Source organism: Diceros bicornis, chromosome 4 (genome assembly GCF_020826845.1).
Source record: "Diceros bicornis minor isolate mBicDic1 chromosome 4, mDicBic1.mat.cur, whole genome shotgun sequence".
NCBI classification, from domain to species: Eukaryota; Metazoa; Chordata; class Mammalia; order Perissodactyla; family Rhinocerotidae; genus Diceros; species Diceros bicornis.
Genome location: NC_080743.1, coordinates 99,150,973 through 99,220,140, shown reverse-complemented (window position 1 = coordinate 99,220,140; position 69,168 = coordinate 99,150,973). Strand labels below are relative to the sequence as shown.

General features: G+C 50.0%; 4 protein-coding genes across 4 annotated transcripts; 1 reads left to right on the top strand and 3 right to left on the bottom strand.

The window, feature by feature from the left end:
- Positions 1–816: 816 nt before the first annotated feature.
- IL24 (interleukin 24) lies at positions 817–5,202 on the top strand. Its single transcript, XM_058537005.1, has 5 exons — positions 817–969; positions 2,177–2,239; positions 3,129–3,287; positions 3,936–4,010; positions 4,920–5,202. The coding sequence occupies exons 1-5, from the start codon at positions 817–819 to the stop codon at positions 5,001–5,003; spliced, it is 534 nt and encodes a 177-aa protein (XP_058392988.1). The 3' UTR covers positions 5,004–5,202.
- Positions 5,203–6,366: 1,164 nt separating this feature from the next.
- Positions 6,367–20,545, bottom strand: FCMR (Fc mu receptor). Its single transcript, XM_058540179.1, has 8 exons — positions 20,379–20,545; positions 13,622–13,957; positions 12,735–12,866; positions 11,546–11,768; positions 9,999–10,129; positions 9,547–9,690; positions 9,193–9,272; positions 6,367–7,147 (listed from the first exon to the last, which is right to left on the bottom strand). The coding sequence occupies exons 1-8, from the start codon at positions 20,413–20,415 to the stop codon at positions 6,971–6,973; spliced, it is 1,260 nt and encodes a 419-aa protein (XP_058396162.1). The 5' UTR covers positions 20,416–20,545; the 3' UTR covers positions 6,367–6,970.
- Positions 20,546–27,312: 6,767 nt separating this feature from the next.
- PIGR (polymeric immunoglobulin receptor) lies at positions 27,313–36,901 on the bottom strand. The gene is made up of 10 exons (XM_058538138.1): positions 36,859–36,901; positions 35,820–36,164; positions 33,788–34,438; positions 32,233–32,574; positions 31,340–31,663; positions 30,012–30,183; positions 29,491–29,612; positions 28,723–28,854; positions 28,545–28,603; positions 27,313–27,515 (listed from the first exon to the last, which is right to left on the bottom strand). Exons 1-10 carry the CDS (start codon positions 36,899–36,901, stop codon positions 27,420–27,422), a joined length of 2,286 nt encoding a protein of 761 aa, XP_058394121.1. The 3' UTR covers positions 27,313–27,419.
- Positions 36,902–55,171: 18,270 nt separating this feature from the next.
- FCAMR (Fc alpha and mu receptor) lies at positions 55,172–65,538 on the bottom strand. The gene is made up of 6 exons (XM_058538137.1): positions 65,500–65,538; positions 62,925–62,985; positions 58,429–58,767; positions 56,717–57,473; positions 55,982–56,100; positions 55,172–55,341 (listed from the first exon to the last, which is right to left on the bottom strand). The coding sequence occupies exons 1-6, from the start codon at positions 65,536–65,538 to the stop codon at positions 55,172–55,174; spliced, it is 1,485 nt and encodes a 494-aa protein (XP_058394120.1).
- Positions 65,539–69,168: the final 3,630 nt, after the last annotated feature.

Genomic DNA, 69,168 nt, shown 5'->3' with positions numbered 1-69,168 from the left:
TTGGAAGAACAGAATGGGAAGACTTTGAGGGAAACGCGAAGCACACACCAGCATGACAAGGATACTGGGTGCTGGCCCCGGGAGGTTTTAAAGGTGAATCATCTGGAAATCTGATTCCTTCTTCTTCTTCAGATACCTGAAAAGTTAATTCTTAGAGTCAAGAGTGAGTCGGTCAGTTGAGGTGGCAGAGTGAGTGTGTGCCCCTAACCTACCGACTGTGCCCTCCCTATGGGCCAGGATGAACCCCTCAGCTCCCTCATGAGGAGTCAGGGATGGCCCCCTGAACAAGTCTGAGTTCTGCTTGTCTGAGGGCAGAACTCAGACAAGCAAACACCTAGTTAAGCTCTCTATCCTCTCAAGTTTGGGCTCCCTATACATGTTCTTTGGCGCATTACAACCCCCCATTTCTTCACTCTTCTTGGTGAAATTCTTACTAGCAGGTTGTTGGCTAGAGAGAACTGCAATGGAGCAAGGAGGGAGGTGCAGGGTGTGTGTGATGTGGATGGGCGTGATGGGGGAGGACATATAGTGAGATCATGAGACCAACCGGTATGAGATTGAGGGGCAGAAAGACACTCGCCCCACCCCAGTGCACCCAATAAGGCCACATATTTGCAATATTCTAACACTGGGAAGCCACCCTAGTCTCAGGTTTCCCATCTGTGTGCCCCTGATGCTGGCTGAGGCAGAGCCAAGGAGCATTACTCTGGGGTATATCCCTCCTGGGGCAGAGGGTCTGCCTCAGTGGGATGCCTCCTTTCTTCCAGCAGGATCCTCCCAGTCCTTCCTTTGCTGCAAATGGGCTCTCCAATGCAGATGGCTGCTGTCCTCTGCCTGAGTCTGATGCTGCTGCTCTGGAGCCAGGGGCCAGGAGCCCAGGGCAAAGAGTTCCAATTTGGGGCCTGCCAAGTGGAGGGGGTAGTTCTCCAGGAACTATGGGAGGCCTTCCGGGTCGTGAAGGACATTGTGGTGAGTGAAGTGCTGCTCTGGACCCAGTCATGGCGAGTACTGTGGCTGGAGAATAACCTTTTATGGTTATGGAGCCCTTTGTAGTTTGCTAATCATTTTCCTATATAATAACTGTGTGAAGTCAGAAGCATCACAAGCCCACATTTCCTCTTGCATATGAAGAAATCGAGGCTCAGAAAGACGTGGTCAGGCTCTAGTAAAATAAACACAGCCCAAGGGGAACACAGCAGGGAGCCTGATTCATCCAAGCTTCATCTGTGTCCCATGGGGACTTGAGACTCCACCAATGGGAAGTCGCGGGACATCCTTTGAGACCCACTGGAGTTTTCGCCTACTGCTTTGCCAGCCTCCTGCTAGTCTGTTCCCACCTGCCTAGCCCTTGCCTAAGGCAGAAAGAGTGGTTAATGCTGAGGTGGGACGGGGCGGCTTGTGAAATGTGACGCGCTGTCTCCCAGGCATGAAGGTGCTCCAGTACGTGCGCTCACGGACGCTCCCCACTCCTTCCAGAAGATCAGATACGAGGCAGAAAGAGGGAGCTTGAGGAGGCAGCCTAGGGGGAAGGGAGAGTGCTGGACAGGGGACAGGACACCTAGGTGTGATCCTGACTTTGAAACCAACTGGTACAGTACCACTCCCCCCATCAGTTTCCTTATTTGAACAATGAGGAGGTGGGACAAATGAGCTCTAAAGCTACTTCCTCACAAGGATTCTTGAACTCTAAATCCAAGAACTGGGGTGAGCGGCTGGGCTGCAGGCAATCTCCGAGGGCGTGAGCTTGGAGGTGCAACCTGCTCGTTGTTGTCGTCGTCCCATGCCTTCCCCCGCCCCCACCGCAGCCCTTGGAATATGGAGGCAAAATCCTGCCCCTAGTGGTTCTTAAACCAAATAGGCTTATTTCTTCCTGTCTCAAATGACCAAAAGAATCAGACTAGTCCCTCATCAAGTCCGCATTCAGGCTCTAAGATCCCCTGGGATTCAGTCTGCCCCTGGGGACCAAGCTTAGTGATTTTCTGTGGTTGGAACCTTGTACCCTCATCCCAGAGGCCAGCTCAGCCCAGCCCTTCCTGGGTCCTCCTATGGTCTCTCTGGCCTCTGAGATCTCACAGACTAGATGGATTCAGGGGTCTGGGGAGGCAGCACATACACACGACGTTGGTTTCTATGCTGACTCCCAACCTAGAGACATCTTTTCTTTCTGTTCCCAAAGCAAGCCCAGGATAATATCACCGGTGTCCGGCTGCTGCGGAAAGAGGTCCTGCAGGACGTCTCGGTAATCAGACCTCGGGGAAGGACGATGCCTCCCTCTGTGTGGCTTGTCTGCTGTGGGTGGGGCTGACGAGCCGTCTAGGGGAGGCTGACAGAAGCCCTTTACTTCTCCCTAGGTTAAGCCTACACAGGACAGGGCTGGGCAGTGAGCCAGAGAAGTCAATGTCTGGGGTCATCACTGCAGTGTCTGGGTTGTGTGGGTATGTGTGTGATGGCATGGGGAGGGGGTTAGGGATTAAGGCTTGCAAACATCTTTCTGCATTTAGCCAGAGAGTTGCCATCCATCTTTAGTTCTCTTTTGCTTGGGAAGGCCCAGTGGGCGTCTGCTTAGGTCTCTTCTGTTTCCATCCTTTTTTTTTGCACCCATTACTGTCTTCTCATCACCCATCTAGTCAGTGAGCACAAACATACTGAGCCCCGATCCCTGGAAGGCACTGACTTCACTCTGTGGGCTTGAGGGACGAGAGTATAATCCCTGAATTCAAGAATATTGGTTTTCTTTCCTCCTCATTTCTTCTCCTTCCAGTCCTTGTCCCTGCCAACTTCCAAACACCAAGTTCTAGAGGCTTTTCAGGGTCCATCACCTCCCACAGCTACAAGAGAGGCCATGTGGTGTAGACGAAGGGACATTAACCAGTTGGGGAGTCAAGAGTCCTGGGAGCTAGGCTGTGTCTGCCATTGACTGCGTGACCCTGGGCAAGTCCCCTCTCTGGGTCTGTGGTTCGGCACTGCTCTGTGTGGCCCCTGAAGGCTCCTTCAGGTCTAATGCTTGTCAGCATCTCCTAGGAGATCCGGGCCTCTACCGTGCTTCCCTTGCCTTGTGTGGCATGTGGCTTGTTCCTCCGGGGGTTCTGGCTGGGCAGAGGCTCCGCAGTGATCCAGACCCTCCCCAGGACGCCGAAAGCTGTTACCTCATCCATGCCCTGCTGAAGTTCTACCTGAATACTATTTTCAAAAACTTCCATGATAAGGCAGCTGAATTCGGGATCCTGAAGTCATTCTCCACTCTGGCCAATAACTTCATTGCCATCATGTCAAGACTGCAGCCCAGTGTGAGTAAACAACGCGGGGATTGCGGCCCATGGGAATTGGGCCCTTGTCTGGTCCTGGCTTTTACTCCATGACAGGGAGTTACGTGTGTCATTGAAAACAGCACAGGCTCTGAAACTAGCAGTTCTGGGTTCAAGTCCAGATCTTCTTCTCACCAGCCGGGTGACCCTTTGCAAGGCGGTCAGCCTCTTCGGGCTCCAGTTTTCTTCCCTATAAAACACGGACCATCACTCCTACCTGTCAAGACTGCTGTGGGAATTAAAGGAGGCAGCCCCAGGGCCAGCCCGATGGCTTAGCGGTTAAGTGCGCGTGCTCCGCTACTGGCAGCCCGGGTTCGGATCCCGGGCGCGCACTGACGCACCGCTTCTCCCGCCATGCTGAGGCGGTGTCCCACATACAGCAACTAGAAGGATGTGCAACTATGACATACAACTATCTACTGGGGCTTTGGGGGAAAATTAAAAAAAAAAAAAAAGGAGGCAGCCCCTGCCACACGGTGGGAGTTCAGCATTGGCTACCTTGCGGATGTGGGATTCAGAGCTGGCCTCTTAGGCCTTGGGAACCCCTCCGGCATCACTAGGAAGGAGTGGGAGGGGGCTTGCCTCTGCTCCTCCCTAACACTTGGCACAATTTCTTTTTCTGTTATCCAGCAGGAAAATGAGATGTTTTCCATCAGCCAGAGTGCACGCAGGCGGTTTCTGCTGTTCCAGCAAGCATTTAACCAGGTAATCAAGGCCGGGAGCTGAGAGCTTGCCCACCCAGCATAGACTAGCCTGAACTGTCACACGAAGGGGCCTCAGGGACATAATGCAGAATTCAATGCAGGTGACTCTACCAGGCTTGCCCAAAAGCCACCTGAATTTAGCAGGAGAACTGGTATGCGTGCCTCAATTAGCATATACTTTGCATAAGCACCACAAACTACATGGCCTATTTTTCTGCCAGTTTTCAAGTTAAAATGCTATTCTATTTCCCAACAAGATGATTTCACTACTGGGGATTTTCCCTGTGAGTTTTCTGAGTACTTGAGCTGGGCAATTGAAGTCAGAAGTGAGGGAGAAAGAAGGGAGACCCCCCCCCCCATACACATCTGCAGTATTTTCCATAATGCTCAAATAGTCTAGTTTGTGAAAAAAAATTATGGGAAATTATACTGCCTTTTACCAGATTAAGACAACAAAGAATATCCAAATTTCATCAGCTCCCCCCAAAAACACATACAATTTGATCACATTTTTGAGGAACAGATACATCAGCTTATAAATAAATGGTGAAGAGCAATAATGTACGATGGAAAGAGGCTACCTGGGCCTCGGTCTCCTCATCTGCACAGTGGCTCAGGAGGTGGCCCAGGTCACCCTGCACTGGCATTCTAGGACTCCTGTTGTCAGGGGCTCCAGCTGCTTTTCCCTTGCTCCTTACCCACCGTCACTCACTGGCCCATCCCTCCTCAATCCTGAAGCAGACAACACACATAGGCAGGGAGCAAGTGATGGGCAGGGGAGTTCATCAGAGGCCATCTCAAGGTGAGGAGACCTGTGATTAGGAGTCAGGCCAGTGTCAGGAGTGGTGGTGGGAAGGAAACCTATTCTTGTGGCTACCATGACAGATCTTCATCTCTCCCTTTCCTTTAGCTGGACATAGAAGCAGCTCTGACCAAAGCCTTTGGAGAAGTGGACATTCTCTTGACCTGGATGGAGAAATTCTACCAGCCCTGAATGCCTAGACCATGATACCCTCCTTGTTCTCCGTGTCATTTCAAACGAGTGTGCCTTCCTGTGATGCTCTCTGGGCGTTTCACACTCTTGACCGGGGGTCCCGTTCTTGGCCCAGGCTTATCCTCAAAGACTTCATTCTTTAAGTGGCCCCAACGACAGTCATGGGAGGTTCCGTTGGATGCTGTGAATAATCTACAAAGCAGATTCTTATATTTATTACAATTCTATTTAATTCCTGTCAGGGTTTTAACTGATGCCATATTTATTTGTGAGACTGTAAATTCTGTGAAGGCAGCAGGGACAGTGCCCCGTGCTTCTCTTTTATCCTCTACAATCCTTGCCATCATGTGGGGTAGTGGATGGTTGCTTGGTAAATGCTTAATAAACTGGATTTTTTGCCTGTCTTTGAATTGCTGAGGAACCATGAGGGGTGCTGGGGTATGAAGGTGAACTTTAGGGCATGGAAATCACACTGTCATGACATCTGCAGGAACAGAGCACTGGGCTGGGGGTGCCCAGGGGCACCCATTTGAAACATAAACGATAAAAGATGTATTGTGGGCAAAGTGCCCAGCACGAAGCAGGCTCTCACTAAACACTTCGTTTCTTGCCCGCACTCCCCACTCCACTCCTACCATCCCTTCCCCTTGGTGCCCTCCTTCCTTAGCCTACTCATTCTTCCCTTATCTGCTGCCTGAGAGGTGCCAGCGTCAGCCTGATGTTGCTGATGGGGTCATCGTACCTGGGTGTACTGTCCAATCTGTGATGACGTTCCCTCCTAATAAAAGGCAGGGAACTCAAGTCTGGAAGACTTCCCTTTCTATTTCTGGACAAATGCCCAGTGAGGCTGAGTTGGGTGTTTGGAAAAGGCCTTCTTCCTCACAGCAAGACTGGGCATTCTCTAATCTCAAGCTCTGGATGAGCTCTGGGGTTGACTTCAAGCCAAAGACAGAATGTCTGCTATGCCCTTGCTCAGGAAACTTAAGACAAAGAGTATACGCAGGAGGTGGGACAGCTCTTCCTCCATGACATAAGTGCTATTGCAGAGGCCCCGGCCTTCAGGAATCCCACACCACTGTCCTTCCCCACCTGGCTATACATGACCTGGAACTGGCAAAGAGACGAGGCGCCTTTCAGAAAGCAGGGAGATGTAATGGTTCTGGATGGCTAAAATAGACCAATGTTAAGATGAGTGCACAAATATCAGCACTAGGCTATGGAAAAAGGATAAAGAGATGACAAAAACAATTCTATTTCTAAAAGATGAGAAATGCTGGGGTTGGGGTACTTATGAGCATCAAGGGATGGAGAGAGAGTAAAGAGGATTTAGGGATATATACACACATAACACTAACAAGTATGGTTCCGAAAATTTAGAACTCTTCATCACATCAAAATTAATTGCTCTTAGCATAGGACTCAAGATGAGTAGAAGCTCACTAGTAAGTGCCAGCCTTAAGATGAGGGCAAAGACATTGCCAGGGGCATTTACCAGGCCCCTTCCCAGCTCAGGGGCTGAGGCATGTCCTCACGATGAAGTCCAGGGGCCCTCTACTGGAGTGAAGCCCAAGCCCGGGAAGGGTTCCAGAATCAACAGCTATGCCTATGCTCCAGCCCAAGGTCAAGCCACACGGTCCAGAGCCTGGGCAGCAAAGACCCTGTGATCAAAGACACTCTGAAAACCCCACAGCCTGTTACACAGCTTGGAGAGGAAGCAGGAGGCATCGGGACAAATGCTCTGCATGCCCAGAGCCCACCCAAAAACCACAGGGGGCTGCAGAGGTGTGCAAGAAGAGCTGCAGGGACTGTGCCATGACCCCAACACGGCACAATTATTGTAACATCCACCCAAGAAGGCTATGCTCAGGGCAGTCAGACAAGCACGAGACTTGAGGTGGGGATGTGGGAGTAATGAGGGCTCCAAAAACAGATGGAGCAGGTTTTGGAAACCAGCAGACAGACGAGACTCATTGGCACCAAGGTTTGGGCCCAGGGGGACAGCTGGAGAGGTGAGTCAGGCAGGGAATGTTGACGTAGTCATCTGAACCAGTGTCCTCCATCGTGGCGGCAGGCTGGTGGTAGAAGCTCACATATTCACAGCTGGTCTTCAGAGATGGGGCATAGGGCCAGGGAGCTTCAGACACCTGGGAACAACCAAAGATGCATCACTGGAAAACACTTAGATCTAATGTGGGCAGAAAGTGCCTTAAATGGGGCTCAGGCTAAGATCACGTGGCTAAGCACAGGTCTGAAGGAGACTCAGCTACCAGAGTTTCCCCTCTGGGATTAGACGTGACTTGTGGCATAAATATGCATCTTCTTAGGGAGTTATTCCGAAGCAGGGTAAGTCATGCCCCGAACCTCTGTAAGGGCTCGGGGAAGTTGTGACGTGGCACAACAGTGCATTCCAAGAAGGGACTGGGTGGTGAAGGGGAGGAAGGTGGCAGGCCACATGGGCCAGTGGTGCTCCTCTTCCCCAGAAACTTCAGGATCATCCACCTTCAGGAGGGGTCCGTTCTCAGAGGACAGGGCTGTGCCATGACCCCGACAGGGCACAATTATTGTAACACATACCCAAGAAGGCTGCGGTAGGGAGAGTCATGTATTTAAACACAAGTGCTGAGAACTGGAAGTCCAGTCCCCTGAACACAGTAGGCACTCAGTAAGTGCTCATGGAAAGGAATGTTACTTTTTGTATTTTACCAGAAAGGAAAGGAGTGGCAGCTTGCTTCAAAAATACATCTCTTACCGCCTGTTACAGCTCATCATTTGAGACTAATTTATTTGGCTTAAAAAATTAAGATATTCCCTGTGAAGGCTAAAATATTCAGTCATTAATCATAGGCACTTTGTTGTAAACTTGTTCCATCAAGATTTTTGTCCCTAATAGCAGGAATGAGAGTTTCAAGCAGGGAGGTGGTAAGATCTGAGCAAGGTACAGGCCCAGTTGGCGGTATGTGTGGTCACAGGGCAGCTCAAAAGAAAAGGGGCCGTGTAAGGGTAGAGTAGATGGGTCCTGCTGGACCTACCTAAGCTACTGTGAAGCTTCTCTGGCAATGTTGGGTAAGGGCACCCTCAAGAAGCTGGAGGTGACTGTGGCAGAGCTGTTACTTGCTGCTGGGCATCGCTCTCCCCTTTGTAGCAAGGGACGCAATTGCCCAGCCAAGGACTGCATTTCCCAGTGTCCCTGAGGGTAGGTGTGGCCACATGACTAAGTTATGGCCAATGGGATGTGAGTGGAAGTGATGTGTGAAACTTCAGGGTCAGGTCTTAAAGAAGCAGCTTTCTCTTTCTCCTTCCTGTGGGCCAGAATGTGGACATGGTGCTGGTGATTGAGCATGGACCGTGGACCAGGCAAGACTCCAGGGGATGGTGGAGCAACCAGACAGAAGGCACTGGAGTCCCTGGATGACCTGGTGGCTCACGCCACCTCTTCCTGGCTCTCTGCCTCTACTAGGGAGGAAAACAGGCTTCCATCTTGTGAACCCTGTGGTTTAGGGTTTGCTGTATTAGCTTAATCTAGACCATAATTAAAACAGGGACATTTGCCACACAGTTTTTCCTGGTTCTTGAGGTAATAGTGTTTTAGCTACTGTTGGCTACCTTAGAGAATAAAAATGTTTTCTCTTAATTTGGGAAAAGAAAGATGAATGGACAGTTTAAAGGCTTTTCACCCATCTGCCGATGGCCATCGATCGAAACAGGAGTTCCCTATGTCCTTCCTAGATTTCAGGAGGCATCCTCCTCACCCAAGTGTTGAATCCTATCTACATCTTGACGTCTGCTAAGTCATCCTCTAGGCCAGGCTTAACTGCCTCCAGTGATGGGTAAACTACCTCTTCTCATCTTAGAGTTTACTAGAAAGTTCTCCCTCAGAGTAAAGTGAAGCTGGGTAGCTTCTACCCCGTTAAGGCCTTCTAGAAATCGAATCTCTTCCACAGGAAAGCCCTTCACGCGTATTTGTAGAGTTAGCATCTTTTATCCTCTGCTAAGCACGCATTTATCCCATGAGAAACGCTTGGCTACAAGCCAGATAACTAAGTCTGCCACGGCCGTTGGGTAGTCAGTCTCCTGACACCACCAAAGGAGGAAACCAACACACCTTGGTCCCGACTCGTGGTCCAGCAGCCGCTGTGAAAGCCGGCGCCGTCGAGCTCAGCGGCAGCTCGGGTAACTGCGCCCGGGCCACGCCCGGTCTGGGCCGCGCCTGCCAATCGGGGGCGGGGCGCGCCGACGCTCCGGGGCCGGGGAGACGCGCCTCGCGCTCACCTAAGGGGAGCCGGCAGGCCGCGGTGAGGGCGGGGCCGAGGTCCAGCCCCGCCCCCAGCCCTGCCGCAGCCCTGGGAGGAGGAGCGGGCGCTGCGGGGCTGGCGGTCCTGGAGGCGCCGCGCGCGGGACGCGCCCGAGGCGCTCGGGCCGGGTCTGCGGCGCCAGCTCGCCCCCCCATCCCCTCTCCCGCCACGTTCACCGCCCCCCGCACCCCGTAGCCCAGCCTCCCCCCGCTCACCACCCCCCCACGCCCCGCTTATCCCTTCCAGCTCACCCGCGGCGTCGGCCCCCCAAGCGCGCCGCGGGCAGACGCTGTAGATGTTGTTTTGGGAGCGCGGCCGCTGCGACACGCGGGGCCAGTGCGAGGCCTCCAGGGCGCGCATCCTCACGGCCAGTCGGCGGACCCCCCTGGAGAGAGCTTCTCGCCGAAGCCCCAGGGAAAGAGAGGAAAATGGCGTCAGAGGTCCATGGCCACCCCCTCGCCGCCCTCGGGTCTTCGGAAACTAAAGGCAGTCTCCGTCCTCCGTGCTCGGCAATGCCTGACGTGTAGATGGCCAGAATGTATGGGGCACAGCCTTGCCCTTCGCTGAAGACCAGAGGGCCCTGGCCGCTCTCCTCCTCGTCCCCATTTCCAGACCACTGACCCCCATCCCTCGTTCCCCATACCCCAGGCCGCTCGTCTAAAGCCGCTGAGTGTCCGCTAACCGAGCCCCGAGCCGCTCTCACCTCTCCTCCTTTGAATGACCCTTTTCACCACCAGCCCCAGAAGCGCCAGCAGGATGAGGCCCAGGATGGTGGGGATCAGGATGTGAAATCCTTGCTCTTCCGTCCCAGACACCGGTCCGTGGTTGAAGCCTCTGGGGAGGGAAGGAGAGGCAGAGAGAAGGAAGAGGTCAGTAAGGGAGGGAGGTTTACGGCGGCCAACTTTTTTGGAGATGGCTCACAAGTTTGTCCCTTTGTTAACAGAATTCTTGTCCCTTCCCCAAAAGAGCCTTGTCTATGGAGTCAGGAAACCTGCATTCAAATTCAGGTTCAGCTTTTTACTGGCTGTGCAGTCATGAACCAGTCTCCTAACTTCTCTGAGGCTTATTTCCTGGTAAATGGTATAGTAAAACCCGTTGCACAGAAGTGTTAAAGGATAAAACAAAATAGTGGATATAAAGAACTTAAGGCACCCGGCCTATAGCAGCGGTCGATAAATGTCGGTTCCCCTTCCAACTCTCTGTACTTCAGTCTCCTCACAATATTATTGCAAATATTAAATGAATTCGCTCCTAATAACTGTGGGAAAGAGGATTTTTTTCTCACGGTGCTCCCTCTCCCGTGAAGTCTTCCCCCCATTTTCTCTACGTATTGAAATCTTACTTTCCTAAAAAAAGGTGGTAAGTCCTCTTTTCTTCCCCAGTCATGGTAAACCAGAATCATTTTTTTCTCTGCGTCCCCAGTTCTTGTGTTCATACCCGTTACAACCCTTATCAGAGTCAGACTTGCATTAGTTAGTAAGATCCAGATATTGCATGTTTTCATTTTACATTGTTAGGACATGGCACAATGCCCCGCACATAGTAAACACTAGGAAAATGTGGGTTGAATTGACTTGAATTCTCCACTGGTAGGCCGGTGTAATTTTCTAAACTACTAATCAGGAGTCCTGGTTCTATTTGAAACCACTTAGCTCTCATGCCCTCAGTTTCCTCATGTATAAAACCCAGATGATGTTGGAGGTCCGTTTCTTCACTAGCGTGATTGTTTTTGCTTAAGTAAAAGTAATTCCAGTTATTATAGGTTTTCTTTGGATTCTGCTCTAATGCTGCCCCCTAGTGGTCCATTGCAGCAGTTTCCTGGGTTGCACGCCAGCCTTTAGACTGGTGTTGTCCAATAGAATATAATGTGAGCCACCTATATAATTTTAAATTTCCTGGTAGCCACGCTGAAATAGTAAAAGGAAACACATGAAAGTAATTTTACTAGTAGCTAATTTTATTCTCACTTAGTTCTTCCCCATCAAAACAGATCTGAATAAATACTGAGTGACTGAAAGATTTGGTCTCACTTCTACAGGATCTCCTGCTAGGGCATTGACAAGTGTTATTCTTGTTAGTGGCACTAATGAGTGCCATATACATAGGTAGTATATTTCAAAGTGGCCTTCTAGAGGCAAAGCCAAGAGGGGTCTCAACTGGTAGACATTTCAAGAAGATTTCAGTGGATCTCCTAACTCTAGACTACTTTGCCTGGTTTCTAGCCCATCCTGGATGGTAGAGGCCTCTTACCTCTGCCTATGAAGCCTATTGTGGTGGTTGTAGCTGGCTGTCTGGGGCCTGAGCAGCCCCTCCTGAACTGAGGTCTTTGAGGCTGTGGTGGATAGCAGGAGGGTTGTGGGCTTGGCAGCTGCTACTGAAGATGCTCTGGAAACTCGAGGACGGTGGGTGATTGGAGTGGTTGGAGAGGGGTGGTGTGCTGGAGGGGCCTCCGTTCTTTGAGCTGGTGTGGTTACTGCAGGAGACAGCAGGAAAAAGTCACCTCCCATATACACACTCTAGTCTCCAGCAGGATTGGGTCTCCATTTCTTTCCTGAACACACTCTTCCCTTTTACCTAGACTACCTTTGTTCTTGCAGTCCTCATGGCCTGAAATGCCTTCTTAGCACACCATCTGCACCTAGTAAATTCTATCTATATTTCCTTCAAACACCATTTCCTCCAGAAAGCCTTCCCTAACTTGCCAGGCAGAAGAACGTTGCCCTTCTCTGAGCATGGAGAAAGCTTTGTTTATGGTTCACTTGCCACTCTGCCTTGTGCTGTAGTTGTGTGCTTGTCTTTTCTTGCCCATCCTACAGCTGTCAGCCACAGCCTTGGGTATGTGATGAGCTCAGTTACACTGTCTCTCTTGGCACCCAGCAGGGTCCTTTAGTGTAAAAATGCTCAATTAATGTATCTACCTCACAGGATGGATGTGAGCATATGTCGGAAATATTGCATGTTAAAATGTATTTAAGACAGGAAAATGTAAAGGTATCATTAATATAATTATCATTAATCTTTTTATTGCAAAATAGAGTTGTTAAAGTCACTGTTTGCCAGCAAGTGGAAGACAGCCCTACGCGGAGCAGGAGACGTGACGATTTCTGGCTGGGACAAGTCTGCCCAGTCTTGTTTCCTCAGTCATTCATAAAAGAGCTCGATTTTGTGAATGGAGCAAAACTTCCTTACTTGTGGTGCCACCAGGTGGTGATGTGTATGTTCTGCAACTAGTGCTGAGTGTCCAGGCTGTAGGATGGGTTTGAAGGACAGAGAAGGCAGATCTCAGGGAGGCACCCTCTCCACAGGCAAGGAAATACACATCTGAGACTCATCTCTGCTCTGGCAACCACCCTATGAACTGAACGTATACCCCCTCCTCCATTTTCACAATGCCTCAGCATCTCTCCCACCTCTCCTACCCTAGCTGGGGTGAACTGACCTTTGGATATGAACTCGAAAGAACTGGCATGTGCAGGCATCTGGAACCAAGGAGGTATCTGCATGTTTAGAAGTCTCTGAAGCCATGGTGGAGACTCAGGCATCGGCTCCTCTTCCCAGAGGAGCTTGTACTCTATTGGAGGCAAGAGGAATACATTGGTGGGCTCTAGGAGGAAGCTGGGGCCTGGGGGAGGGACTGTTGGTATAAGCTGAAGCTGACTCAGCCAGGGTGGATGGCATTGGGGGGGGGGGTCTGCCAAGAGGGGCAGAGAAAGAAGCAGGCTGGGGGCTTCCCTGAAAGAACTGCTCTTCTGCCCTCCCTGGTCAACACTCCCTGCAAAACCGTCAGAGGCCCCTGGGAGTCTAGGTTGTTGGATTAGTGCTGCTCACCTGTGAGGAAGTCAGTGGGGAAAAGGAGGAAGGCAGTATTCAGGAGAAACAAGGAAAGGATCAGATCATAAAGTCGCAAGTTTGGCCTACAAATGTGGCCTGAAAAACGACTGTCTTTCCTTTATATTTATCCCTGATATTTCTCATGGGACAATTATATAGGACAATTATGTCCTTTTCTTCCAATTTCCTCCAGTCTCAGAGCCTCTCCTCAATCTCAACCCCACTCCCCTCCACGCCCCACGTAGGATGGGTACAATACAACACAAGGAGAGCACTTATCTTGTTCCTTTTATCCAGTGTGGATAGAAAATTCTGTGGACCCTGAAGCTAATTGACTCTATTAGGTTTCAACTATACAAATCCCAATCGTTATTGGACTAGCTAATATGGCAATAGCATAAGAGTCTGGGGGACTGCTACAGTTAGGGGATTGCTCCAGCCTTCCTGAGTGGAGATGTTTTCTGGGTGGGCATCTCCATCAGGTGGGGCACCTACCACTGTGGACATTCAGGGTGACTTGCTGAGTCTTGCCCCGGTCTGTGTTCTTGCCCGCCCCACAGGCATAGACTCCGCTGTCACTCCTGGCCAGCTCTGTCACCTCCACTAGGAACAGATTCCTGTCTGGATATGGCGTCAGCGTGACTCGGTGCTTGTATTCCTCCTTGACAAAGTTACTGTTGGACACTACGGTGGCACATACTCCAGATCCAGCCATCTCCCGGCACAGATATAACCTCACGTGCATCACAGGAAGTGGGCACTCGATGGTAACGGATCCACCCAGCATTCCCTCCAGCTTGACTTCTGGGAGGATCTTCTGAGCCCCAAATACTGCAGGGAGAGGGAGGAATGCTATAGAGGAATGCCCACCAATGTGGAGGAAGCCCCATCCCCAGCCACATCCCAACTCCAGCCCTATTTCCAACCCAGGCCCCAGCGTGGCCTCACGCTCATCCCTAGATCCAGCCACATGCCCATCATCAGCCCAGGCCTCAGCCAGACCTTAATCTCAGCCCTACCCTGATCTCTAGCCCTAGCCTCATCCTCAGACTCTTCCCACCCCCAACCCTATTCATATCCTCAGGCCAGCTCTACGTCCCTCCCCAGCCCTATGCCCAAGCTCGAGTCTCAGCCAGACCTCTCCCCAGCCCAGGCCTTAACATAATCCTCAGCCTCATCACCAAACCCAAACCCATAAGGACCCAGACACCAAATCCCTGAGAATATAGTCAAAACTGCTATCCCAGTCCAAGGAGAGATAATATGCCATGGTGACCCCAAACAGCACCTAACCCCCAAGTGACTTCAGCGTGGTGTTGGGAGACATGGCGCAATTTTGCTGCAACAGGTTTTCCTGTCTAGCTTTGTTTTGCTCAGATCCATTCAGCCAAAATAACCATTCACCCCAGGTTCTATTTGTTAAATCATTCAAGTGTTTATTGATTGCCTTTCATGTGGCAGTAAGATAGCTGACATCCCTCCCCTCCCAGAGGGTGATACAGACGGACAGCCACTCCAGCACAGTGTAATACATCCCATGGCAGAGATGGACAGGGTTCCTGGGAAGCAGCAAGCAGGGCACCTGATCCAGGATGTTGAAGAGGGATGGTGGAGTTTGAGGAGGGCTTTCTGGAAGAAGTGATGTCTAGTGATGTCTTGTGACCTGAAGGACCAGGTGTGGAGGGTGGCTGAGAGAAGGATGATTGTCTTAACTGAAGTAGGGACATAGAGGGAAAGCAAGGGTGTACATGAGCGTATGTGCATGTGTGCGTGGGGTGTGCACACTGTACGTGTGCTGGGGGGCGGGGTGTGGAGCAGGGACGAAGAAAAGATGTGGCTCATGAGTCCCTGACATCAAAAAGCTTATGCTTTGGCTGAGAGAAGGCAGGTCTAACATGGTGAGCCAGCTGGAGAAGAGGGCAAGGCCGAGTATGGTTACCTGTCAGCTGAGTGGGTCCCAGTAAGTGTCTGCATCCTTCTGGGAAAGGGTGCATAGGGTGAAGTGTGTGTGTTGGGGTAGGGCTGGGGCACTTGGGTGGAGGAGGAGAGACCTTTCCAGACAGTGAGAACAGCCTCCATACAGGCTGGCATATGAGCGAGAACATGGCATGTTTATGGGGTGTAGAGAAATTCACAAACTTCCTGAAATTCATCCCCAGAACACACATTAAGAATAGCTCCAAGGAGTTGAGCAAAACAAGGAGAGTCAAGAAAAGAAGCTTGAGGTCTCTGGATGACCAGAGAGACCTGAGGAGGACGTTCTGGGGAGAGGGAAGAACATGGAAGACAGTAAAGGCAGAGACAGCTATGGGAGGGGAGAGGAGGTTAGGGAGGGGCCGCACTTACAGAAGCGAGTGAAGACTGAAAATGTAGCTGGTGTTGACCTGGTGGGGAAGCAGGGGCCAGCTGGGCATGTAAGCTCTGACAGGGAAACCGTCACTTGACTAGCCCAGCACTGCTTTAAATCTGTGGAAGACAGCCGTGTGAGGAAGCCTCATGACTGGAATGAGGCGGTGGAAGGGTGACCCATTCAAAGACAAAGACCCAGTCAAAGGGCAGGGAATCGCCTGTGTGTCCAGATGGCCCACACCTGTATGTAAAGCCTGGCACCTGAGAGTGAACATGTGAACATTTTTGGACCAACCCAGCCAGAAAGAGGTGTGAATGCTGCTTTCCCAAGAGCAAGATGCTATAAAATGGGCAGGGGCAAGACAGCAGAGGGTGGTCGTCACCTATGTAGACACCTCCAGCTGCCTCACTCTTCTCAGGGATGAGCTTCTGGTAAACCCCTGGCTTGCCTAGATCCTCTGTTATGGACTGCATGTTTGCGTCCATCCCCAAATTCATGTGTTGAAGCCCTACCCCACAATGTGATGATATTAGGAGGTGGGGCCTTTAGAAGGTACTTAGCATTAGATGAGGTCATGAGGGTGGGGCCCTCCTAATGGGATTAGTGTCTTTATTCTCTCCGTGCACACAAGAAGAGGCCATGTGAGCGCACAGAGAGATGGCAACTGTCTGCAAGCCAGGAAGAGGGCCCTCACCCAGAACCATATCTGCTAGCCCTTGATCTTGGACTTCTAGTTTCCAGAACCGAGAGAAATAAATATCTGTTGTTTAAGCCATGCAGTCTCTGGTATTTTGTTACAGCAGCTTGAACTGACCAAGATCTTCATTGTGCAAATGCTGGACAGATGAAGCACAAGAAAGCAGCCGTGTGCACTGAACTCTGGTCTCAGGGAGGCACTGGTTGGCGAGGTGAAAATGACCAGACCCCAGCTCTCCTTGCAGTTCGTAGTAGCTTCTAACCTACACCCTAAGCTTAGAAAAGCAGATTTCCCAAACAAAGAAAAGATGGATCTAACCTCCTGGTTTAGAACTCATGTACATTGTGCATAAGACTCATGTGGGGAGAACTTGCTAGGATGCAGCTGACCTAGTCCTACCCTTAGGCATGGGGATCACATCTGTCCAGGGTGTGGCCTATGAATCTGCATTTTTAAATAAGCATCCCAGGTGCCCTTGAATGTTTGCAATCCTGGGCTATAAAACTACATTTCCAAATGATTCTGGGGAAGAAAGGGAGGGGAGGGAGAAGGTGTCTAAAGGAACTGACCCGTTTAATATTGATGTTTTAGAGAGGCTGCTAAGCAAGTGACATTAATCTCTAAATTGGTGACTTGGTTTTCAGTGGTTATGGTAGGGGAGAGGGACATATGGTTTAAAAAGTCACTCTTGATATTTAATTGGATATAAATAAACGTTTGGAGCAGGAAAAAAAGCACCGTATAATTTCCATAATGCAAAATACGGTAAAGATCCACAGGCCCTTGGCTGGCGCTCTGGAGACAGACTTTGGACTCTGGGTAGCAGGGGTTTTCGGGGTGGGAGTGGTAATGTGGACCCTATCAACTCAAGTCACAGCAGAATCTCTGGAGGAAGGGAGTTGGCCTGAGATTTTTATGTTTATCAGAGGGAGCATGGATTTTTAAAAAAGGATGAGAAACGTCCTACTCGACTTCCCACTTCGGCATGCACTAACCCACGTGTGTCCAGGCCTGCTGTCTGCCCTTTGTCCTGTCGCAGTGAATGGAATGCCCCTCTCCTCTCAAAAGCCAGTCCTTCACCTGTGTCCAGAGTTCATCCTGCTGGCTTCTTTAGAACTCTCTTCTGCAATGATCCATTTTCTCTCCCTGCCTCATTGCTTTCCTTCCTCCCAGCATCACTAGGGCTCACATATATGCTCTGTTCTTGCCTGTGTTGAAAAACCCCTTGGTGGACCTTCTGCTTCCCCTTCAGCTGTCACCCTCTTCTGTTCTCTTTCTCAAACAAGTCATCAAAATCACTGAATCTACTTCCACACCACCCAGTCCTCTTCCACCTACAACCTGTCAGAATTTTGCCTCCAACATTCCACTGAAACTGGTCAAGCCCTGGTCAAGGTCCCCAAATTCTCCTTGTTGCCACATTTGATGGTCACTTCTTTGTCTTCACTTTCCTTGCCCTCTCAGCAGCATCTGATGAATTGAGTCCTCTTGCCTTGAAACACTTTCTTCTCAGGGCTTCCCTGACACCACACTCTCAATGGCTGTTCCTTTCCAACCTCCATACTTACTTCTTCTCTACCCCCCTCTCAATGCTGGGCTACCCCAGGGCATGGTACTGGGCCTGTTCTTTTCCCTGTCCTTCCTCTCTCTCTCCCGCAATAGCTCATTTACTATCACAGCTTTTAATGTCAACTCTATATAGTTTTCACGAAAACCTGTATCTCCAGTCTTATCTTTACCTCTGAGCTCCAGACTGCCTTTGTGATATCTTCACTTGGGGACTCCACTTGAATATCTAAGATGTATTTAAAACTTACAGTGGCACAAAAAAAAAAAAAAGAACTCTTGATTTCTCTTCCAAAACCTGTTCCTTCACAAGCTCTTCCCATCTCAGAAAATAGCACCAACATCCCTCCAACTACTGAAGCCCAGAACTCACGCCCATATTAAAGAATCAAGGAAAAATTTTAGGAGTGTGTGTGTGTGTGTGTAGCGGATCACAACATCAAGTGTATGTATTATTATTGTTATGGCTCAGGGTAAAAAAGGTTTGCGAGTCTACACCGTGTGATACTGCCTTGCTTTATTACAGAATTCCACTAAGGGCCCCAGGCAATGCGGTCTATGGCTTGTGCCTCATATACGGGGCTCTGGGGACCCCGATCACTCCAACATTTACCGGACCTGGGGCAAGAATACAAATAAAGCCCCAAATATCAGGTGTCTGAATATTTTAAAGTTATAAATCAAGCTAATAAACTGTTGAATAAAGTAGGTTCTATCCCCCATCTTGACAAATTCACACACTCGTTGGATGTTCACTAAAACATGGTTATACAGGGAAAAATGGCCCCAAGCTTCCTGCCCCCAGCCTCCAGTCTACCTCCCTTTTTTCTTCTTACCCCTGGCTCCTGCCCATACCACAAGCTTCCTGGTATATATATGGTGGATTACCCAGCCTGCATGTACAAGCTCCATCCATCCCCTTCTCTAACAGCCACCTGTGGCCACCCTTTCATGGGCCAAGGGGTCACCTTAGGATAGAAGAGCCAGGATAGAGGCTCACAGAGTCATTGAAAGGGGGCCCAGAGTCATTTGGACAGGGAATTTGAGGTCTGGAAGAGGGGGTGAGGGTGTGGGCTTGGGGTGGGCACAGCCCCTTGGGCCTGTGGACTCTTCATCCTGTGGCGATGGGCACAAATGAAGAAAGACTGGGCCCAGAGCAGGGACCTCTCTGGCCCAGTTAGAATGGTGGTATTGCACAGAACAGACTGCAGTGGTACAAGTGAAGTTCCCTTCACTCCTAGAGATCTTCTACTCCCACCTAACCCATCTTCCCTCTCAGGCTTAAGTTGAGTTAACCATCTACCGTGTTCATATATGTCCTGGTATCTCTCAGAGCCTGACATTTCATTAAAATTCCATTCCCTTGGGCTTTTAGGGCTTTTCAATGTTTGATTCAACAAACATTTGACTTTCTTCCATACTCAAGCTGTCACAAAGAAAGCAGGTATGCATAAAACCCATTTTGACCCCCAAGAGACTAAATAACCAAGTAAGATAGACATACCTTGAGCCACAATACAAGGCGGAATGGGATCAACTACTGAGATTCAGAAGAGGGGGGCTCTGGAAAGTGTACAACAAGGAGGTGGAGGTTGAGATGGACTTTGAGGGACCCATAAAAGGTGGAGGTGAGAGGAAGGATGTTCTGATAGAAGGAATGGCATGTGCAAGGGCATGGTGGCAGGAATGTCTAGCACATGTTCAAGGAGTCCTGTTTGGCTGGAGGTTATAGAAGTGCTGGGGAGTGTGGCAATCTCAGAGTGTAAAGGGGGGCACAAGGGAGGAGTTTGTATTGAATTCCGTAGGCAGTGGGAGTCATTCAAGTTTGTTGGGAAGGGCCATCCTATGATTAGAGTCAAGCTTTAGGAAGATTAATCTGGGGCTACAGGTAGGTCAAGTTGGAGGAAGTGGAAAAGATAGTTAAGAGATGACTGTGTGTTCTTTTCCTTTCCATTCCCTCTGTCACCTCTCTAGTAGAGGTTGCTATCACCTCTCATCCTGGTAAATGGGAATCTAGAAACTACGTGAATTAGCCATTGACTGGGTCAAAGTCTGGGTGGGGATAAATGGGAAGAGGTAGTAAAAAGCCATTCTTGCATTTTGTGGCTGATGTCAGACATAGTTCAGACAGACAGAGTAGCTGGTTTGGATGGTGACCAATGAGGAATTTGAAGTGAAGTGTTAGGCATGTTGCATTTCAGATCTTGGTGGGATATAGAAGTGGGGGTGCCCAGGAAAAAGTTGTCAATTGAGATATGAAACTCGGGAAATGGGTTAGGGCTACCAAATGGATTAGAGAGTCTTCATTTAGAGTCGAAAGATGAAAATCAGGAGTGAAACAGATCCAAAGAAAGAGAATGTAGAGCTGAGAAGAAAGAACTTTGAAGGCACTTGCTTTAAGATCCCATATTAACCGGCTAATACATCTGGGAGAGGTGACACCTTCAGCCCTTAGGAATCAACACCTGAGCTAAACAGGGGATGTGTCTGGAGTGGAGAGAGGGGCACCAGCAGGAGTGAAGGGGGGCCTCCAACACCCCACACTGCCTCCATCCTTGTCCTGCCCTAGGGACTTGTTTGCGACTAAATCCATCCCCTACCTATGGCCAGTTCAAACCTCATTTCCCCACAGCACCTACCAGGCAGGAAGCAAAGTGACCAAAGCCAGAGGTCCATGGCTCCTTCCAAAGCAGGGTCCCATCCAAGAGTCACCGGAGAGGGGACAGAGACCCACTGCTCACCAGCAACCCTTCACAATCTGGAGCTTAAAAGAGATTTCTGGCCCCCACGAGGAGCAGGGCTTGAAAATGAGGAAATGACAACCCACCTTGTTTGCTAACTAGTCTTAGACTAAAAAAGAAAATACCAGCAAACCACAGAGGAAGTCAGGAATTGAGAAAACATGTTGTGTTGAGTGAGAATGGGTCCCCATGGTTCAAGGGACATCTAGACAGTTCCTAAAGACTATTAGAAACTACCAGGCAAGATATTTCTTTGCCTTAGGGACTTTTTCTTGGAGAGGCCTCCCATGCTTTGTTGCATTGACTTCTGAGCTGGAATCATTTGCTTTATCCCTGGCTTCAGGATAAAAGAGCCTCATTAGCAGTTTTCTCCATCTGAGAAAGGCTGTGTGGGTAGATGCTTGGGCCTGAATTCCGAAGGTACCGGTTGTAGTCCTTGAACTCACCGGACAAATATTTTTGAGCACCTACTACATGGGACTACTAAGTATGGATTTTGAGCAATTTCTCTAAGCCTTGATTTCTTTGTCTAGAAAAAAAAGGTGGGACCAGATGATCCCTAGTATTCCCTCTGCAGAATGTTGTTCCTGGGTTCTCAACCACGGCTCGTCCAGCACCTCAGATCAGCCACCTCTCATCTCCCCCAACCATCTCCCCAAGGCGCTGCCCTCTGGCGGGGTCCCAGGCCACTGTCCCGTGACCACAGGGGCAATGCCAGGAGGGGATCTGACAGGTCACACAGCAACTCTCCTAAAGTCACAACAGCCTGACAGAGCTATCCTTCAGGACCCTTAGGGTTCAAGGGGGAGGCCCAGTGACTGACGGAGAAGAGAGAGACGCTGAGGCAATCAGCAGTGAGGCATCATGGAAAGAGCTTTGGGTTCTAGTCAGAAGACCTGGGTTCTGGTTCTGGCTTGGCACTTTCTAGCTTTGGGCCTCAGTTTTCTTATTGATAAAATATGGATGGTCCCTGCCCCGCCTACCACACAGGGCTTTCATGAGGCCCAGCAGGCACTCTAGTCATGGAAGTGCTTTAAGACCCTTCAAGGTGGAGATGTACGGGGCTGTTATTTATCAGAGGGCTTCATTCCTGGATGTTCCATTGTAGGTGGGTTCCCAGGGCCCTCACTTCCAGACACTGCAGCCTCTTGTGCCCACAGAGGACTCAGGCTGTTCCCAAGCCCTTTCCGGGAGGCTGCGGCTGACGGAGCCTCCGTCCCCTCAGCAGTCCTGTGCCCACTGATCCCCACTGGCCCCCTCACACCAGATTTGTCACGCGATCTCCAAAACACAAGACGACAACATCTGCAGTGGAAGTGGAATGTGAGGCTCCGAGCAGGTGCAGAGGAAGTGCGTGGGGGCGGGCAGCCTGCCCTGCCCACCCCTATCTGGGTCCCGACCAGCCCAAAGCAGCTGTAGTTGTGATTTCCTCCAACCATCACTGGGCCAAGGTGTCAGGGCAGCCTCAGGCCTCTGGGTAGAGTGAGTGACTGACAGAGGTTTGGTTCTTCTGGCCAACCTTCACCCTTCCCTGCTTGTGGGACTCTTCCCAATGCCCTGCAGCTGTCGCACAGCTGGGCTCTGCCATTTGCCGAGATTGCCTTGGAGAGAGAGAGAATACATGAATGAATGTGATGTGTGTGTGACTGTGGATGTGAGAGTGTGTGGGTGTGAATGTATGACTGTGTGGTATTTGATGTGTGAATATGTGATGTGTGGCTGAGTGTGTGAGTGCGTGTTGTATGACACGTGAATGTGTATTGTGTGTTTGTGTGGTTGTGTGTGAATGTGTTGTATGACGTGAATGTGTATTGTGTGAGTGTGTGTGTTCTGTATGACACATGAATGTGTGTTGTGTGAGTGTGTGAATGTGTTGTATGATATGTGAATGTGTGGTTGTGCGTGTGTGAATGTGTGGTTGTGATGCGTGAACGTGTGGATGTGGGGTGCGTGAGTGTGAATGTGCTGTGTGTGTGAATATGTGTGTCTGTGAAGATGAGGGTTGGCTGCATTGTGGCTGGGCCTGCCAGGCAGTGTTGGGGATGTGTGGGATGAGAGTGAGTAGGAGAGATTTTCACAACATGTGTGGCCCAAATAAAACCCTTAGAAACATCGCATTGGGTTGTTAAGAGGGCTGCCAGGTAGGAAGTGAATGTTTGGAGTCTGGGATCTAGGCCTGTCCAGTCTCGACCTTCCCACGTTGCCCCAGAGTCTGGAGGATTGGGCCCCAAGAGAAGGCCGACCCCTGGCTAAATTGCCAAGTGGGAAAATTTTAGTGTCCTTGTTCTCTTCTCCTTCTCCTTTTCCTCATCTCCATTTCTCCTTCCTGACTCACAGGGCTGCTGTGTGGCCCTGGTGCTCCCACCCCGCAGGAGAAGGTCTGATAAGCTGAAGCACCCTGACAGGCAGAGGGCTCAACAGCCTCACATCCTCTGGAGCCAATGCTTGACCAGAAGGGGTGAACTCGGTGGGCAAAATGCAGAGCCTGAAGACGGGCAGGTGGAGGAAATAAATCACACCAGATATACTGGGAATTAAGTCTTTTAGGTAAACTCATTTAATCTCCATAACTTAGGTTTTGTTATCCTCCCCATGTTACAGATGGGATAAGAAGAGTATTTCTCATAAGGTTGTTGTGAGGATCGCATGAGGTAAGCATTACAGGGGCTTAGCAAGGTGCCTGGAATATAGTACGAGGGCAGTGGAGATTAGCCGTGAGGGAGTCGTCCTCACGGGTTCTGCTTGGTTATTGCATCACCCTACTTTGACCTCCCATGTGGCCAGGCTCCGAAGGGCCATCTCCTGGTTCTTTCCAGACCAAGGGCCGAGATCCTCAGGTGGCGCCCCCCGTGACTCAACACTGCTCTCCCTAAAGACAGGCCACGAGAATCTCCCTGCCTGCTGGACTCACCAGGGAGCCCACCCAGGTAGAGGCACCTTACTCAGGCATCCTGCAGGTCACTCTTTCCAAAAACTTGGACTACAGACTTGCCTGTCCCACAGTGAGCTGCTCCACAGGAATGGGGTTTTGGGAAGGTTAACCTTCGCAGTAAGCCGATTCATGACTTTCTGCTACAAGAAATGGTAGAATTTTGGTGAGCAAGACTTCTGTCCTGAATATGGTCATATTCCTGTTGGTATTCTAAGGTTAGAACCCCAATATGTGGGAATTTTGGATGAATTTTAGTGTGATTTATCTGCAAAAAGCTAGATTTTAGAATATTCACCTCCACACATTTAAACAAAGACTTTTGGTTCAAACGAGGGTGGGTTGGATGCCCATTTCTTCACCAGCCTTAGGAGAGGCTTACCAAGCCTCCAGAACAGCTTCAGCTGCACGGCTTGACTGTCTTCCTCCTTTCTCTTCTTGTGTTATCTCCCTGGCCATCTGGGGGCCATTGGTCACAGTCTCACATCTTCTCTCTCGTTGTGCCCTCTGTCTACCTAGATATGCAGTCTTTCTGAGATGATCTCTTATTATTTTTATATAAACTCCCTAGTCGAGTTCGTTATTTCAGAGAAGCTTGGTGGGGTGAATTCTGCTTGTTTCTCTGCCTTGGGCACCAGCTCCACAGACTATACCGCAGCCAGCTCTTCTCTGCTGTCTACTGTTCTTAGGAGAGATGTCCTGAGTCTTGAGAAAGTCTTGGACAAATGGCATATATATGTGTATTAGCTTTACAAACCAAAATCAACTGCTATAGACGGATTCTCAGCCACTTCTGGGCCTTGATAATGTGTAGTCATTATTACATAATGGATTTTTAAAAAGAAAAAAAAATCAAGATAATTCAGGAACTTGAGGAAGATTTTCTTGTCATCAGAAATATTTGAGTAGTTCTCTGAATGGTAGCTGGACACTGATCATTGCTAATTGGTTTATCAACATTAATCCCACAGTTGATTGTTACTCCCCCATAGCGGGCTGAATAGTGTCCCTCCAATATTCACATCCACCTGGAACCTCAGAATATGATCTTATTTAGAAACAGGAACTTTGTAGATGTAATTTGTTAAGATAAGGTCAAGCTGGATTAGGGTGGGTCCTAAATAAGGACTGGTATCCTTATAAGGTTATCTAAAGACACAGAGAGACACATGGGAAGAACACCATGTGATGATGGAGGCAGAGATTGGAGTGATATGTCTATAAGCCAAGGCGTGCCAAGGATTGCTGGCAATCACCAGAAGCTAGGAGAGAGACATGAACAGAGTCTCCCTCAGAGCCTCCAGAAGGACCCAACCCTGCCGACATCTTGATTTCAGACTTCTAGCCTCCAGGAATGTGAAAAAATAAATTACTGTTGTTTTAAGCCACCCAGTTTGTAGTACTTTGTTATAGCAGCCCTGGAAAATTGATACACTCTTCAAATTCGTGACTTTTAAACTTTTTAGATATTCCATCTCAGCTCTAGACCAGCCTCCTTCTTCATAGAGGGGTTTCTCTGTGCAACATGCCGCAGGAGGGGCAAGTGGACTTCGGGCAGGACACTCGCTGTCACCTCCTGACAGTATCAGTCAAGAATGATACACGATTGTCTGTGGCTTTAGCGACATTCCTTGGCCTTTGATTCTTGGGAGCGGAATAGGCTGCACAAGGTCGAGATTGGCTCGCAGGTTATTGGCACTAACACAGAAGCTGCATCTTAGTCCTTCTGCCCCAGGCGTGACCCTTTGGTGGGTCTGAGAGCAGCCTCCCAGGGTTAAAACAGTGATAGGTTCTGACACACCTTGTAGTTTCGGTTCTCTTGGAATAATTTTCTATCATTCCAGGAGAAGCTAGATACTCACCGCCATTATAGAGAACAGAGAAGTAAACATTGCTGACAACCACCTCTCCTGGCCGGGGAGGAGACAAGGCTCTGACCCAGGTCAGGGCCCGAGAATCGGGAGCGGGCACTACAGTTGGTGGGCCTGGAGGGGAGACCGAGGGGGACTGAAGTCTGAGTTCTGTCAAGGGCAGGCCTGGGAAGCATGCAGCATCAGAAGCATTATGTTCAAGGCTGGGGTAGAAGCAAAGGTTCTGCCCCTTGTCAGGCAGGATAGAAGGCTAGGAAGAGCTCTCACTCAGGGAGAACTCTCCACACACAAGCCCCAAGGAGGAGTCTAGAGGCGGGGTGGGGGCTTACAGGATATGGCAAGGTTTAGTGCTGGAACCTAGGAACAGCCTTAGCAGACAAGGGGATCCTTTATCTAATCACTGTCCCCTAAGAGACTTTGGGTCAACTCTTCTAAAACCTAAGTTATCATTTAACTAGCTTCTAGTTGATATTCCTATGGAGGGAGTTTACTCATTTGGTTACTTGAGTTTTCATTAACAGCCTCTTGATCTTGGAGATACCCCAGGAAGGTATGAGATTCAAAGTCAAGTTTTCCACGGATGCTTTACCAAAATTTTTTTTAACACCTGATTAGGAGCACTGGTTATACTTGCTTTCAGTTCATTACACTATAAATAGTCTTAACTGTGTTCTGTAACACAGAGCTTTGGGGTCTTGACTATTGCTGTAGACCCCTAACTATTCTTTTATTGAAGATAATCTTGGTCCCACTTGTAGGCAGTCTCCTAGTCCCCTCAGCCCAGTGTTGGCAGTGGGAGAAACTTGAGTTTAGACACATGTCCTGAGGTGCCTGAAAGTGGGACCAAAGCAAAATGCTCTGAAAGGGTAGTCTGGGAAGCAGAGGTGCGGGGGACAAATGCAGTCTGAGCCTCCTTGGTGGCAATCACAGTCTTTAATTATCAATTAAGTCACAGTTTGATTTGTTAGCAAGTGCCAGCTCGTAGGCGCTGGTTGAAGTACAGAGCTCAGAGCAAAAAAGACCTTAAACCTCAGCTCTTTGGAGGTCAGTCCCTCCCTGGCACCGTCAAACACCCTCTTGTCTTCCCTTCTGCTCAGAACTCTTCAAATACCAGGGTTCTGAGTGTTTGGCCATGTTCTTATCCTCTTCTGTCCATGTGAATGACAGAAAGGGAAAGAGTTGTCTTCTCTGAGGTGGGGCTTGTGAAAGACCAGTCTCCATTTACACATTTCTCTTCCTCCTCCTCCTTATTCTAGAACTTTGCCTCCACCAGGAGAGCAGGTGCTTTTGTAGAGAGATCCTTGGCCAAGATGACAGGAGATGCCACATCTAGTTTTGACACTAGTGTACCTTACTTTGTGCCCTTGAGCAAACCTCTTCACCTCTCAGGCCTCAATTTTCTTACTTGTAAGATGGGAAGAATGTGTGTTTATGATTTGTTGTATGTATGCCCATGTTACATGATCCCTAAGGCCTTAGGACTCCAGACGTTTTATGGTTTCTCCCAATGTGGGCAGAGGTGAGTATACCTGATGAGGATTTCAGGTTGCAGTGAGTATAAACACAACTGAGAGGAGTTGTGGCTTCTAAGGATTCAGGGACGCTTGCAGAAACACTGCTGGTTGGGTTTGTGGCCTCTCTGTGCCGGTGTCTAGCAGAGTGCCTCGATTCTAGTGAGTATTCAAATGTGTATTTTCAATGAAGGAAAGAAGAGAGCATGGAAGGGAGGGTAGATGGAGGGATGGAGTGGAGGGGAAAATCCCATTGATAGCCCGGAATAAGAGTGCAGAGAAGCCATGGATGACCCTCCTTTCTGGAAATTATCTCCCCACCCACCCTGGTCTCTCTTCTGAGAGGCCCCTCTAAGATCTTAATTCTCCTTCCACACCTTAGGTTCTCTCATTAGAAATAAGCTGCAGGTAGGAACTCCTCATGTCATCTCAACCCCAACAGGAACAATGAGGCGAGGCTTGTATGCCACCGAGGAGGGACCAGCGCACCCTCTGAGGATAGGTAGGAACAGCCTAAGTGGAGTATGAGTGCAGGCAGCAGAGCCCCCAGCAGCTGAGGGCCCTGAGAATCAACGTGATTCTGAAGGTGATTGTCGTGGGCGGAGGGAGGAGGCAGCAGGAGCTCTGCCTAGGCTTTGCTGGGGCTATCCTGGACGTTGGCAGCCATGTTGTTGGCCTGGAGCAGGAAGGCAGTGTAGGCCATGTCAGCTTCCTCCTTCGAGGACTAAGGGAGGAACAGAAGAGGAGTCAGTGTTTGGGGCATTGGCTCAGTGGGTGGGAGTCAGAGGGAGGGGATGCATTAAACATCCTGAATTCATCATCTTGGCAACCCAAGCTTGTGTTGACCCACTGTTCTTATTCCAGCCCCCATGCTCACCAACAGGGACTAATTTTGAGCAACGGAAAGTTGCAGCTTCTAAAAATATCTCTCTCTGTCTCACTACCTCCTTCTGACACATGGAGTGGAACCACCTCTGTTACCTGGGCCTGTCCCCGGAAGCTCTGCCCACATAGTCCATGGGTGGGCTAGGCTGGCATCAGCCACAGTGGTCTACATTTTTCTTTCTCCACCAGCCCAGAGACGTTGCTTTTCAGTGACACAAGGCTAGAGGAGAAGGCTTTCTCCAGGACTAACTCACTCTCCTAATTGTTTCAAATGCTGGGGTCCCTGCTGCTGTAAGGGAGAGTAGATGTGATAACAAGCATTAACGCCTTGGGATTCAGGAGGCACAAGGGGAGGGTCATATGACTCCAAAGGCAGGAGTCACCTCTAGTAGGATTTCACATAACATGGCACTTGGTTGGGGTGGGGAGGGGCTTCTAGTGACTATCAAATTGCCCACCACCAGCAAATGTCCTCCAAGCCCAGGCAAAAGGCTGGTGCCCAGCAAACCCTCAACGGAGGGCAGCTGACTTGAAGTCCATGGGTCCCACAGCCCAGGAAGAGTGGGCACCTAATCACCAGTGTTTGATGTGGGGCCGAATCTTTTATGCGCTTGCCTTCCCCATCCCCTAGTCTCTTGCCCTCCTGTTTGAGGCTCACCTCCTGCCTCTCCCTCAGCTACAGCAACACCACAACCAGGAAGATACGTCTCGCCCTCAAAAAGTTCTCTTGAATACTATTTACACTACCTTCCCTATTCTGACATCAGCCCCCATTTGGAGGTCGTTTTTTCTGATGTCTAACTGCAGTGCCTCATGCTGCATTTTCTTGTCACACAAGTGGGGCCTCATTCGCCCTCCTCACCCGTACCCTTTTCGCCTTCTTGGGTTCTTCGGTCTCAGTGGTGTTCTTGGTGGTGGCGACAAACTCTGTGTGAAGAGAGGGGGTGGATTAGCCCTCACTCACCTCATATTCCCACCCAGACTCAGAGTCAGGTCTAATTCTCTCTGTTCCGGGGGTTGGGCATTCCTTCGAGTGAGGGACGTACCATCTTTCCCTCTGAGAGATGTCTCCTGAGTGACTGGAGCGGCTCCCATGTTGTCATTGGCTCCAAATTCCCTGGAGTTCTCAAAGTCTGACATGCTAATGTCTGTTCTGTAGCTTCTGACTGAAATCCGGTCTGTGCGGGAGAAAGAGGAGTCAGTGTAAGGATGGGAGCTGGACATGCGAGAACAGGACGTGCTGCTCTTCTCTGAGGGAGCTGAAGGGGGTCAGGGTCTCTGGCTGCTCATCTCTGACTATGACCCAAAGCAGAACGGAGACGACGCCAGTCTCCTCCCTACTCCCCTTTCACGGATAATCAAGACTCAACAATCCCCAACCTTTGTTTGTCACTCTGTGACCTTTCAGCACACAGTCACTCATTTTGTCCTCGCATCAGCCCTTCGAGGTGATTATTATGATTCCTTCTTGAGCCATAAGCAAACAGAGGCATGAAATGGGGACATGCCAAAGTCACACAGCTGATTGGCTCTCAAACTAGCCAGCAGCACAGGTGTCCTGGCATCCTGCTCTCCTCTTCCTGGCACCCCTGTCTCTGAACTGAGACCCTGAGCAACTGGAGATGGCCTTCCAGAGATAGCGTGTGGACAGTGGCACTGCATGTGAGTTTTGGGTACGTGTGCGTTTATCTTTCCCCACCCACTCTCCCAGAACCCGTTCCTTGAGCCTGCAAAAGACTCTGCTGACGGCACGCCAGAGTGCCTCTGGGAGGGCTCAGGGTGGGAGGCGGGGCAGGGAGCCCCTCGGGACTCACCTATGTTCTTCCTGTGCCGAGCTCTTAAGACCCCCACCACTAGGGCCCCCAGCGCCAGCACCAGGGCCAGGGGCACCAGGGTAGCGAGCAGCACGGTGGAGCTCCCGCCTTGTCCCACAGAGCTGGAAGAAGGGCAAATCAGTCACTGAAAGGAGAACCTGGGGGGCCCAGGGTATGCTGTCAGGTTGGCTGCGGCTAGTTTCTCCCTGCAGGTTAATCCACTCCCTCCCCTTGATATAGCCCGCTTACTCCATTCTTCTGAGAAGCCCTCCCAGACATGGCAAAGGCAAGGACAGGGACTTCTCTGCATCCTAGGCCTAGGAAACTCAACTGAATGGTAAACCCCACCCTAGCCACAGGCGAAAGGCAGAGCGCCATCGGGCGCTCTGCCCCTATCGAGGCAGTGAGGTCTGCCCCCCATCAAGAGTCGGACAGGCTTCCCTCCTTGGTCCTGGTGGCTCAGCTGCAGGTCCTCGGCTCTGGGATGTTCTCTGAGTGAGAAGCCCTGAATCCTTCCTCACCTGTCAGGGTCTATGGATGGTCTGCTCCCACCAGCTGGGTCTCCAGTATCCTTCACTGCTCTGTCCTCTGCAAAAATCCCGGGATTCTGAATGACGCTGCCCTCAATCGTCCTGACTCTTGGCTGTATCACATCAGCAGAAGCAGCACTCACTGGGCTGACATCTTCGGACCCTGGAGAGAGCAGAGAGGAGCTGGATTATGGTTCTTTCTCTATGCTTTCACTCTTTGAGGTTAGGGAGTCTGAGGAGTAAGACTTCATTAGGAATCACAGGGTCAGGGTGAGATCTGAAGGCTGTTAGGGTAGGGTCCTGGATGACACTAGAGATAGAGGAGTGATGGTCTTCTCTAGCTTTGATCATCTAGACAGATGATCTCTCTGTCCCATTAATACCAAATTCATTCCCATCTACAAGGCTCTGTATCATTGATCCAGCTGTGCATACAGGCTGACCCATCATTTGGGAACAGAAAGATTGTTCAGGTCAGGCCAGGTGGCCCAAGCGGTTAAGTGTGCGTGCTCCGCTGCGGCGGCCCAGGGTTCGCCGGTTTGAATCCCGGGCGCGCACTGACACACAGCTTGTCAAGCCATGCTGTGGCGGCGTCCCATATAAAGTGGAGGAAGATGGGCTCGGATGTTAGCCCAGGGCCAGTCTTCCTCAGCAAAGAGAGGAGGATTGGCAGATGTTAGCACAGGGCTGATCTTCGTCACAAAAAAAAAAAAAGGTTGTTCACAGCTTTCAAACCCTGACAGAGGCCTCCTGACCACAAAGCTGGGTGTGATAGTGCTGCCCTCTGGTGGTAGCTTGGTGATGGGCCCCGCGTGGGCCAGACCCACTGGACCCAGACAAGATAGGATTTCTAGAGGGACTAAAAATACCCTCAATAGGAATAAAGCATTTCATGTGACATTTTAAAAAGAGGCTTAAAATGCAAAGTTACTGGAAGAGGTTACCTAAATTTTTTCACATAGAGGTATCTGGCCGTCTTTTGAGAGTGGGCTTTGGCAGAGTGTGTCACATGTGATAGTGACTGAAATATCTTTGTGTGGAAGAGCTCTACACAGAAAGAGCTTCAAATGGTCTGAAGGGGCAACTATGGGACTTGTCTTGAAGCTGCAGTTAAATAGCAGACCCACTTTTTTTCTTGGTTTGTATGTTTATTTGGGATGCCCTTTTTGGAAGGCTAAATGAGACTCTTTGGGGGCTAAATCTCCCCCTGCTCCCAGCCTCTTACAACCAAACCTTGGGGCCACCCCTGATGAAGAAGCTGTTGGCAGGAGTCTTTCTCTGGGGCCCGAGGGGCAAAGGCTTCACCATTGGAGGCTCACCTGTTACCCTCTCCCCGACCGCCACGTAGACAGCCACAGTCTCTCTGTATTGAAGGCCCTCCTTCACCCCGCACCAGTACCAGCCCTCGTCCTCCTTGGTGGCTTGGTTCAGGGTCAGGTTGATGACCTGGTTCTTTTGGTCGCAGTTCACGAAGGCCTGGCTGGAGCCCTCGTCTTGGCTGGGCAGGGCCCTGCAACCTTCGTTGGTCCACTTGCACCAGAATTTCTTGTAGGAGTAATATTTGCATGGTGAGTAGCAGGGGAGCTTGAGAGTCCCTCCCAGCTGAACAGTCACGTTCTTGGGGACCTTGAGATTTGGTTCTCCTGGAGCAGGGAGGGAGGGAGAAATAGGCACAGAAGTTGGCGTTGGTGATGCTGCAGGGAAGTGACTGTGGCGGGGACCTGTGTCCACAGCCCATTTCCTTCATGGACAGCATTGTAAGTCGATGCCTTACAGTATACTGAAAACATAAGAAATACAATTACGTGCCTGCATGGTAATTATTATTGATGACCACCATGAATCAATCCAGTCCAGTATTGAACATGGAACCTTGACATTGACTTTAGTTTGCTTTCCTTGCTCCTCTCTTCTCTTCTAGACTCAATACAAAGAGCTGCACTCTACTGCAGCTGACATCACACGTACTGTAAAAGTGGCCAATGCTCTTGATAATAGGAGGTGCTGTGTGTGGTCGTTTGGAGATTATGGTGTATGTGCAGGGAACAGGTATGAGAATGGGACCTCTTGACAGGTGGGCTCTCTCCTGAGGTATGTCCCACAGCATAGAGGTGGGTGAGACGGGAGGAAGAGTGGCTGGGGGTGATGCTGCTGCTGACTGGAAAGGTCCTGGGGCTGCCTCCCTTCCCTCTTGCCCGAGTTCAGTTCTTACCTTCAACAATCTTGAGCTCCACCGTGGACCTCCAGCGAGTGTCGCCGTTGGTCAGACACCAGTAGAAGCCGGCATCCTGGGCAGTGAGCTGGTTGAGTATGACCGTGTAGGTGCCATTGCCCGGCTCTTCATACAGCGCGAGCCTGCCACCGTACTGTTCGTACTGCTTCGTAACCAGCCCCGCGCTCTCCACCAACAGTGGGCAGCCGCCATTTTGAGTCTCTTCCCAGCGACACCAATACTTCAGGCTGTTTTTTTCCTTTGGGTTATAGGGGCAGAGCACGACCACAGAGCCTCCTACCACACCTTTCACCACAGAGGGACTGCGGGGAAACAAGGTCTCTAGAAGCACAGACAGAGATGGGATGGAAGAATGGTGACATGATCTGAGCAGCCTCTTCCCCGTGGTCTCACTAGGGTAGGGAGTGAGGTTTAGACTAATCTTAACCTCACCCTCCTCAGAAAATGAAAAAGACTTTCCTAATGTCACAGAGTCGGTAGCTGGAGCCACCAGGACCAGACACCAGGGACTTTCACCACTAGTCTGGGCACCTCGTTCCCTTTCCCACCTTATTCTGAGCAGAGAATGGAAGGAGTTTAAGGAGAGAAGCCCTTCTCTTTGGGCTTCTTACAAAATCTCCCTCTGTATAAGTTTTTGTCTGTTTATTAGCTTGCCCCACAAAAATGGCCAGATAGATTTTCTCCAAATTGAGAAATTATATTTAAAACGATATGATTTAAAATATAAACTATGTAGCACAGATAAGTTTAATTGTTGAGGACCCTGAGGGCCATCTCAAGGAGAAGGACAGCCCTTCTCCAAGAAGCTAAAGCCGAGGTTCAGTGAGGACCCTGGGCGACTGAAGATGCTGAGCACCCAGAGCTGGATCATGAAATGACACACAGGGAGTGTGAGCGCCTGAAAAGTCACAAGGGCAGTTACTTTGAACTGCAAATACTGGTTTGCTGCTTCTCCTGAGGGCAACTCTATGCGGATGCTCCCGGGTGAGAAGGAGCAGGGGTTGAATTATTTCCGCACATTGATGGCTCACTAAAGTCGAGCTGAGTAGGCAGGACTGTGATGAATAACAACCTTGAGAGAAGTCGTAGAGGAAAATTCAGAGGCTGGGGCATTGCCTTCTTGGGAAAGCTTTGAGACCAAGATAAGCTAATCCTTCTCCGATCTGGGTATGAGGGATGAGGTGCCATCCTGCTTAATAGTCAGGGAGAAGGGACAGGCAGCGCCTGCAAGCCCTGCCATGGCACTGGGATTCCATGCTAAGTCCTCACTGTGGTCCTCTGAAACCAAGACAATCTACAAGTCTTGCCTCAATCAGGGGCTTCACTCTCCTCATTCCTATTAATCAGGGACAGCCATCAAAAGGCTGTGTTTTCTCTTGTACAGCTGTCCACACAGTATCTAGTTCAGGGCTTGTCAGGGAGCAGATATTGTTGACCGACTGATGAATATTGAATAGATTCACAGGGAGCGAGCTAGGCTCTCACCTGCCAGGCTGCCCCACTGTTTCCCTCCCCCCCATCCCCCAAGTCTCACCTTCATTGACGAAGAGCTGCAAAGCCTGGATGGACAAGGCTTCCTGAGGCTGACCATCAGAGTTGGCTCCACACAGGTAGAGCCCTGCATCCTCCTTCCTCAGGTTGGTGATATGCACCCTGAAGCCGTCATTCTTGTCCTCGAACAGGATCCTGCCCTCAAAGGCCTGACTCCTGTGCCCCAGGGTGTTGATGACCACATCGCAGGTTTCCTCACTGTCCACCCGGCACAGGAATTTGGCCACATTTGCCACCTCGGAGCCCAGGGCACAGTCAAAGGTCACGGAGCTCCTCAGGTCTCCATAAACCAGCTCAGGCTCTGGCTTCAGCACATAGAGGTCAACGTTGCTCTTATCAGCACTGGAATCATCCCCAGCCTGGCAGACATACGTCCCACCATCACTGAGCTGGAGTTTGTTGATGATGAAGCTGAACTTTAATTGGTTGGTACCCTGAATACTAAGTCGTGCTCTATTGCTGTAGCTGGGGTTCACGTACCCACTGGAGTCGATGACTGGGATGCAGTCCTGGCCTGTCTGCTTGCACACGGACTTCTTCTTCTGAGAATTCCCAGAGTTGAAAGGGCAGTCAATGGTCACTGTTCTGCCCAGGTCTGCTGTGTAGACTTCAGCGTCCTGTGGGAGACCAGGATCTGCAGGGTGAGGGGCAGGGGGCAAGTTGTGATTTCACTTTCTGGCAACACAGGACTGCTCAATGTTCCCAGTGAGAAGCTGGGTGTGTCTATCACCTGGACGGCCCCCTTCCCCAGAGGGACACTGTCAGAACATGTCTTCCAAGGCCCAGCTTTACTGCCGTCTCCTTCATGAAGCCTTCCCCAAGCAGGTGCTAATCTCTCCCTCCTCTGTGCTCTCTTGATATTTACATCTGTATCACGTATTATCTCCGGCCTTGTGTATAGCTAATTAAGTTCCCGCAGACTGGAAGTCTCTTCAGGGCAAAGACATGCTTTCCTCATGTTTGACTCCCCTGCAGGGCCTAGCATGAGGCCTAAACTTAGAGGGTGCCCAAATTAATGTGTTGAAATGAACAGAATGAATGTGAAGTATAGGGTGGGGGATTTTAGTGTATTGTGATAGAAGTTTCTAAAATTTACAACAGTCCAAACATGGAATGGGCTGCTTTGTGAAGTAATGAATTTCTGCCATTTAAAGTGTTTAATCAGAGGCTCCATACCTGTCATCTCCAGTATTATTCTGGACATCCTCTATAGGGTCAACTGTAAGCTCTCCTCAGCTCTTAAGATTCTTTGATTTTATGAATCTCCATGACCACCTGAATGAACTCTATTCAGTCCACAGATAATACTAGGTACATCCCAAAGCAGCAAAACATATCTTTGGGAATCCCTCTAAATTTCCTTAAGACCTCTTTCTCTTCTAATTTCCCTTGATTATCTAAAATGCCCTGTCGTTGAAACTTAGTCAGAAACATCTTTCCTATTTTTCTCTTTTCTCAATCAGAACAGGCTTTTTCAGTGGGCCATTCCTTTAGGGCCCTGGTCTTTGGGCAAGAACTGATCACTTAATTTACGCTGAGAGTGTTGATGGACTAATGGATCTCAGGTAAAAAATGCATTTTAAAAGAAACTTTCTGTGACTCAAGCTCTTGATCTAAAGGGTACACTAATGGCAGGATTTTTAAGGCTCCCTATAAATCTCTCCCTGCCTTTTCTATCTCCCTCAGCTCGTAAACCTCCTGTCCCACCTGCAACAATGAGAGAACTTGTCCTCCTGATGCTTTTCTGAGATAGAGCCTTAGTAAACCCCTAAAATGTTTCAGGCCCTGAAGACCTAGAAAGGTCCACCCGCCACCCCCAAGTAGGTCCCATCCATCTCATTCCCATGTTCTATTATGAAAAGTCTTTGCCTCCAGAAGGCGGAGGATCCATAGCCTTCCCCACCCCATGCCAGGACACTCTTTTCTCTCAGGAAATTCTTCCTCAAGCCGTCCCATTGCACCTGAGATGATTCTCTTTCGCTTTCCCACAGAAGCCCAAGGAGCTGGATCCTTACCCGGGATGACCTCCAGGCTCACATCAAAGGACAGGCCCCGGCTGCTAATGCCCAGACCACACTTGTAGTACCCAGAGTCATTCCGGGTGAGATGGCCAATGTTCACCACAAATGTGCCGCTCTCTGGGAAGTTGGTGAGGTTGGCTCTGCCCTCATAGTCCTTGGAGACGTAGCCCTCCGAGGAGATGAGGGTTGTGCAGCGGCCCTTGGCCCCCTGCCGGCACCAGTACTTCCGGGTATGCCGGTTGACGGAGGTGGCCGGGTAGTAGCACTTGATGGACGCTGAGCTGCCTTCCACACTGTTTATATCCTGGGGACCAAATATGGGACTTTTCATGGAGACCACTGTGGAGACAGAAGACAGAGGCTTTCTGAGGCGTTGGGAGGTAAAGCCTGCTGAAAGGATCAGACAACCCACCTCGAGGAGAGGAAACGGTCCGCCTAACACACGTGCCTTCCGTGGGTTATCTACCGTGTACTGCAGCTGGACAGTTGCTGCAACTGGGTAAACGGATTGATTAATCATTATTAACTTTTAGCTGTAATTCATTCATGATAACCATTTCAAGGACAATGGAATGGCAAACTTATTTAATGATATCCCTTGTTTATTAAAAAAAAACACTTTTGTGGGGTACCACACTTTTGCATTTGCTGTCTATTATTTCCTTATATTTCTAAAAAATTATTTTCTTTTTTTTTTAATTATTTTCTTTTTTTCCAGATAAAAATATTGACAGCCAGGAAGGATAAGTTATTTCCCCAAAACCCCATAGCAACTCATAGAGATGCTTGGTTCAAGGTCAATGTCTTTTTTTAATTCCCAGCGAAGACCCTTCGCCAGACCCCTGGCCATGCCTGTTCCTGATCCCCAGCGCTCGCTCGCCATTTTCAGACGTGGCCTTTCTGCACCGTCTGTGTGACTCCTGCTCCAGGGAGTACAAGTTTTGAGAGGGGCACCCCTGGGGATGGGCCTAATTTCAGTGTCCCCAGAAAACTGAATCCTAGAGAGGAGTGGGCTGGGACCTGGCAGACGCACCTGGGAAGACAGCCAGCAGGCAGGTGAAGAAGAAGAGTGTCATCACTGGTGGCTCCCGTGGGGCTATGCCGCCCAGGCCAACTCCTTGAGTGCGATGCTGGAAGACAATAGCATGAAGGGATGAAGCTCCTACGTCTTCCTAGACCAGTTGATGTTAGAGGTCCTGTAACACCTGCTTGATTTTGTATCTCCAGAAACTGACATAAATCCTGTTGAGAGAATGAATAGCTCCGCCTTTCCCATTGCAGCTAAAAGTCCCATTATCCCAGAGTGCTTTTCAATCCTTAATAGTTATAAGTAGATTTTACATCTCAACTAAGCTGCCAGATCCTTTGGGATAGGGACACAGGTGCCATTTCTTCTGTATCCCCATCCAGGAGGCACGGTTCTGGGCAAGACCAGTAAGATCTCAGGAACAGCTCGCTGGACGATTGAATACACCAACAAGTGGCCTCATCTCTTTGGGTCAGCTGCCCTCCTCCATCCCTGGGAGGTCGGGGGTGGGGGGCTCGCATATTTTATGGTGTGTTCATACAAGTAAACTGAGACCCACAGAGGAGGCCTAGTAAGGATTAAAGTTGTAAATGTAACAATGATGGCCATAACCACCATCAATTGTTCTCCTACCATGTTCCAGGCACTGTGTTAAATAACGCACATGTATTATCTCGTTTAAACTTGATATCCCCCTATAAGTGGGTATTCTTATCCACATTTTACACAGGAGAAAATGAAGGCTTAAATGTAAAGTGCTTTCCTGAAGGTCACACAGGGATTAAGTGTGTGAGTGGGGGGTGGGGAAGGGGAGGGGGGCAAGATTTGAACCTGGCTTTGTCTTACTCCCAAAGTCCAAGCTCTTAACCTCTCCCATTGCTCTGTCTTGCACCTCAGACACAGCAGCATGCTCATCCCTTGTGCTTCCTCCTGTTACCCGTGGAGCCCCCACTGCTTATCAAAGCCTTGTCATTTACACTATTTCGCTGGAGCTTTGTCACTTCCCTTTAAATAAGACAGAGTGGCTATCAGTACAACCATTTTATGGATAAGAAGATCAAGATCTTGAGATGGTGAACAATATGCCCAAGATTTCCCAGAGACTCAGTTATGGGGTCAGGGTTAAAAATGTGGGTGTTGTGGCCTTTGTTATCCTGCCTGGTGAGGCAGGGCAGACGAAGATGGAGAATCCAAGGTAAGGCCACTCAGAGGGTGCCACGCATGTGGACCTGCGGAGGGCAGCGGGTCCCTAGCCAGCCTGACCACAGCTGTCCTCAGGTCCCAGACTGCCACCTGGACGAGGAGAGAGGAGTCCCCACTTTCCCACGGACTTTGACAGGCTTTAAACTTTGAGATGGACTGGACAATGAGAGTGTTAAAGGAGAAAACTGTGTTAATGATCATGGGGCAGTAATGAGCACCTTACTTCCTGGCCCTGCCCTCGCTCCCGGAGACTCCCTTCACCAGCTCAAGCCAAAGGCAATATAGCTGTTTATCGTGGTTATTTCTTTTATGTGGGGGGAATTTCCCAGCAATGCACCTTTTCATTTCCTTGTGGAGATAAAGGTATTCTGTTTCTCCAGTTCTCTGGAAGAGTAAGGGAGGCAGGTCAGGGGAGGTGGGGACAGACATGGGTGTCAGGTGAGAGCTCAAGGCTCTCTTGATTCCAGTTAATTCCCCCAGGCCTTTCACATTAGGCCAATGATTAACCTCTGGACTGGGGCCTTAGCCAAATGCCAGCGTCAGCCCCAACCTGCATGCGCTCAGGGGACACTGGCTGGGGGACCACCGGAGTGTGCACCAGGTCGCCAGGGGAGAGGCTCCCAGGTGGGAGTAGGTGTCAGAAGGCTGGGAAGTCTGTCTCCTCTGTGACTCTAGGGATGGGCTGGCTGCAGAGTCCCAGGAATCCGCCACCTGCCATTGCACTGGCCTTGGGTACAGTGGCAGGCGGGAGGACAAAAATGCCATGTGCTTTTAAGAGCCTAAACCAGCAATGGCTCTCCTTGGTTCTGGTTGCTGTTCTTACCTTTAGATAAGCAAGCTTCCTAATATTTCTGTGAGACAGGAGTGGGTCTTCCCATGGGCTGAGCTGGGGAATGCAGCCCCACCTCTGCACTGGTAAAAGTGATTTATCCTGGGGAACAGAGGGTCAGATGCCAGGTCTTCCAAAGTGGGAGTCCTGACTTCCAGCCCAGGCTTCCTCTCACTTGTGACATGCTTGGATGGCTGTGAATGTCCACGTGGGCGGAGGACTCACGCATGTTCCCATTACAGGGATGAGAGCATCAGGCATACACAGCTGGAAGGGCAGATCTGGCAGAGGGTGACCTTGGTGAGGAAGCACATGGTCTAGTCCCAGGGGAGATGGTGGGAGGGCAAGGGCACTCACACTCTCAGGAGCAGGAAATCTTCTTTGCCCAAAGCTAAACTTGAAACACAATTTCTCTGCTGGAAGCTGAAGGGGCCCCGGGCTTTGAGAATCATTAGAGATCTCCTCCTCTCAAAACCAGACTTTCTCCCAAACCTGGGCGAATCAGGCCCCAGGAGGGCCCCATTCCATGGTGGCTGGAGCTGGACTTAAGGAATTTGCTTAAGGAAGGAAGGAAAGAGCATGCCATTTACTGGGCGACTGCTCTGTGCCAGATGCTTTGCTGAGGCTTTTTTCTTATATGACTTCATCCATCCTCACGGCAACTCAAGAGGTAGATATTATCTTCATGTTGCAGGTGAAAATCTAAGGGTTAGAGAGATTCCTGGCCCCAACACCCACAGCAGAGTTGGATCATTACCCTATTATCACTCCATAGATGAGCAGAGGGGCCTGTTCTTTTGAGATATACATAGGCTAATGTCTCATGCACACAGACACCTTTTCTGGTCCTTAAAATAGGAGTTATTTTTTTCACTGGTGAGGCTGGGATGTTCTAGATCATTCTCATTTTACCAAGTTACTGCCACTGATATAGTCATAACATATGTCTACACAATTGTGGATTGGGGCAGGGGTGTAGGCCATGCTGGAGAAGAGAGTTCGTCTTATAAAATTAATCTAGCTTGCTCCTCTTTGGTTAGAGTAACTGATCTTCAGCTATCATGGCTTGGAGTACAAACCTTTGTCTATCTAACCTTAGGTTTCCTCCTTTCTCAGAGGGAGAGGGATCTCCTGGACCAGGTCCTGGCTTTGCTGCTGGTTAGCCACATGGCCTTCAGCAACTCTGGGCTCTTCATTTGTTTGGTACACAGCAGAGGGTCACTCAGGGCTCTCACAGCCCCAGGGGCTTCAGAGGGGACAGAGAACATGTACTATGGGGACTTGAAGCCAAGCTGGTAATTTCAGACAACTTCTTGTGAGTGTAAATATGGAAGAGCAGGAAGCTTAGAGCTCAGAGGAGTGGGGAGCAGCTGGCCTGGCTGTGGAGGGGGCTTTCCTTGGCCTGCACTGAACGTCCCCTTCCCCTACTTCCAGGAGAGGCACTGCCTGAGTCCATCTGGGACTATCACTCTCATCTACCATGGGTGCAAGGGCTGAGCATGGACTAGAGTGAGCCTACAAACCACAGCACCACCAGGGGAGGGAGAGCAGTCTGTGTGGCTTGGGAGGGCCTCAGACTCATAATGACAGGTGGGAGCTTAGGAGAGTTTATGGAGTTTATGTAAGCCCTGGTGTGTGGGAGAGTCTCCAAGGAAAGGCAATGTTGAGGGAAGGGAATCGGAACTCTGGAGGGCAAGGAGATGGAAAGAGAACAGCCAAGGGGTCTGAAGAATGTATGAGCTAGAAAGCTCCAAGACTTTCTGATCCCACCCCTGTCAAACGTGGCCTCTATTAATGCAAGACTTAAGCAGAAATTAAGAATTTGAAGTACCAGCTCCATGAAGCTCTGGGAATAAGCCTTGTGGATTTCCAGATGGCCTTTCCACAATGACTTAGAACCCCTGTTATTGACTCCATCCCATCCTACCTTGATGTGTAGGTGTTTATCTCATCCACTCTACCAGATGGCAGGCTCCAGGAAGGCAGGGGCCAACTGAGGTCAATCTCTCCATCCCCAGAGGGCCTTGCATCAGAGTGCCTGGCAAAAACCAGCTCTCAGCCAAGACCGATCGGACCGGGAATGGTTACGTCCTCATCCCCTTGCTGAGAAGGGCAAACTCAGGGCTGATTTCTCTGTTTGCCAAACGCCTTCTTGGTTCTGGGCACTTAAGGCACAGTAGCATGGGGAGTAGCCTGGAGGATGGAAGAGAGCCTAGAGGTCCAGAGTCTTGCTCTGTCACAGGCTATCAGAAATGCTCTACCACTTGGGCAAAACGTGCTGGCCCATCTCCCGCATCTGTAAAATGGGCATCATAGTCCCTGACTCTTCTAGATTGAAGGGCTACTGTGGGATGGGGAAATATGGAGGGGGATAATGGGATAATGTATATGGAAACACTTTAAATAGTATAAAGTGCTCTCCAACTGTAAGAGGTTACAATTACTCTTAAGCACAGGAGGGTGGGATCCGTGCACTTGGCTTCCATGGTTGCTGTGCTCTTGGAGAATGGCAAGAGCAGGGACTCCTCAGTGCGGCTCTCAGCTCTCTCACTGGGGGCTGTGTGATTTAGGGGCAGGCTATTTCAACTCTTTGAGCCTCAAGTTCCTCATCTGTAAACTGGAGATAATTATACATAGTACAGAAAGTCGCTATAAGGATTTAATGAAACAACATACATGAAGTCCTTAATATGGTGTCGGGCTTAAAAAAATGTTAGTTCCTTTCACATCTCCTCTCTAAAATCAACACAGTCTTCTCTTTTTCTTGTCTTAGGGTGAGAGGAGACCAGAAGTCTGTTTATTGGGCATCGTTGAAGACTGGGGGTGAGCTGTTCAGGTTGGACCAGCATGGCCTGAAGGAAGAGACATGCAGTATGGACTAGGGTAGAAGTGGGGGATAATAATTATAGCTAGCACATGCTGAGTTATTTTCAAGTGCTTTACTTGTTAACATTTAATCTTCCCTAGCAGCCACCCAAGGAGGTAGGTAAAATGGGCAAGCCCATTTCACAGATGAGACAATTGAGGCACAGAGAGGTAAGAAATTTGCCCAAGGTTACACAGCAGGCGAGTGACTGCAATGGGATTCAAATTCAGGCACTCTGGGTCAAGAGCATAAGCTCATAGCCACTGTGCTATACTGCAGAGGGTCTTGAGGTTGAGAGGAAGCAGTTGGGAGAGGAGGGAGCAGGAAACCCAGTCTTAGAGAAGAAATTAGTCCAGTTCTCTCCTCTCTGCCTTTCACAGGAAAGGTAGTTCCTGTGAAGAGACACTCGAAACCAGAGGTAGGTGCCAACAGAAAATTTCTTCCTGAAAAATAGTAATAGCTGCTATTTATTTAGCACCTACCTTGTGTAGGGCATGTGGCGTTTGTTTTCTGATCAGACACCTTGCCTCTAAAGCTTCTTTCTACTCCATCACCCTGTGTCTGTGCCAGTGACTTTGGGACTCCAGCCCCAGCCCACCCAGAGAGAGGGTAAAACATAGATGAAGGAGGTCTCTGCTGAGCATATGCATGGCTAATACAACTTTTTTTTTGTTTTACAAAAAAAAAAGGTGGGTATTCTGTTTTTTAGGTGATGTCGGAAGTCCCCAAGACCGTATCAAAATGGCTGCACCAAAATGTCATCGTTCATACTCACTGGGTGGCCCTACACCTCCTCACGTTAGCTCACGGAGTCTCAGTTTCCTCCACTATAAAATGGGGTCATGATACCTCCCCTGCCTCCTTCCCAGGGTTGTTTCAGGTGGGAATGAGATGAAGCTGTGAGTGCCCGGGCTAAGTGGATTTACTCCACGGAAGCTGCTGCTATCCCACTACTTATAAAATAAAGCCACAGAGGAAGAGACCAGCAATGATCACAGAGCTAGCTGCTCTCCTGACTCCTGGTTCGTTGCTCTTTCTGCTACATCACCACACCCAGGGCCAGGGAAAAGGATGGATGGAGAGTTCCAGAGCTGGCTCTGGGCAGACCCGACAGCTGCCTTCTACTCGAACCCATGAATTGGCATATCCTCTCTCCAGATGTTAAGGAACCTGTAATTCCCCTAGTGAGCATGGAGAGTGATGATGCGAAACAGCTTGGGTGGCCACAGGCCTGGGGCAGTTGCTCAAAGGGAACCGGGGTCGTGGGGGATGGAGCCTGCACAGCTGCTGCGCTTGTGGTTTGTGCCGGGGGGGTCCCATGGCTGGCATGGGGATGCAATCAGGATGGGCAAGGGGAGAGCACGGAGGGAAGGGAGGCCTAAGTCTGAGGCCTCCTCGCTGCAGAGCCAGGAGGAGCATCAGGACTTGGGAACACTGCCTGCACCTGGGATGGGGCTCTGCCACCTCACTCACTTACCCTGGGAGGGCCTCATTTTTCCCGCCATAGCAAGGACAGGACAATGTGATGACACACTACGCCTCAGTGTGACGGGAATCTGCTGGAGCAAAGAGGGGTTGAAGTGGGATAGGATCTCAGAGCCTCTCTGAAGCCCAGAAAAAGGGGCTGCACGTGCCTGCACCAGAAAGCTGGAGGTGGAAAGCTTCAAAGACTAGAAGAGAACCTGCTATGTGTAAGCACTTGATGTGCATTATCTTATCCGCACCTGTCCGGGGCTCAGTAAGTCCGTGAGTAATTGAAGTAAATTGAAAAACACCAAACAATTGTGATTTTGCTCTGCAGGTTACAAAGCAACTTCACACATATTTTCTCATCTGAACCTCATATCAACCCTGAGTGATAGGTGTTATTTATATACCCATTTTACAGATTAAGAAGCTGAGGCTCAGAGAGTGATTAGGTGACTTGCCCGAGGTCACACACACTATGGAGCAGCTGGTAAGCAATTCAGGGACCAAACTTAGAGAAGAACCACACATGCTGAGCACAGACATTCCTGCTTCCTGCCTGCTGATATTTCACAGAAAAGGGGTGGGGGCCTCCACACAGTGTGTCCTTACTCTCCCTCGGATGCGGACCTCTGCACCCCACCACATGGTCAGGACATGGGCTGCCGCCCTCGTCCTCCTCACCCACTCTCTGTAGGCTGGGAGCTGTGGATGTAGGCGATCGCCTGAGCCACCATCCCTGGGTCCTTCCCTGATGGCATCCCCTCGAGGATCCCAGAGCAGCCACACTTACTTTTACCACTTCCTTCTCCCCAGTCGACCCGGTGTCGGGGCACAGCCTGTCGGCCAGTCGGCAACCCCTGCCTTTCTAGAAGTCGCCAGCAGGACACGGGTTGCTGCTGCCAAAACTGAAACTGTGCAGTGCTGGACCCACACCTGGGCTCTTAAAGGGACACTCACCCCCAGCCATGGCGGCCAGCCAGGGGCACGTGACTCTCACAGATCTTTCCTTTTGGCTTCCTTAGCTGGCTCCATTTGCTTCCCCTTGACCTTGGGGAGACTCTGTTCTCGGGGATCCTCCGTCATTGCAGCTGCAGGATGCGAGACAGAGTATCAAACGCGAAGAGCCTGTTCTGCTGCTTTCTAGCTGCAAGACCCTAGGCAAGTCGCTTTCCTATTTCTTTTCGTCTGGAAAATAGGGATAGTAATGTCAACCCTGCAGGGAGAAGATACAACCAGATATCAGATGTGAAACACCTGGCCCAGGGCAGGGCATGAAATTGATGTGCATTCAATGGGGCACAGGTGGCAGGAATGGCCCTCAGTCCTTGGTCCACATCCCCACTCACTGGGGAACATGGCCCTCCACTCCCTAGGACACTTAGCCTGGCTTAAGTCCACTCTTTACGCATCCTCTGCAGGCCCCCTTTCACCAGCCCCGCGCCTCCAGCAGCCTGGGGGGCCGTGGCCCCCTTGCACTCCCTGTGGGAACTAGAGACTCTGGCTGCTTCTGGGCTCCCTGAAAGTGGAGGGCCTTGGAGTCTTGTGGGGACTGGGCTTGGTGCCACAGCAGAGGGCACTGATCTGTCCAGCTAGGGCAGGAACCTCCTTCCCTACCTCAGCTGGTCCTTGGAGGTCTCCCGGACACCACCTGGTTAGGGCTTTAGGCGTTCTCCAAATGATTTTAGCAGCCCTGCATCACGTGAATGAAGCCCACTCCCCAACACACACATATGCCGCCACCCCTCACCACAGCCCCACACAGAAGCCTGCCCCATCCTACCTGTTCAGGGCTGACCAGGCTCTCCCTACAGCAGCCCACAGGCCACACCGAAGGGGAAGGAGGAAAGGAGAAACGGAGCCCCGGAAAAACACAGGGCAGTCAGAGCCTTGGTCTTATGTTAGCTAACCACTCACTCACGGGTGGCTATCAAGCCACAATCATAGATTTGTTGGTAAGAAAAGAACCCGTATTTTCTGTTACAGAGCTTAATTTCAGACCCTAAACCCAAAATCTGACTGATGTAAGAAAAAAATTGCCTAGTCGCTTCCAGGCAAACTAGTTCCAATTCAACGATATCTCAGTCACTTCAGTCCCGATTTAAAACTCTGTCCCCTTCAGGATTTCCTCTCCTTTTTGTCTCCCTTCTCCCCTCTGGGGCTTGTGTTAAGTCTGCGGTAAGTGGGCATGGGTGAGGGGTGGCTTACTGTCGGGGTGCTTGGAAGGAGTGCCCCATTACTTTGGTCTGCTTTGTCACAGTGCTGTGTTGGCTTCATGCTCCAGAAGGAAGTCTTCCTGTCTTCTGAGATGAAACTTGTCCCGCAGTATCCAGCCTTTATGCCTGTTCATCTGGAGAGGTCTGGTCCACTCGGCTCTCCTACTTCTGGGCTCCTTTGGCTGGGACTTCCAGGCCCCCTCGGCCCTTCCTTGCCGTTCCTGTGGGTGCAGGGTAAGTTTGGCTGATCTGCATCCTTCCTGAGCCTTTGGGAGATCCTGTGCACAGAGCCTCATTCTCCCCTAGAACTCCTTGTGGCCTCTGTGCTCCAGTGTTCCCATGTAACCGGGGCTGCAGTGGATATTGGCAAGACTGCTGGCCACCACAGTCTTGTACAGGACAAGTAAGGTGCAGGCCCCCTTGGCTCCGGCATCTCCAAACCCTTCTGGATCTCTCCCTTATTGTCAATCTCCTCTCCCCAACTGCAACCCCAAACTAAGCCCCATGGTGGTGAGTGGGAGGGCACAAAGTTGCATCAATAGCTAAGTGGTCTTTCGTCCCCCTCAGCAGTCCTTCTCCTCCCCAGTTCCAAGGTCTACATCAGGTGGGAGGATGAGGGGAGAGGGAGATGGTGTGGGGACAGTGATGGAACAAGCCCGGTCTACCGGATTATAGCTTCTTTCAAGATTTCCGTTTTATACCTTTCTCCTTTGGAAGTGGATTATCAAGATATTTGTAGATTTTGTTTTCTTACTCCTCATTAACTAACATTCTCCAAAGCAGGGGGTAACTTGTGTCTAGTGGTCTGGGCTGCCAGGGGTTCATGGAGGCCCATCCACGAAACAGCTGCTTCTCATATTGTTGCGGGGACCCCAGATTCCCTTCCCCGCTCCTCACTCTATGATGGTGGGGAGTTTCCTGGATCACGTCCTGGTGTGTGTTCCCAGGAATCCCCAAAACTATCTTAGCAGACTGTGTCAGACACACACATGTGCGTACACGGGCACACACATGCACGCGCACATACACACACATAGCCGAAGCCCACCTAGCCCACTGGTCCAGCTCAGGGAAAGGGGAACATGAGAAGTGGAACCTGGGGAAGAGCCAGGAAGCAGAAACCCTGCGTCCTATTTTGGGCCCAGCCACATGCTAGTGGTGTGATTGGAGTTACCAGCTTCCCCTCTCTCACTGTGGTTTCCCCATCTGGAACTCAGTGGCCCTACACATCCCAGTCATCGGGGAGGGGGGATCAGCCAAGAGGGGCCACTGCCCAATTCAATAACAATGACGGTAAAATCAGTCATTGTACCTTCCAAAACTTATGTCACTTCATCTGCTTAAAAGCTCCCCCTCCCTGCGCTGGGCACCCACAGGATCTTGAACACCGTTTAAGGCAAGTAAGGAACTCAGAAAATTTGACTAAGAGTGAAGCCTTTTAAATTAACAGATCTCAAAGCTCTGGAAAACTCGGGTCTAGAATGATATTTTTGAATACAAATAAACAGCTTCATAGAACCCAAAAAAAAAAAAAAAAAAACTCCCCCTCCCTTTTAAAATAATAATATGAGAAGAATATAATAACCAGAAGAACAGCTTCTCATTTGACTTTCACGGCTCTAGGACTGGCATTAGTCAGTGCGGGGAAGTGCAGAGCCCTGGTCTGGGGGCTCTGTGTCCCGGCTCCGGCTCTGCCTCTAACTTGCTGAGTGACACTTGCCAAATCACTTCCCCCTTCAGGGCTGCAGTTTTATCTGTTAAATGGGAGGCTGGGCCAAATGGTTTCCAAGGCTGCTCCAGTTCTAGGATTCTGTGTTCTGATTTAGCACTGCGTTAGTTTCCTGTGGCTGCTGTAACAAATTACCATAACCTTGGTGGTTTAAAACAACAGAAATGTATTCTCTCTCAGTTCTGGAGGCCAAAAGTCTAAAGTCAAGGTGTGGGCAAGGCCATGTTCCCTCTGGGGGATCTGTCCCTTGCCTCTTCTAGCTTCTGGCAGCTGCTGGCGTTCTTTGGCATATAGCTGCAGCACTCCACTCTCTGCCCTTGTGCTTGTGCTGCCTTCCGTGTGTGTCTCAAATGCTTCTCTGCCTCTCTCTAATAAGGACATTTAGGGTCCACCCGGATGATCCAGGATGATCTCCTCGTCTCAAGATTATGATCTGAATCACATCTGCAAAGAGCCTTTTCCCGAATAAGGTAACATTTACAGACTCCAGGGCTCAGGAGGTAGACATGTCTTTGGGGGGCCATTTTTCAGCCCACCACAAGCGTCTACTATGTCCGTGACTAGTTTGAGGTCCAGGGATATTCAAAACATGCAGGAGTGTTCATCCACATTCCCCAAGGGCATGTGGTCTAATGGAGGAGTCATCACCCCCACGCACCACTGCCAAGGAGCAACACCAGCCAGGCTAGCCAGCACGAAGAGGCAGCGCAGCCTCGTGGAGCGCTCACAGGCTCCAGACCCAGAATGCCCTGGGTTCACATCCAAGCCCTGCCAGCTGCTAGCAAGGGGACCGTCGACAAGTTATTTAATATCTCTGAACCTCAGAGACATTTTCTCATTTACAAAATGTTATAAACATTTTTTCATTATAAACATAAACATTATATGTTTATGTTTATACATTTACGTTATAAACATAAAAATGTTTTCTCATTTATAAAATGGGCTAATTATACTTCCCGCATAAGTATGGTATAAAGATTAAGTATGATTTGTGCAGTGGCTGGCATCTAATAGGTGCTTATGATTCAGCTTCAAATGGATGGGACAGCACAGGCTTTCAAAACAAAGAGTGATTCCCCAATGAAGAAGCAAGGACACAGAAGAGGAATGACTTGCCCAATTTTGCAAGGTGAGGTAATGGCATAGGTGAGTTGAGAACCGAGGTCTCCCAGCATTGGGCATTTTCCTCCAGTTCTCAAAGCCTTCACTCTTCCAATGAATCTTTTTTTTTTTTTTTTTGTGAGGAAGATCAGCCCTGAGCTAATATCCACGCCAATCCTCCTCTTTTTCCTGAAGAAGACTGGCCCTGGGCTAATATCTGTGCCCATCTTCCTCCACTTTATATGGGACGCCACTACAGCACGGCCTGGCAAGCAGTGCCTCGGTGCGCGCCCAGGATCTGAACCCAGGCTGCCAGCAGCGCGGTGTGCGCACTTAACCGCTACGCCATGGGGCCGGCCCCCCAATGAATCTTTTGAATTGTGTTTCCACAGGCAGCAAATGACTTCCATTTGCACCTTTGATTGATCCAGGGATTGGAGAGGACCAAGTACACAAGCACACACAAGTCCAACTCTTCAGGTTGGTGTTGTTAGTTTGATGCTCCTAGACCCTGGGTTGACCCAGCCACGGATAGAGAAGGGGAGGCCTAAGCCACACAGTCCTTCCCCAGATCTCCATTGCTCTTCCAACATCACTGACTGTGGACGGTTCTTATGCATGTGGCTTTTGCCAGATGCGTGAGAAAAGAGTGGACAGATGAAATGCCTATCACCGCTATTTACTGCCAGCTCCCTGCTCCCATCTGCAGATCTTCAGATGAGTCGATGTTTAACCCCTGTCTTCATGTTTAATCCCAGGCCAGCCAGCCCTGAAATCCAGCATTCCTCAGTAAGCCAATAATATAGAGTCATTTTAGTATCAGTCACTGGAAAATAGAATTGTGACAGTGAATCTTCCAAAGCTAGATAGCAAACCTCCTCATCATTTTTTAAGGATATTGACTGTTTGGGATTATCCATGCCCAAGTAGCCCCAGTGTCACCATTAGCAGATAAAGATCTTGTGTTTCCTGACCCTAGCTGTCATCCATCAGTGAGAGCACAGCATTTACTCCTTCTGTTCTCATTTCGCCTCTTGGGCTGGGGAGAGGGCGTGGGATGGGGACTACTGCCCCTGTTGCTCAGCTGAGTGCTGCTGGCTGGCAGCGTGGTCCCTAACGTGGTTGCTGCTTGGAACTAAGAGAGTGGGGACTGAAATAGTCCAGTTGGCTGGGCTCAGGCAAGCTTTTTGGGAACTTCTGAGCCCAGCCTTGTGTTCAAAGGCTTGAGCCTTTCCCCAGGTGAGTCACCCTGCTGGGGAATAGGTAGGAGGAAAATTCATTATAAACACTCCATATTTGCCTGGTTATTGGGTGATTTCACAGGGGCTCCCTGGGGGCCTTCTTAAGGAGCTTGGACCATGGCGTCTATGATCTGGCGGCATCATGTAAATACCAAGAACAACCTTAATGAGAGAAAAGTCAGAAAATGGCAAGCTTGTGGTGGGCACGTGGGGAGTGTGAAAGATGGGGAGAGGACTGTGACCAGATTAGCGGTTCCAGTCACTGGATATTGTTGGAGAGGGTGACTTACGGGTGAAATGTGTGCATCTGAGCCTCAAATCTTTTCTTTTTTCTACACAAACTCACTGAATCACTTCCTTCTCCCTGACCACCTGCCTCCCTGTGTCGCTGCACAGATGTCCAATCCCTCACTTGTTTTCCTAGCTCTTTTGACTCCCACTCAGAGAATGAAAACAACATTTCTTCTGCGGCTTCTGGGTTAGGGGGTTGTCTGTACTCTATCACTTTGGCTGGTGGAGGAGTGAAGGCAGAGACTGTGGTGGGAGCCCTGACTGGTGCGTCTTGCCCTGAGGAGGCTGTTGTGGAGAGCAAGTGGTGAAGCCAAATGTGAAAGAGCCTGGAAACGGAAAGTTGGCCTTGGTCCAAAGGCGCTCTCAATTCCCCCTGCGCCAGTCCTGGGGCCCAAAGAGCTTTGTTCTCTGGTTCTGAGAGGCGGGAACAAAAGAGCAAACCTGTTCTGAGGTTACCAAACCACTCTCTGGCCCTCTCCTACCTCCATACGCTGGCCAGGGAGGGGCAGAAGGAGGAAGATTTTTGAGGTTGACATCCAAAGTCAATAGGTGAAGTGTCAGGTGACAGGGCCCAGCCCTTCTCATAAGCCATTGGGGTCCTCCTGAAGACTTGCTGTTTCCTTGTTCCTGGTTTGAGGCTGACCTTAAGCCCAAGGTTTGCCTGGCCAGCAGCCATTTGAAAAATATCCCCTGCAGCCTATGTCCATCTGAGCCTCAACATTCCCATCTGTACAATGGTGTACAATCTGCTTCTTTCTGGTGATGTATACTGTAACTCATTTTCAGTTACACTTTCACTGTCTATACCACACAGGTGGAGGAGAGTGCTAGCAAAATGAAGAGTTTAAACCAGTTGCATTTACTAACCAGTCTGCCCTTCCCATGCCAGGCTCTAAAGAAGCAAACTCCCTGATGCTTTTCCTGAACTCTCATCTGAAGTGAAGAGCAACAACTTGAGACAAATTATGGGGCAACTCGGAAAACGCCTTCGGTCATGGTATTCCTGGCTCTCTTCCTCCTATCTGAGGTACTCAGGATTGGGGAGTCAGGAATTTGTAACATTAGGGAAAGAAATGGTCCTGGTTTGATCATCTATGCTCAGAGCAGAACTGGTGGATCTAGATCAAGACAGCAAATAAGCGAGGGGTGGGAACTGGGCCAGAGGCTAGAAAAGGAAAGCACAGAGGGCTCCAGATGCTCTCAGGGAATGTGTGTCTTCAAGAAAATGGGACTAGGGGGCAAATGGTGGCCTATCAGCCCAGTTTCTCGGTGCTCATGATTTCTGCAAGCCACTAGAAGTGTGGCACAGGGTCCTCTCCTGCAGCTGGCGCCTCTCTGCTGCCCATCTGGGATTCAGCTGACCCCTTGGAGAGCAGGCAGTGGGGTGAGAGCTCATCCTCTTGCTGACAGTGAGGGGAGCAGGTTGGCCTGGGAAGGCCAGTGCCTGTTAGCCAAGCTGCGCTGCTTAATGAGAAATGGAGAGCTTGGTGGTGCTGGACCCTGCATACAGGGCCACCCACAGAGAGTCTGTTTCCTTTTGTGTAGAATCTCCATTTTCCACTCAATGTTTGTCAACCTCTTAGCTCTGGAATATGTGTGCCAATGGAAAATAATCACATAATTCATGTCTACTGGCTAGAGTACGGAAAGACCTTTCTCTTGTGTCTGACTGAAGCTGTTCTCAAACTGATTGTGTAGTTTCCAGACCACCCTGACTACTAGAGGAGAGGAAGAAACCCCAAAGTCTTAGTGGAGGACAGTGAGAAGTCAGCTGGGGGCCAAGCATTTGCCCTGAGTTACCTGAGAGGGATAGACACCCTTGCAGGTGATGAAGATCTGAGCTCTCTTTGTACAGATGCCGGTAAGGACCTCAGGGCCAGCGACTGAATTTTTAGCTCTCAGTTCCAGCTCCCTGAACTTTTACGCTTCATTAAGCCAGGAAAGGAATAAGCCAGCTAGTGACTGGAGAGAACCAATTACTGGAAATGATTATGAAACTCTCTACACACGGGCATAAACGAGGAAACAAAGGAAGGCTTTGGAGCCTTCAACAGCAAAGGACGTGACCAGATACGCAGGCCGTAAATCCAAGCACGGAGGAAGGGAGTGCAGGCCTGCGGTCAAGGCCGTGAGCTGTGGAGGTGGACTGCACTGCATTCAATTCCCAGCTTGCCCCTTCCCTAAGAGGGTAACCACTGAATTTCTCTAGCTTCAGTTTTCTCACCTGTAAAATGGGAATTCTTATACCTACCTTACACAAATGTTGCATCAAGTGCGATAAGGGAATGTGACAACACCTAGGGTAGGGCCTGCTGTGGAGAGATCCTTTATACATAGTTAACGAGTAGATGCATGAGAACTGAAGAGTTGCACCCTAACCTGGAGAACCTGCTTGATCCTAGGAAGGTCAGTGCTTCCCTGTATCTTGGATTACAAATCTCCGTGGATGCTTCCCTGATTCTAGCCTCGGGGGCAGAATGTCTCCCTGGCCCTCATCCCAGTGACATGGGCATCATGCTAGCTGGTGATATAAGATGAAAAGCTAATCACTGACAATACCCAGGGGTGGGGTTCCCTGTTTTGCCTCCAGCCTTTTAAGTCAGCCGCTGCTGCCCCATTCCAGGATCAGTTAGCCCATAAAGGAAAGCTGTAAACTCTCGGGGGCTGTCCCACTTCCTTCTTGGCGAACATTTCACTCACATCTTATCTTCGCTCAGCTCCAAAGTCTCGGCCCTGAAACTCTGATCTTGGCTCTGCTCCGGCCCTTGAACTTGTACTGGCTCCTCCCACAGGTGGACCTCAGCTTTCCCTAAAACACCCTGACTTGGAAGCCTTTCCTACTCCTGGAAGCTGCCCCTGCCTCCAGCCACTTGGCCAACACCCTGCTGGGCTAGTCCCCTCCGTCCCCCAAGATGGGGTTGTCAGGCAGGACGTCCTAACAGCTGAATCTCAGACAGAAAGTACTACAGGAGTTTGGAGGACGGGGAAGGCCAGAGAGGGGTGGTCAGGGAAGCTTTTGAGGAAGAGTGGGGTCTGATCCTTCACATCAGAGTAGGGACAGCGGAGTCTTGTAAGGTTTTATGGCTTAGTGCAGGGATTGGCAAATTACGGCTCTACAGCCAGATCCAGCCTGCTGCCTGTTTCTGTAGATAAAGCTTTGTGGGAACATAGCCCAGTCATTCATTTATGTATTGTCTCTGGCTGCTTCTGTGCTGCAAGCACAGAACCGAGGAGTTGCGACAGAGTTGCGAGGCCTGCAAAGTCTAAACTATTTGCTATCTGGCCCTTTACAGAGAAGGTTTGCGGACCCCTGGTTTAATGTGTCAAGCTCCCCCAAACAAGGAGTGATCTGAGGAACCCAGTCCTGTGAGATTGCTTCGCCAAAATACAACAGTCCAAAACGCCGGGGAAGCAACGTGACGTCCCCACCCCCAGAGCTAACCACCATACACCTTAGCGTAGTGAAGCCTCCAAGAACGCCTGCACAGAAGGACTGTTTGTTGTTTAATCCACATTTCCCAAACTTCTTTCATCTACCAAACCTTCTTTTTCTCAGAATACCTCTTAACAATCCTGAGAAGCCAGCGTTCTATGGACGCCTCTGGTGAACACCAGTTAAGCGGAATGATCCTGCATGGCCTGGGTTCTCAGGCCATCCCTGCCCCTAGTGAGCTCAGTGACCCTGGCTGAATTACATCCCCTCAGGGCCTGCTTCCTGTTGGGTGAATGGGATCGCGGGGGCGTCCTGTCTCTTACATGTTTTTCAGGTAGGTCACTGAGACAGTGTGCATGAAAATAGTCTGGAGCCATGACTGTGGGGTCATTGATTTTTGACAATTAGTTTTGCTTTGATACGTTGTTTAGCAATGGTGACGTGGAGAAGGCACTAGATCAAGGTCGTGGGTTCCCTTTTCTTGTCTTCACTCTGCTGTTACTAACTGGGTTAACTGAGTAACTTTAAACAAGTTACTCCCCACCACAGGGCCTCAGTTACCTCACCCTAGGCTGAGGGTTAATCTCTAAGGATCTACTAGCTCTGAAATTCTATGATTCTATTTGGTTAGATTCATGCAACTTTCCTACTTTTCTAAAACAACAGTTCTCTCTGCAAACCGCAGAGACTGCGTCTCCTTGATTTTCTTGGGACGGTGGCTGGGTTCAGCACCAGCTCTGTGGCGGTATTAACAAAGGGTTTCTGGTGCTGCTGATGGTTTGGGAGGCAGGGCTGAGCCTCCTGGGAATGTCTACCCAACAATACTCGACTCCGCATTGGACTTTCTCTCCCTTCTCTTCCATTGCTCAAAGGCTGCTCTGCCTGAACACAAAGTTCCAACGGCTGGGTAAAAGATTTGGCAAAATAAAAGGGCAGATGTGACTCCTGAAGAGACAGTAGGACCAAGGATGGAGCGAAAGTCCCCCAGCAGGCATGAGATGAAGTGGTTGTAAAGCAGAGTCCACATAAAGTTCCTCTCGGCCACCCTTCTCTTATCCCTCCCCAACCCCAATAACTATTTTCCAGCTTGATCAACAGCCCTTGATAGCGAGGATTTATAAGCAGTTGAACCAGAGGACCTTTATGAAGAAGGTGAGAATCTACTTAAAAATACCCTCTTCCCCCACGAACTGAGGAAAATCCCAGAAAATCTTGACTGGGTCAAAAGGTCTACTGCATAGAGTATGGGGCCAAACGGGGAGGGATGATTTGAGGAATGGGTGTTTTTCCTGTTGGTCTCTATGTAGAAACCATCTGCCTAGGGACTCATCCAGGGGACTCCCAACTGAGGGAGGATTCAGACTCCACAGAGGCCACTGAGCCCATGCCCTGCCAGTCAGCCATTCAATCACAAATATTTATTGGGGGCTGTACTAAGTTGGAAGTTCTCCGGGGACATAGTGAGAAGGATAAAACAGAATTACTGCCCTACAGGAGCTTTGAATCTACTTGAGAAGGCAAGACTAGTACACGTGAATATAATTAAATGTGTGCAGGAGGCTGAGTGCTAACAAACATCAGAAAAGGGGCCACCTAGCAAGGGCTGGGGTGATGGTTCAGAATTTGCACTTCTCCACACTGGTTGGAAGCCTCTTATATTTTCAAACCTCCAGGAATGGAAATTCCACACTTTTCCTAGGTGGCCTCCATCAGTGTTTAATAAGTCCTTTCTTGAAGCCTTCTTTGTGTCATACTGTCACCTTTGCTGTGGAAAATGTTTGACCTTCCTCAGCCCAAGGATGGTCAGCCTTTGCTTCCCCAGATGGCACCCCAGCTCCATTAGCTTCGCCTTGTCAGGTGGAGGAAGGGTGAGAAGAGGGTCAAAGTGTTTGGTCCTGGTCCTCCTTCCACGGCGACTGAGCAGCTTATCCTTCCATTCCTCAGGGTCCGGGGTCCCTCTCCGGGACACTTAGGCTGGCATGGATAAGAGAAGAGTCATCCTGGAGCATCTTCCCTTCCCCATGGGGCAGCTGGCCTGGCTGGAGGCTCAGCTCCAGGAAATGTGTCATGTGAATCAAGGTAGCCCCTGCTGCCCTTTCTGTGTCCTGAGCTACGCAGACACAGAGCATGCTGTCAGGGTACTAGGCACTGAATGTGATTCCCCAAGAACCACCCCCGCTCACCGCAAGCCTTTGAGAACTTCCCAACACAGAAGAATTGCAATTGAACTCTTAGATCGACAGGGATTGGGCCAGGCCTTTGGGCCCCTGGGTCTGTGCATCTTAGCCTCCTCCACTTGCTCCCAGAAAACCTCATCCTTTCTTTGCCAGATCTAAACCTCATGGAGCACTCACTTTAGGAGTGTTTAAACCTGGGCACGTGGCTGTAAGAGACTTTCAGCTAGGCCATGCAGAGCGTGCAGATGTAGCTTGGCCGCACATCTGGGCCCTGCACGCCTGCTGTCTGCTGCTCATGTGGTTCACACACCTGAAGTTAGCATATGTCTTGCCATCCTCTGAAGAGCTTCTCCTTAGGCTCTGGGATGCCACTGACACATAAATACAGAGATGATTTTCCCATTTGATTATAAAGAAACCAAGGCCAAGAGTGATTAAATGGCTCAGGCTAGAATTTAACTCTTCTACTTCCAGAAGTCCTGGCACCAACTCCAACCCCACCCAGTCCTGAGGGTGTCAGATGGGAACAAACACACCCCTCCCCAGCCTTGCGGCTACTTCAACTCAACTCACTGGCCCACTTTCTCCAGAGCTTCCTTTGCAGTAGAACAAGAGTCACAAGCGTAAGCGGGAGCAGCGCGGTGGCAACAGGAGTCAGGATCCAAGAGATGTTTTTCTCTTCTGGAGAAGCACTAGGGTGGAAGCAGCAGGAGGAGGGTGGGAAGAGCACAGGCGAGGGGAGGTTGGAGCTGGATAGGAGATTAAAGACCATTTGGCCCTCGCCCCTCATTTTACGGGTGAGAAGCTGAGGCCAAGGCAAGCTGGCTGCCCTCATTCCTATGGCGGGCTAGTAGCAGAGCTGGGACTAGATCCCCTCTCTTCAAGTTCCTGAGCCTTGAATCCTTTCTCCTGCTCCTCCCCGCTAATGTGCCATATAATGGGAAAGAGGACGAAGAGCCAGGGAATCTACCCATGGCACAGTATCCTTCCTCCTGGCTTCAGCGAGTCACTTCCTCTCTCTGCAGCTTCTGTTCCTCATCTTTAAAAAAAGTCCCAAAAGTTCCACCTAAATATTCTGTTATTCTATTGTTTAGGTTTCTGCTTGAAAACCACAGGAAAATACTCAGATAGCATTCTTCTAGCAAGGACCCTTGGATGAGGGAGGGTGTCTGATTTTTCTGTCCTTTGCCCTTTACTGTCTTGTAGTTACAGCGGCAGGGAAGTGAGCACAGACGACAGCTCACTGAGGGCATGCCAGGGAAAGGGGCAGATGGGGAGCCGCCGCCGAGAGGAGGCCTGGGAGCTTACCTATTCATGGAGGACTCCTTGCCTGGAGGCTGCAGGGGCCCTGCTCCCAGGGCCTGGCTTGGTGTTGCTTGGGGACCACTGTCTCCAGCAGGCATGTCTAGGTCCCCTTCAGCGCTTCCCTCCACAGACGCCATCTCCATGCTGGTGGGGCCCATGGTCCACACACCTGCAGCTGAGGTGATCCCTTCAACGGAGCCCAGGGCTTGTGGCTTAGAAACCGACGGTGCTTCTTGGAGGGTTTCCCAAGCCCACTTTTCTGAGACCAGGGTTGATGGCCTAATGGTCCCTATGACCTTTCTGGCTGCATCCAGGGTTATTCTGACCCTCTCTGTTTCCTCTCCTGGCCTCTCAGCCTCATTAGTGGTGGTCTCCCTCCCTTCCTCATTGGCCCTAGCCCCATTTGCTACCGAGCTGCTGGTGCCCCACGCCCAAACACCTTCTGTTGTAGAGGACACGCCTCTGATTGCTGAAGCCAAACTCTCTGGAATGGGGACAGTTGCCCTGACGGAGCCCTCCACCCGGCTGCCTGTCCCTGGAGCTGCTGCCCTAGTTGTTCCTGGGGTTTGCCTTCCCCTAGCCGAAGCTGTCGTTTTGCTGGTTCCTGGAGTCAGAGCAACTCTGTCCCATCCTGTCCCCTGTCTTTCTATAGTCTGGGTGGCTCCTGGGGTCCATCTGTTGGCCGCTGGTGATGCTGTTCCAAAGGGTGCACTGACAAGCTCAGCAGCGGGAGTGGCTGTGGGGCTGGCACTGGAAGGGCCTGTGTGAACAGGAGAGGAAGGCCACATGGGAAGGCTATCGGGGCTGCCCACAGGATCTAGCAAAGGATGCCAGGCCTGCAGTGTTTCTACATCGAACGCAACCTCACTGAGCCATGCCGTCTTTGGCCAACATGTTGGATAAAATAAAAACTTGGGAAAACCAGACGTATTCTCTGGTCTGTTGCAAATATTGACATTTTATGTTCCTGTCTCCTTCTTTTATGCCCACATATTCACTATCCAGCTCTCCAGGACCACCATGCTGCCCCTTCCTCAGAGGCCCACAGCCCACTGTGTACTGCTCTTCAAATAGGAAAACAAGAGAAACTCCCGTTGTGGTAGAGCAGCACCCTCAGCAGACGGTTAGACAGCAACATCTCAAAGGACAAGTTCACTCAGTCGCTTGTCCCTGCCTGCTGCCTAAACATGCCGTCTCTCCTGTGGTCCGGCCTTTCACAGCCGGGATGCCCTTCCGCAGCCTCTGGGTGCCTGATTCTGGATCAGCTCTCCGGACCCTGCCACACAGGACATGGACCTGCTAGCTGTCGGATGTTTGCTGAGGGGCTCAGTCTTAGGAAGAGCCCAGTCCCAATTCTGTCCTGCCCTTACCTGCTCCGCATGTCTGAACAAAGAGACATCACGACCATAAGAAGCCACGTTATCCAATTCACTACCTTCTTGAAACTCTCTCCAAATACACATTCTACAACATTCTGGGGGAATTAGGTGGGAAAGTTTACATGCATTCATCTGGGAAGCTTTTCCTAATGTCTACCTTCCTTCTGAAGGAGCTTCCTTCTGAAATGAACGCCTCCTTCTTAAAGTCCTTGCCTTATCCCCTCTTTTCGTCATCACTCCCCTCATGTTTCAAGTTATCTTGGACCTCCAGTCTTCTCTTGCCTCTCCTTCCCAGCTTCGCTTCCCCAAGCCCGACCCCCAGCCATCAGCTCATACCTGCAGAGACGGTCAGATTCATGCTGAAGAACAGCACGTGGTTTCTGTTTCCGAGGCCACAGCGGTAGCGCCCCACGTCATCGGGGGACAGCTGGGACAGCCTCACCACAAACAAGCCACTCTTCGGGAAATCTGCTAGAGCCACGCGGCCACGGTAGCGCGGGTGAGTGTAGTGGTTGGTGGACACGATGGTGTGGCAGATCCACGTCAGGGGGCTCAGGCGGCACCAGTACTTCCTCTGGTGCCTGTTGATGACCAAGGGGGCATAATGGCACTGGATGGTGACAGTTCCCCCTGGTGGTCCAGACACCAGCCTTGGGCCCTTCAACGCATTTGCAGCTGCAGGCAGAGAAAAAAACGTCAAGGGAGAGGGAGGGCTGAGTATAGTTACTGTTTGGGGAGTTACAAGCTCCAAACTCCACCAGGATTAGGAGACAGGTCAGAAAATGTCTTCTTGAAAATGAAGCTAAGAAAAATCAGTACAGAAATGTCAGCGCTGAGCCACTGGTCAAGAACAGCCCTAAGGTATGGAATGGAGCTGTATCCAAGAGATGAAAACGCAGTGATGATCTTACCCACTATCTGGCTAACACGAATCATGTGCCAGCTGTTCTCATACGAGTCCGTCCAGAGCCTGAGTTCATTCCACCGTGCTCCAGTGCAGAGGTTTAAAAAGCCGCCATCTAAGCACCTGTGAGCGGGCTGAGGCAACATCTGACAGAAGGGCTGTGGTTTGCATGGAGTGTAAAGAGAGATGTCAGGTAGTAAGAGCAGATCAGTGTGCTTTCCACTGAAAGGGGAGGATGCCCTGAAACACAAGAATCCTGGTCTGCTTGGGGGGTACACCCCCACACCAGTGGTTACAAAATATTCACACTGATCACTTTTCTGTAGAAATGGAAGCAGCCAAGCGCCCCCGCCCAAGCCCAGATAAGCGGATTGTGAATACGTCTGCTCGGGCAATGGGCATAAGGCATAGCTGAACCACAGTGTGTGGCATGCGTACTGAATGACTTAAATTTGATCAGGTGCAAGCAGAAACAAAATATTCTTTCTCTCACTGCCTCTTCATACTTGCTCTGTGGACTTTTCTGCCCCTCGATGAAATTTTAGGCATGATCTCGGGTACAGTAGCTTTCATAGTTTCACATGGATAAGAAAAAGCCTAGTCTAGTCTAACATTATAAATCCAGTCCACTCCAATGACTGGTTGCCGCTCCAATCCTTTATCCACTTGAAGCCTTTTCCTTTCTCCCAGCCAGGCTTGGAGGCCTGCCGTGGGGGACAGGGACATGTTGGGGTTTCCTACTTTGCTCTACCCCTTCCTCTACTCAAAACTGCTGTTTCAGGCCCCTCCAGGGTTGGGTATGGAGGGGAGAGAGGAGGTGATCTGCTCTTGGTGCCCTCTGGGCATAGCAGATGTCCAGGGCTCCTTCCTTCTCTTGTACCTCCCAGATCTCCTTTCTGCGGCCTCTGGCTGCAGTTCCCTCCCGGTACGAACGGCCTCTCCTCCTGCTGGCCTTGTACCACTGACTCCTCCACCACCACCAAGGCTATTGCTTCTGCCCCTCTGCCCCTCCTTTGTGGGACAGTCCCCTCTGGGTGGCCCTCTTGGTGGAGGCCCCAGGCCAACTCTTTTTTGTAGGTCCCACATTTGGTCATAGGAAGCACCCCTTTGTCCTGCTGTGAGAAGAAACGTGGGACATAGGGCAAGCTTGTTGAGTGGCGTTCTAGAAGTTCCTTCTCTTACTTGGCTTGGAGTGAGGGGGAAGCGATCCCTCCTGTCCCCCAGGGCAGATGGAGGAGAGCACAATACACTGACATCTCTCCAAAACAGCTCTCGGTGAGCTCTTCTACCCTCTGAGGACTCTGCAGATGGCTACGTGGTGGGCTGCTGTGGGAAGAACCAGCTTTGCAATCTCCGCCATAGTCCTCCGCAGGTGGTTCAACAGCTTGCTTTTGGATCTGGGTGCCTGGCATCTATCAGTTTGTTCTATGTCTTTAGGGCTACTGAACCCAAGAAAATTCAGTTTAGTGTCCTGTTCCCAGGACCAGCTACATAATTTGTGGGACCCAGTGCAAAATGAAAATGTAGGACCCCTTGTTCAAAAGTTAATAAGGATTTTACTATGGCAAAAGCAGAGCACTAAACCAAGCACTTGGTTTAAACCAAGCACACAGGGCCTGTGTGACTTCAGAAGGCACATGCCCAGGAAGCTGGCCCTGCCCGCTGCATATGTCTTGAGGTCTAATTATAGGAAGAGTTGAGGCCATACATGCAATGGATGTATCGATACTCACTGTGGGTTTAACTAAACAATACACCACCAACTATGCTACTATTGATAAAGTTAAATGGTAATTTATCATTAAAAGACAAGAATATTCCCAATTACAAACAAGGACCATCTCAGGACAATAGTGATGGTGCCCTGATAAAGTGTTCATAGCCCAGATTTCAGGAATTCTCGTGATCTACATGTGGCACGTGCGAGAGTTGTTCTGCCTCGTTAATCAGCAGGATGGGACAGTCCAACTTTGCAGTCGAAAGCTGATTAAGCATCCTTAATCAACTCTTGCAATGCACATTTCTTTCTTTTATTAATACCAAATTTTACACACCCTTAAGAACTCATTTGGTGGATTACTGATCAGTAGCTCTTAGTTATACATAATTAAGGTTTTTAGAATTTTTTTGTTAGTCACCTGTGAGAATTAAAGGAAGGGCTAGCATTTTAGCGTCAATGCAGGTGCCTGATGCAAATTCTCTGCGTCTCAGGGGTGCCCCTCTTCTCATTCCCTGTCATTATCCAGCAGGTGTCTATGGCTCTGGCTTCCCCGGGGAAGGCGAGAGAGGCCTGCAGTTGGAGGGAGGCCATCGCCTGGAGCCTGACTTGGTCTAAGAAAGTGCAAGAGGTGGGTAGCAGAACAGAGGGAGAGGACGGCTGCACCTGCGATAGATCTCGCCTCCTGCAGGCAGAGGGGCGAGAAAGGTGTGAGTGTTTCCTTGGCCCAGAGCTGGGACCCGGAGGGGAGAGAGCTAGCCCACAGCCATCTGAGGTGGAGTCTTCTGTGTGGAGGGGCCAAAGCAGAACCTGGGACAAAGGGAGGAGATGGCCATCAGGCCATCTAAGGGTCCCCAAAAGTGCCCACAAGAGGAAGAGGTACAGAGCCAACTCTAAACTTCTGCCAGGCCAGAGAGCTCCAGGCCCTCCCAGCAAATAAGAGCTGCCTGCCTCCTGCCTCTCCTCCCTCCTGCCACTGTGACCCCGCTGGGGTCCCAAGGGCCAGCTTCTAGAAGGGGAGAAGGAGGAGGGAAGAGAGAAGGCAGCCACCACACCTCGCTTCCTGCCTGCCTGACTGCAGGCCCCGGGCGGGTGAGGGGGCATGTCTTTGAATGAAGATTAAAGTGCTGATCAAATATTTAACTAAACACTTAAAATTATTAAATTTAGAACGTTTGAGACTGAAAGGAATTAAGTTAGGCCTATTACCTATATGTTAGCAGGGAAATCATGGGCCTGCCTGAGTTTTCATCTGGGGGCAGGGGAAACCTGCTCCTACTGAAAAAATTTAAAGGAGGCAGTGGAAAGTTAAATTAAAGAGATGGTGTGATTATACCACAGACAGCTCTTGCTTAAATCTTAGCTACTTTTGATTCACTTAAATTCTGATTTGTTTATAAACCAAACATACTTGTTAATCCTTCTTTTGGTATTTTCATAGCATTTTCATTCATTGATTAGTCCATTCAACAATTATTTGTTAAGCATCTATTTGGGACTAGGTTCTAGGCACCAGACACGCTAGGTGCATACTCACTACATTCCTCAGTGGCTCCCCATTACCGTCAAAATAAAACCCAGACACCACAGCATGGAGCAGGGCCATTTGTCATCCAGCCGGGTCTGTACCTGGCCAGCCTCACCACACCAGCTGGCCGGGACCCGCAGGGCAGGGATCCTGTCTTTCATCCATCTCCTGGTGCCTGGCACATAGTAGGCCCTCTGTAAATGTGTGTTGACTAAATAAGTAAATGCATAGATATAATTTTTATTTACCCATCTAGTTTCTCTGTAGACTCTGAACTCTTTAGAGTAGGGTGGGTTCTTCATCTTTATGTCCCTAGTATGGGCCTGGCACTTGAGTGCTTTTAGAACGTGTAATAATGTAATAATGGAGCAAGGTTGCTTCTGTCTCTTGCATGCCCTGGAACCCTTATCTTGCAAATGCAGCTGACTTCCAGAAGAGAGTAGAGACGTAGGGAATATCAAAAGAGTGAATGTTCTAGAAATCATCAAGTCAGGCATATGCCCTCCCATGTGAGCTCTCGCCTCCTGCCTTCCCCCAGGGCCCGGATCTGACACATGGCCTTGGATCCCAAGAGAGAAAGCCGTGGATATGCCAAATGGAGGAGCCCGCCAGGAATCTCTGCAGCCTGGAAGGCGTGGGTCTGGTTTTGCAAACTCTGAATCTGGGCTGTGTCTGGCACCCACCTTGCAGCAGGCACAGCATGAGGAGGACGGGCATTTTCCATCCTGCCCTCTGGTTGGTGACCTGCAAAAAACAGCGTAAACGAAGAGGCTGAGAGGAGGCAAGTGAGCAGCTGGGTGGGCAGCAGTGGGACCTGGGGCGAGTACCTTCCTGCTTTGGGATCTCAGTTTGCTCAGCGCTGGGGCTGGATTAACTATATCTAAGAGCAGACAGGAGCCGACCTCTCAGAGAGAAGCAGTCTCCATCCTCAGGCTCCTAAGCAGGCACGTTTGGCGTGGGTCACCACCACCAAGGCTAAAATTCCCCTTCCCTTGAGGTTTCTGTGTTCAGCTCCCGCACCCATGTGCCAGCGGGGAGCTCTGAACGTGGGGGAGTGTTGTGTAGTGGAAAGACCACGTGCTTGAAGTTTAAACCTTGGCTGGAATTGTGGGGCCTCGGAAAGGTCACTCAGCCTCGGTGACTAGTTTCCTCCCCAGGGGGCTGTTGTATGACTTCAGTGAGACTGCGTTGAAGCCCCCACAGTGTGCCTGGTACAGAGTGGCTCCCTTCCCCTTCTCTCTTCACACTTTCTTTCTTGCAGAAGGAAAGTTGATTCCTTCAAGGGGAACTTGCTGTTCGCTGGTAGTGCGCCTCCCATCAGAAACAAGGAGTGAAAAATCAACTCTCAGGCCAAGTAGTCATCTGCATGAGGGTCCTATTCGGTTTTTTCTCCACAACTTCTAGAAAGCCCTCCCTGTCCCCCCTCCCAAGCCCATCTTCCCACTGCTCTGGTCTCGCCCACTGGCCTGGGGTGCTCCTTGAGGGACTGTGTGTCTCATCTCTCGGCCTCCAGGCTCTGAATCAGGCTCCAGCATGCTGCGGGAGCAGAATGCACAGCTGCTGTGAACAGAACCCACCGCTCTTTTAAGACACCACACTGATCGCCATTCAGTGCTCTTTTATTGCTTGCTGATTAAAAAGACAGAGGTTGTACATTACACTTCTTTTGTATTCCCCATAGGGGGCTTTTCATGGATGCTTTTTGATTGATTAAAAATCTGTTCTTTGAATATATCTACTGCCTGCAGTTCCTGGAACCTTTAGTTTTTTTTGTTTGTTTGTTTTTCTTAAGCAAACTGAAGTTAGCCGCGTTTTCTCCTTCCTCCTCAAACACATGGCTCAGTAACGGTCAGAACAGGCGCTGCCAGTCACTGGTCTGGCCGTGGGAAGGAGCCTCACCCCCGCCCAAGTAGCCTAAGCCACACCAGGCCACTGGCCAGTCTGGGACACAGGCCAGAGGCGGAGAAGAGGAAATGTGGGGAAAGAGGCAGAGGCAGTTGGAGAAGGGGAGAGGGAAGGAAGGGTGGGAGGTGAAAGAAAGGAGAAGGGAAGAGAGGAGAGAAGGAGAGAAAAGCAGTCCCCTCAGCTCAGCTCTGCCCAGCCATCCCTGCTGAAGCCTTTGCCTGCTCTATCCAGGGAGAGCCCGAGAGTAGTCAGGTTTGGAAGAGTCCATGGGCTCCTCGGGCCTCCTCCTCTCTTAGCGACTCCCCTGTCTTGGGCACGGCCATGGCAGCCTTTGGCCTTCTGAGCGCCTGGCTCCCTGCCCTCACCTGGAGCCTCTCCCAGGTGAGCCTGCACCTAAACCGTTGTTTGAGAACGTTCACCAAGCCCAGGCGCATTCTGACACTGGCACCCAGGCTCCCCGAGCTGGTTTTCCTAAATAAAGCGCCCAGTGCTGCTGGCAGCACGTGTTGGGGCCAAAGTCTCCGCACCACAAGGCCGGTTCCTCTGAAGCCCGTGGGGCGGCAACCTCTCCAGGGGCAATGAGGAAGCACAGAGCGTGAGATACAATGTTTCCAGGGAGTTATCAGCCTTGATTGGAGGCTGCAGGGATAACATTCAACGGATGTCTCAGGTCACCCACCCTGCCAATGACCTTCAGAAAGCCTCTCCCCCGGAGACAGGGAGCACGAAGCCAGTAGCCTGGGGCACTGTTGGAGTGCACAGCATTCTGGGGAATGAGGGCCACTTCCGGGAACTCGTGTGCCTCGGTCCTGCTGGGAAGGGGATCTGCCTCATCTTCAGCACAGGCTGGTGTATGACTCCCCAAATCCCTACTCCCCCCTGAGCCCTACTTCTCTCCTGTCACCCACCCCTGGGGCATCAATCAAGAGAGGAAGGAGCCAGTGTGGTATAGAGGGAAGAGCACAGACCCAGGATTTGGGAGGTTTCCCTTTGCCTGTGGCTGACACAGTGACCTCGAGCAATGCACCTTTCCTCTCTAGGACAGCAGAAGAGCTTTGACTGTATCATCTCCACGTTTCCTTCTCTTTCTAATGTTTGCTGGTTCTAAGTTACTCAGGGGCCGCTATGGAATCGTGCACTCTGGTGGGAGGAGAGTGAGGGTGAGCAGATGAGTAGGCATGGAGGAGGGAGATGCTGTGGCCTGAGCTCCAGAATCCTTCCCTGGCCTCCTGGGAGTGAGCCCAGCCTGCTCCGGGAAGGGCCCTTGAGTGCACGCGTGACAGCTGCTGAGCGACTCAGCACCCAACATTCGGAGACCAGATCCCGGCATCTGGGGAGAAGGCCTCAGCTCACCTTTTGTTCTCCAGGCTTAGCTGGGGCTTCTCCATCCATCGCAGTCCAGAAATAAAATCCACTTGAACTTTTCTTCTTCTCTCTTTGAGATGCTGGTGTTTGGATGTCTTCTAGTTTCTTTTCTTTGAACCTCGAGACTGAGAAGGCGGTGTTGGTGTCTTGAAAGCAGCTGGAATGAGCACTTGAAGAACCAGGTGCAAGGTGTAGCTTGGCCACAGACCCTTCCACAACCGGCATCAAGTCCCTTCACCCTAGGCCTTGGTTTTTATTTCTTATAAGAGGGAGCCAGTCCTGGTCCCTGTCATTCTTATTGCCACTTATTCCTGCAGAACTTTTCCAGGGGTGGTGATGGTAGGAAACACACAGATCCACATCCTTCCACCCCTCAATTCCCCTCCACTCCAGGGTGCAGACTTTTCAGGAGGTCCCAGCTTTACCAGCCCATTCTGGCCTCTCCTGGACAAGTGATGCAACAACCTGGGCCGGAGAGAAAATTCAGGAAAGGAATTCCCCTGCTGTCTGGCTGGCAGCTGGTGCCTTCTAGTTGACCTGGCCCCTTCAGCTCCCCTGAAGAGGCAACTGGATCGCTGACTCTAGTTCAACTGCATGCCTGGAGGTTACAAATTCCCGCCCGGGACAAGGCACAGGACAGTAAATGAGACACTCTCCATGGAAAGAGAACACTGACAGGTGCGGTTTGTCCAGATGCATGACACACTTAAAAAATACCCCAATATTTCCCTTTGGGAAATATTTCACGGGTTTGTTTTTTTCCTTATAAGAGATGTGATCTGCCTACCTCTGTTGGTTTTAAGCTGACATTAAAATGGCTGGCACAGCCTAAGCACTCAACCACGAGGGGCTCCTGGGGATGGAGGTGCCGCAGACTACAGTGAAGGACTCTCCCCAGGACCCCTGAGACACAATGTAGCACCCTTGTGCCAGTGAGAAAGGGCACTTCTTCAGTAAAAACAATAAATTCAGCTGGTCTACTGTTGCATGCTGTGAGTAATCACAGGTGGCAGCTTGCATCTCTATGCATCGCTCTTCCGGGTTTGAAGACGGGTTGGGGTAGCAGTTGAGTCTCTGAAAGGAATAGGAAAGGAAAAGGAACAACTCCATGGGATGCCTGGAGTGTGGATGATACCAGGCAGTCTTGTCCATGTGTGTGTGCGGCTGTGTGTGCTACTATCCCAGGACTTGGTCAGGAACTCCAATCTTGGATTGAAGATCCAGAGCTTCACAAACACCTGTAGCCTCTCATATAACACATCTACAATGTGAATTGCATCCCCTTAGCTGTGGCACACTTGAGCAGTGCACAACCTGAAGAACTGTACATTGGCAGCCCTGCCTTCAGAAGCTTATCTGCGGAATTGAATGATCCCTGTGCAGGTGGTAGAGAGGGGGTTAATGCTTGGCTACATCCTCCCCTCCTAGCTCCTCAGGAGCAGTATAGGATCATGATTGGTCACGTAGACTTTGAAGTCAGACTCCCTCCAAGTTAACATCCCAGCCCTAGTTTCTGCTGGGAAAGTGATATGGATCAGATTACTTATCTGCTTACACCTTGTTTTCCTATCTGTAAAAGAGGAGATAACAGTACCTACCTCATAAAGTTATTATGTGGATTAAGTGTAATAATTCTTGTAATTCAAAGTGCCTAGCATGCAGTAAATTCTCGGTAATCATTAGCTGATAATATTAATAGCTTAGCTTACAGCAACAGGGAGCAGGTGTCTTATAATGATCAAACTCCAAAAAAAAAGTCCTTTTTGAAGGTTTTTATCTATTCAGAGGACTGCTACTTTCTTTTCCTTCTTTTTTTTGACATTTGAGAGATTAAAAAGAAATCAAGGGGCCAGCCCGGTGGCATAAGCGGTTAAGTGCGCGCGCTCCACTGCAGCGGCCCGGGGTTCGCCGGTTCGGATCCCCGGCGCGCACCGACATACCGCTTGTCAAGCCATGCTGTGGCGGTGTCCCATATAATGTAGAGGGAGATGGCACGGATGTTAGCTCAGGGCCAGTCTTCCTCAGAAAAAAGAGGAGGATTGGCATTGGATGTTAGCTCAGGGCTGGTCTTCCTGACAAAAAAAAAAGAAATCAATTTGTCTAATGACATGTTTAGATTGATTATGTATTTTAAAACAAATATTTGTCTAATTTTCATTATTTTTATAAATAATGCAGTCATTTTACATCCTTAAGGGTATCTTTTTCTATTTTGTCTACTTTTGAACACTTTGAAGATTTTTTCATACTAAAGACATAAATGATAGTAATGTCCAATTCATTGTAAAGCACTAGGCCATTTTCAGAGTGCTGACCCAAAGCTGAGATGGTCCCAGTCTGAAGTTTATGAGGGAGAAAATTTTGTACTGCCTACTTCTTTTGGGAGTATAACTGAATTCTCTCGTCTAGCACAAAGCCACAGGAGGCCTCTTTATGTAGGTGTATGGCACTGTGACCTTCTGATTTCAGGTTCCAGACTCCAGAAAAAGGCTATATAATACTTAGACCAAATATCAGATCTGGGAAGAGCTTTATCCTCTCCCTGCGCCCCCACCTCCAATCCCCCAATCCCAGTTTTAGCAAAGGATTTTGTTTTCTAAATAGACACACAAGAGTAAAAATCAGCAAACAGGAAGCTAACCAATGCAAGGAAAGCCATTTGTGCTACGAAACAATCTCTTCCCTCTCCAAAACATGTTTTCTAATGAATAATTAAGAGCAATATATGGAGATGTCTTACGCATCCACGTGACTGATAGTCAAGGCTCACACTCCACCTTACACATCACTGCAGTTTTCTGCTTACTCTACCCATGTACGTAAGCTGTTTTCTATTCTTGTTATGTGTGGGAGGGAGACCTCCCTCCTCCCCTTCCCCCACCCAAGCTCTGGTTAGAATACTGAACGCTGAAGAAAACATTGTTTTAAAATACATGGATTACTACAAGTCCTGATCATTTACTTGGAAACTCTTAGAGGGAGGTGAACTATGAGACTTGTCACTCCTCCAAATAATAACAGAAGAAAGTATTTGTAAAGCATAAATAATCATTTTATAATGGCGTTAGCAAGCTTTTACAACCTCAACAATCATTTGGCTGATAGCAAAGATTGCAGTCCAGCAAAATTCACAGATCTCCAACCACAGAAGGCGTTCCAAAGGCAGTCAGGAGAGTGCTGAGATGGTTTAAGTTCATGCACAGACTACTGGTAAAAGCACAGAGTAAAGAATCCCGGGAGATTGTTTCATAGATCATAGGAGCATGTAGCCTAAGACCTTAGGCGTAACTCACCTCAGGATGTTGGCATAGAGTGATGCAGGAAAACATGATTAACAGCTCTTAGCATAATCTTTCTGGAGTGACTTGTGTAGGGGAGCAAAATTTGCCACCCCAAAATGTGTCTCTTTGGCATTAGGATGATTTTAGGCTGATTATTTTTAAGAAACAGAAGACTTGGGAAGTTTTTCTTTTTACTTCCCCGTTAATTGCCTAAAAGAATTTAGATAGAGTGCCTGTAGCAAGAAGAGAGCTATCACCAGAGATAAGTACAAAGAATATGGGCTACATGTGGTAAAGGGGCAGGAGTGGGTACTTACAAGGACTGTTTGTTCACATTCCTCTCTGTGTTGCATTGTCTCTGCATGGCATGGCAAAC

Bases quoted from the DNA above. Each gene is read 5' to 3' on its own strand.
- IL24 (XM_058537005.1), top strand. From the start codon at position 817: ATGGCTGCTGTCCTCTGCCTGAGTCTGATGCTGCTGCTCTGGAGCCAG. The intron at 2,240-3,128 runs GTAATCAGACCT...GACCCTCCCCAG, and splicing joins AGGTCCTGCAGGACGTCTCG to GACGCCGAAAGCTGTTACCT. The intron at 3,288-3,935 runs GTGAGTAAACAA...TCTGTTATCCAG, and splicing joins TGTCAAGACTGCAGCCCAGT to CAGGAAAATGAGATGTTTTC.
- PIGR (XM_058538138.1), bottom strand. From the start codon at position 36,901: ATGACACTCTTCTTCTTCACCTGCCTGCTGGCTGTCTTCCCAG. The intron at 34,439-35,819 runs GTAAGGATCCAG...CTCACCCTGCAG, and splicing joins GAGCCTGGAGGTCATCCCGG to ATCCTGGTCTCCCACAGGAC. The intron at 28,604-28,722 runs GTACGTCCCTCA...CTCTTCACACAG, and splicing joins ATCTCTCAGAGGGAAAGATG to AGTTTGTCGCCACCACCAAG.
- FCMR (XM_058540179.1), bottom strand. From the start codon at position 20,415: ATGGACCTCTGGCTTTGGTCACTTTGCTTCCTGCCTG. The intron at 9,691-9,998 runs GTGAGAGCGGCT...TTCGGCGAGAAG, and splicing joins GGTCATTCAAAGGAGGAGAG to CTCTCTCCAGGGGGGTCCGC. The intron at 7,148-9,192 runs GTGGCCCGGGCG...GGTTGTTCCCAG, and splicing joins AGGCGCGGCCCAGACCGGGC to GTGTCTGAAGCTCCCTGGCC.
- FCAMR (XM_058538137.1), bottom strand. From the start codon at position 65,538: ATGGATGGAGAAGCCCCAGCTAAGCCTGGAGAACAAAAG. The intron at 62,986-65,499 runs GTGAGCTGAGGC...TGTTTTTTGCAG, and splicing joins CTAAGCCTGGAGAACAAAAG to GTCACCAACCAGAGGGCAGG. The intron at 55,342-55,981 runs GTGAGTTGAGTT...GTGTCTGCGTAG, and splicing joins GCTCTGGAGAAAGTGGGCCA to CTCAGGACACAGAAAGGGCA.